The 71,289-nt window shown below is 41.4% G+C and overlaps 4 protein-coding genes and 1 long non-coding RNA gene across 7 annotated transcripts in view; 4 read left to right on the top strand and 1 right to left on the bottom strand.

Annotated features, from left to right (window-relative positions):
* si:ch73-22o12.1 (nectin-2) overlaps window positions 1–9,854 on the top strand; it is a 76,017-nt gene extending 66,163 nt beyond the window's left edge. The window contains exons 7-10 of the mRNA XM_068736503.1: window positions 6,452–6,587; window positions 6,761–6,818; window positions 6,959–7,045; window positions 8,148–9,854. Of these exons, the coding sequence (XP_068592604.1) occupies window positions 6,452–6,587; window positions 6,761–6,818; window positions 6,959–7,045; window positions 8,148–8,348 (482 nt within the window). The 3' untranslated portion in view covers window positions 8,349–9,854. The remainder of the gene's footprint in view (window positions 1–6,451; window positions 6,588–6,760; window positions 6,819–6,958; window positions 7,046–8,147) is intronic.
* Window positions 9,855–11,366: 1,512 nt separating this feature from the next.
* On the top strand, window positions 11,367–20,327 carry LOC137891363 (uncharacterized). Of its 2 annotated transcripts, none has more exons than XR_011105341.1 (4): window positions 11,367–11,420; window positions 11,971–12,036; window positions 18,214–18,255; window positions 20,226–20,327. It is a non-coding gene; the product is annotated as an uncharacterized lncRNA (long non-coding RNA). The 2 variants fall into 2 exon arrangements; XR_011105340.1 differs by lacking the exon at window positions 11,367–11,420 and adding an exon at window positions 11,532–11,637.
* Window positions 20,328–30,557: 10,230 nt separating this feature from the next.
* On the top strand, window positions 30,558–51,119 carry atp1a3b (ATPase Na+/K+ transporting subunit alpha 3b). 2 transcript variants are annotated; one of them, XM_068735130.1, is made up of 23 exons: window positions 30,558–30,748; window positions 30,883–30,975; window positions 41,481–41,561; window positions 42,219–42,278; window positions 42,552–42,755; window positions 42,963–43,076; window positions 43,359–43,493; window positions 43,621–43,738; window positions 43,943–44,211; window positions 44,621–44,819; window positions 44,939–45,183; window positions 45,286–45,478; window positions 46,188–46,363; window positions 46,487–46,623; window positions 46,727–46,877; window positions 47,521–47,689; window positions 47,793–47,947; window positions 48,088–48,211; window positions 48,455–48,600; window positions 48,694–48,824; window positions 48,958–49,059; window positions 49,178–49,269; window positions 49,548–51,119. In XM_068735130.1, exons 2-23 carry the CDS (start codon window positions 30,970–30,972, stop codon window positions 49,574–49,576), a joined length of 3,036 nt encoding a protein of 1,011 aa, XP_068591231.1. In that variant the 5' UTR covers window positions 30,558–30,748; window positions 30,883–30,969; the 3' UTR covers window positions 49,577–51,119. The 2 variants fall into 2 exon arrangements, with proteins under 2 accessions (XP_068591231.1, XP_068591229.1); XM_068735128.1 differs by having other exon boundaries at window positions 41,442–41,561.
* Window positions 51,120–52,886: 1,767 nt separating this feature from the next.
* On the bottom strand, window positions 52,887–56,418 carry rabac1 (Rab acceptor 1 (prenylated)). Its single transcript, XM_068735133.1, has 6 exons — window positions 56,313–56,418; window positions 55,372–55,507; window positions 54,968–55,180; window positions 54,619–54,716; window positions 54,232–54,333; window positions 52,887–53,782 (listed from the first exon to the last, which is right to left on the bottom strand). Exons 2-6 carry the CDS (start codon window positions 55,491–55,493, stop codon window positions 53,694–53,696), a joined length of 624 nt encoding a protein of 207 aa, XP_068591234.1. The 5' UTR covers window positions 55,494–55,507; window positions 56,313–56,418; the 3' UTR covers window positions 52,887–53,693.
* Window positions 56,419–56,605: 187 nt separating this feature from the next.
* Window positions 56,606–69,624, top strand: dedd1 (death effector domain-containing 1). The gene is made up of 6 exons (XM_068735132.1): window positions 56,606–56,752; window positions 57,017–57,199; window positions 57,427–57,945; window positions 58,979–59,107; window positions 59,589–59,729; window positions 67,650–69,624. Exons 3-6 carry the CDS (start codon window positions 57,471–57,473, stop codon window positions 68,039–68,041), a joined length of 1,137 nt encoding a protein of 378 aa, XP_068591233.1. The 5' UTR covers window positions 56,606–56,752; window positions 57,017–57,199; window positions 57,427–57,470; the 3' UTR covers window positions 68,042–69,624.
* Window positions 69,625–71,289: the final 1,665 nt, after the last annotated feature.

Genomic DNA, 71,289 nt, shown 5'->3' with positions numbered 1-71,289 from the left:
GACAGTTGAAATGCACGAGGTTGAGCTCTGGAATCACAGTAGATTAGAAATGACCAGCATCACTGATCTGCCCAAACCAAAGACCCTGGCAACAGCATCACACGCACACGCACACGCACACGCACACGCACACGCACACGCACACACACACACACGCACACACACACACACACACACACACACACACACACACTAAATTTAGTCAGATCGGTGGAGTGAGTCCTCTCAGAGCTGATCAGCTGGTTGTGTTGTCCAAAGCAGCACAATCAATTTGTTTCGTGCTGAAATGAATTGTAATGGCATCATGAGTGCAGCTGAACAGTAAATGCCAGTGATGGCGACGGTGATTGTGGTAGTGGGTGTAGCAGGTCCTCAACTGCCATAAAGTTAATGTCGGAGGTAGCTACAGCACTCAACTCAGTAGCACTTGCATTGATTGTGAATAATTTATGTGTGTGTGTGTGTGTGTGTGTGTGTGTGTGTGTGTGTCCAGGCGTTCAGGCTATCAGCTCATGTATGTACCAGATTAGCCACATCCTTTTTTTAAAAAGTAATTTTTGTTCACTCTCTCGTCCTCCGCTCACTCCATTCTGTGCAGTTGATTGTTGGTTTACTGTGTTACCAGAGATGTTCGGCAGGTGTACACACAGCTCAACCTGAATAAATGAGTCAATAGATGGACAGGGTGTTTGTTTAAGTTAACCTTAGAATCTAAAGGGTAGGATTCCTCTTTTCTCTTAGTGAGCAATGAGATTACATGTACTGTTCTTTATCTTAATCTCTTTCAGAGGCCATCAATTTGTTCGGCCCTAATCTCATCTCCAGGCACTCTGCTGTGACCGTGGTAGTGTTTTTCTATCCCGGGTAGTACTGGAACTTTCGCCTCAGCTGAGTTCAAAAGGCTCGTATTTCAGCTGAAACCAGTTTGTCTCGTTATGTTCAAACTTTGCATTCAGGGCAAACCTTTGCTGAAACTTGCCAGTTTCCACTGACACTGACACCAACAAAGAAAAACTTGCGGATATTGAAAGGGAATACCAAATCAAATGTTTGCTCCTTCAAAGACGGTAATGTGGAGTGATCAAACACCGTCGATTTATATAATTAAATAGACATGTCTCACTTTGCTAAAAAGCATACTGGAGAGTGACTTAAAAGATGTGTGGGAAGGAAAAAAAGAGAAGAGGACAGGCAGCAAAATTCACAAGCGGGACGCAATTCCACAACATGGCCAAGGCTACGGCCCAATGAGCCAACAGGACGCCTCAGGCTTTGGGTATTTTGGTCAACTGTCCCTAAAAAGTCAAGCTAACCCATTAGGAATGAGTTTGATCATCAGCTACAGTAGGATTGTTTTTCCAGCGACCAGTCTATTGGTCTGCTAATCTCTTAAGCTAAGACCAACCACATATACTGTATATCTCAACCTTTTTCTACATCACCCTGGAAGAGATGAACGTTTGTGTGTGTGTGTGTGTGTGTGTGTGTGTGTGTGTGTGTGTGTGTGTGTGTGTGTGTGTGTGTGTGTGTGTGTGTGTGTGTGTGTGTGTGTGTGTGTGTGTGTGTGTGTGTGTGTGTGCGTGCGTGCGTGCACAGATTTGTGGAAGAGGTCAGGGAGGGTAATAAAGACAGGCTTATCTCTACTCGTTAGGCACAGGAGATAAGAGATGCAGAGGGGAGACGCTGCAGATTTGTGCTGTCGCATTACCGGGCCAAACAAGCGAATCCCAAATTACACCGGCGGTGGTGCGGGATGACGGGAAAGAGGGATGATGGGAGTGAAGGAGGGATGGGTGGAAGGAGAGGGGAGGAGGCAGAGATAAATGGAGCAAAAGCCCGGCCTGTGTGGGGATGCCGAGGATAGGCCAGCATGTTAACCTTAATCCCCCCAGGGAGAGGCGTAAACACACAGGAAGAGAGAACATGGGATTGAGTGGAAAAGAGAGGGATGTGAGATCTTTGTCTTCCCGCTCTCTCCTTCATCTCCTCAGTGTGTGATCAGCCAGTTGCAGGCAGCAGCCGGGAAATCCCTGTACTTATCTGAAGCCAGCGTCTTAATCACAGCCTCCATCTCACTTGGCTCTCCCTGCTCCCTCACCCTCTTTTCCTCTTTTCCTCTTTTTGATTCCTCTCGTCTCACCTCCTCTCTCCTCAATGTCACTCGCCTGAACTCAACTGCTTGGACCCCGTCATCTCGACTTGACTCATCTCTCAACGAATCGTCTTTCGCTGAGTACTCCCTCCTCATTTCAGCATTCCCGTCAGTGACCCATACATGCCAAGTTTTTCACGGAGTCCTGATTCGTCTCCTGATTCGACTTTGTCTTCGTCCCCGCCCCTCGCCCTCCTCTCAAAGTATTTTGAGACAGAAACGAAGAGCAAAAAGGTGAATCCGAAAAAACTTTTGCCACTGGCTGCACAGCTGTGGTCAGTATTCAGTCATGCATCCTAAAGCTCCAGAGATCCTGGTGGTATTTTCAACTTGCTTAAGTGAGTCTGCGATAATTTCAGTTTCAGCCAACCATCCAGGCACATCTCCTCTTCCTTCACTCCCTCGCCATCCTCCCCCTCCTCTGTGCCTCGTGGGAGAGTGGTGGTCTATGGTTGACTGGCTTGGCCGGGCAGACAGTGGTGAGCAATGGAGGGCTCACATATAGGAAGGGAGAGGTGTGTATCTGACTTGATGGTCACTGCATCGATTGGCTCACAGAAATACAGCCGACCTTTAACTGAGTTTGAACTGTGGACCATCTGCTCATTCACTGTAAAGAAAACACATGGTCAGATGGGAGATACAGAACCTCTCCCTGCTATAGATTTTATGTTATTTTGTGTGCGCTCTTGTTATGTTTATTCTTGTGTTTGAATATGTGTGTAAATACGTCTTTGTGTATGCATGTGATGTTTGTCTGGCAGCAGGGCAAAGGGCCCACTGCAGGCCGGTGTGTTTGTGTAAATATGTCAGACAGAGTGATGAGGATACAGCAGAGGATGCCAACTGCTTCTTAATACAATGTCGTGGGTGCGTGTATATATTTTGCGTTTGCAAATGTCTTTGGCTTTAATGTACTCTGTATATGTGGGTAAGTGCTTGTCTGGTTGTATGTCCTTGGCAAAAAGCTGCAAGGATTTAAACGGGCCCAGCAGACATACAGTACACACACACACACACACACACACACACACACACACACACACACACACACACACACTCCCTCTGTCTGAGATGTTTCATTAGCGCACGACATGGCTGGTGTCCAGGGCCAACACAGAGGGCACGCTCTCGAGTCAAGTCATTCACACACAAGCACCGCACCTCGATCCTTAAAATCGGCCTCTTTTCCTGCAGCTCTCTCTTCTCTATCAGAGGTTATTGGCAAGGAAGGACCAGCTTTCTACCTGAAACCTGCTGAGTGAAAATGACTTTATTTGGATAATGACGCTTGTGAGATAAAGGCGGGGGAGGCCTCCTATAGAGTTTTTAAAAAATCCCGGGGGCCAAAATGGAGTAGGGAGCGGTGTGATGATAAACAGGCACGGCACTGGAATGAGGATGCAGTAACACAAAAACACTCGAAAGCCCAGGCAGGTATGGAACAAATGTGCCCTGTAGCTATTCAGCACTTCGGTTTTAAAGCAACACAGCACCACCATGTGGCAGATTACATATATTGAATTCATTTGATAAGATGTGATGTGTTAAATGCAAATTGTCAGTTGCAACAGTTGGGAGTCTAATATCCTACTCCAGAACTTCACATGCAGTCTGTCTCTTTTGCGTGTGCTTTTTTGAAGACACCCTGATCTTTTATTCTTCCGTGTTTTTCTGTGCAAATCACCCCTCCATGCCCATTTAATTACCAAGTGGAAAACACTTGAACCATCGTTACTTTGAAAATGATGCAGTAACGTCTTTGTTTCCTTCATGATGATCCTTGTAACAATATCTGGCTAATTATTTGGTATTGTAAATTGTAAAGTTCATATTCTTTGTTCTTCTATAACCCAAAGTCTGTTTTTTATGGGTGAGCTGAAATAAAGTTGTGTTTTCTAAGCCTATGGTTAGACACTTAAGATTTTCAGACTAATTACTTTTCATTTCCTAAAGTCAAGCCTGATTTTCCTCTCCAATATAATAGCGGCTGGTCCTCATCTCTTTACTACAGAACTGTTTAAAACCATTAATAACATTTTTGCTATAAATCTAGTGTTTCAGTTAATATACTTTAATTTAGTATTTTGGCGACCACAGTTGATTATTAGAACAAAGAATTGTATCACTTTACTCTAATGCCTAAACTTTTAAGAGGGAAATATGTTGGTCTCATAGCGGAGTACTGATAATATCTTAATCCCCTATCCTTATATACTTTTTCAAAATGTATTTTAATTAAAAAAAATACAGCTTATTGTATATTATATAAACATTTAATTGAGCTGATTTTCAATTTGTGTCCCTCCAGAAGCAGAAAACTACTTTAGATGCAATGAGGGCACCACATGTTGGTTTTGCGCCAGGGGGAAAAAACAATGGGAAACTTATTTGTACCCCGCAGAATAAATCCAAACAACACAATTAACTCGGTTCACCCCATGAAAATAAGATTTTCTGTTTGTTATATCCAGGGAACCCTTTCGTTTCATCATTAAAGACTTGGAAAGCTTAGTGATTATTGTTGTGACTCTGCACTCTGCTCTCAAGGTGCACATTGAGCTTTTGAAATCAACAGTTCAGATCCACTTTGATTTATTTTTAAATGTCATGTCTTTTATTTTGCCATTCCCATGTTTTCACTTCTAAATTAATATTTATAAAGGTTATTGTGTAGTTGGTTCACAGAGACCTCCAAATACAGGCTTTATGAATTACTTGGAACAATAAAAAGGATACACAAGAGGAAAACGAAAGTTAGTGAGGGTCAGCAGTAAAAGATGATGTGCTCTTTTGTAATGAGCAATAAAGAAAGAGATGATCATTGGGAGACTTATGCATGTGCGAAGGAATGAATATTATTTTTAGGACATAGTCAAAGTAGTCTATTGTTAGAAGAGAATTGTAATTAGAGGACTAACAACATTCCATCATGACCCTTCCAATTACTAGGACCTGGGTTTGTTCTCATCAAATGAGCTTCAGATCCTCTCTGCCCTTTAACGCCCCCTCATTAGCATAATCCCCTGGGACTTTGGAGGGGGGGGGATAATGAGCCGGGTTGCACCTTCAGTAAACACACAGTGTGTATGTGCGTGCGTGCATGCGTGTGTGTGTTGGTTCATGTTCAGTGTGGTCATGGTTCATTAGTGGAACCTCTGCATGATTCCTCTGGTTCATCTTAATCACCCGTGTGACTCAATGCTCTAATCAAGACCCTTTCTGTACTTCACCAGCACAGTGTTGCACATAGGCACACACACACACATACTCATTCTCATTGCTGAGTCTCTTTTCTATAGGCATGGGTCTGACATTTTACATGCAGTCTTGCATTATATGACTTCTCATTAATGTCTGTTTAATCAGTGGTTCATAAAGAGAGGGGGCCCTAAGATAAATTTAAGGGGTCGTAAGATAAATAATAAAATGGGAACGATGTCGAAGCAAAGTTCAGCTTCACAAAATAGTTTTTTTGCTAACTTTCTCTAACTTTACTTCAATATGAGTGTTTCTCATTCTTTTATTTATTTAAGAAGTTTAAGTTTACCTCGGCTGGGACCCTGAGCAAACTCAGAGAGATCTATGACATATGGCAAATTACCAAGAATAAAGAGAAAAGGTAAGATATAGATGTAAATAGATGAATACAATAAAATACAAATACAATTATAATAATAATAGGAAAAAATTTAACTGAAAATACCAATACAAAAAACAATTACAGTATAATGTTACAGTAGCAATACGCTAAACGTGTTGGGGTTCATTCTCAACCCTGGGAACACTTATACAATGATAACATCCCAGGGCCGCCTTCTTGTTCCTCTTTGAAGGAAAATGTTTAGCTAAGCTTAGCTAACAGGCTGCTGGCTGTAGCTTCATATTTGACGTCAAATATGTGAGTGGTATCGATCTTCTTGTCTAACTCTACACCAGAAAGCTAATAAGTGCATTTCCTCAAATGTGAAACTATTTAATTGTTTCTTTTTCTTGTTCCTCTGGTTTTAAAAAGGGATTTAAATGTAACAATCTGAATCACTGGTGGAACGGAGTTTGTGAATACGTACAAGTGATAAGAGGCACCGGGTAGACATGTTTGTTTGGTGGGGGGGGTTCACAAGGCCAAAAGGTTGTAAACCACAGTGTTATATAAATACATTCAATTATATATATGGCATAATATCTGAAATGAAAGGCTGTGTTATGGAATGGACTAATGCAGTGCCCTCCAGTAAAGAGGGAGTCCACTTCTGATCTTGTCTAAAGGTATTTTCTCTCCTTTTCTTGTGTTTCAAGGTACCCGTCTTCCAGAGAAGGGTGCTACGACAGGCAGCATCATAGGAGCCATCATTGGAGTCATTATACTCTTGGCCATCATTGGAACAGCCATAGCGATGTACCGCAAACACAGTAACAAAAAACTCAATGGAGAGTGAGTATCTGTTTGACTGAGTGTGGATAACTACAGTTCATTTTACTGTTGTTGTTTTTTGTTTTGTCCGTTTGTTCCTTGTTATTTGCAAACTGGTCCATTAGATGAAATGCCACACTGCACGTCTCATATTTTTGTGTCTCACCAGACAGCTGTGTTTATTTGTGTTTCAGTGGTCCACCCAAGTACAAGCCCCCTCCCCCCAAGAAGACCGACAGCTCCGCTACCAGAGTGAGTCACCATCGACACATACTTGTCAGGGAAACAGTTTTATTTAACCAGACAATTGTGTCAGGCTGGTCTACACATTGTAAAGTTAACATGTTTGATTATATCTCCTGAAATATTCTGTCCGATGTGTGCGTCCTCAGCAGCCGAACACAAATGTTGTCCCAGTGGCCGAGACTAGCCCTCTGCAGAACCAATACTACACTACCCAGAGTGCTGAGCCAGTCACGGTAAGGAAACATGTTGGTTAAAGATGCAGAGCTGACGAACACTTCAATGACTGTAACTCAAATGTATAATATCAACAATGTGAACGCACACAGAGCATTTCAGCTATTTTACTTTTTATCAAGATGGTGTCTGAAGTTGTTAATGTTTTTTATTCATTTATTACAACGTTCTCAACCCTGTTAGATCCATCCATCCATCAATGTTAATATATGTTGTGCAGCCAAACCTTGTAAAGCGGCAGAGACGTTGTCCTACAGGGAGAGAGAAAATCTTCAAATATCCTGGAACACATATCAAAAGTAACCCTAACCCATGCTAACATCAAATAGTATGCAGTGTTTAATTAACACTTTCTTTGTTTGTAATTCTATTTTAAGATTTTTTTAATTGAACATTGGAGTTTAGGTTTGAAAGGGTTTGTGAAAAAGCAACATTAAAAAAAAAAATTTCAACTGTAGACAATTTGTGAATTTATGGATAATTCAAAGTTTATATTTTACATATTGCATATCCCATCCCCTAGAATGGGGGAAAAAAAGCAGAAATGTGGATGAGCCACAATCTCATTGTTTCATAGCAGAATATCTCAGATCAGCCTGATACTCAGCTTGAATGGCCATTTAGCGAGTCACAGGTCTGAAAACAGGCTAATCTCAGATGCCGTTGACTGGAGTCTGATAAAACGTTGGGTAATGGTGTGCATGCGTGCGTGTCTTCACAACTTCAGTAGTGTTGGAAATACACTGATTAGCTTGAGGACACAGCTTGAGGAGGGCATGATAACAGTGGTCTATTAGGTTTTGCCAGAATGTGATAAAGCAATTCAGTTCACGCAGTAGGTTTCTGCTTTATATATATATATATATATATATATATATATATATATATATATATATATAATGATATAACTGTCACTCAAGTCAAGGAGGGTCATTAAACAATTGATTTGGTATCAATACCTGAGTGGCACAAAGTGAATTAATCAGAAGTAAATGCATCCTAACCTTAAACTGCTGCATCATGTTCTAGCCATTCAGAAACTGATGAAACGGAAGCTAGTGGGATTTCACCACATTCTTACTGGGGTTTTTTTGCTGGCAGGACCTGGATGCCTACCATGACGATGATGGTGAAGATGAGAGGGAGCATTATCACGCTGCTGCCCCCTCTGGCTGGGATGATCCCGGAAACAATGAGGTCCCGCCTCCTTACATGCGCACAGACAGCGACCCCCAGGACTATCATCAGGGCCCCAATGTCAACCGCGGGGAAAGCTTTGTGTCGTCCGCCATGTTTGTGTGAGAAAAAACGAAGGAGGTGTGTGTGTGTAAATATGTGTGAGTGTATGACTGGGCGAGTAAAGCATTTCTACAGCTTACATGGGAAAGAGATAAGATTGAACGGTGTGAATGCAAAGTGTGAGGACTAGTGAATGTGAATTGAATGCTTAGATATGAATTTTCAAATCTGTGCTACAAAGACAGAGTTCAGTTTTGCCATTTTGTTTCAGAATATTTATCTGTGGGCAGGTTACCAGTACTATGAAATAATCAGGTTCAGTTGTGTGTTGCTCCTCTTGAGAATTTCACCATTTCTAAACCCTGATCAGGCTTGAGCCAGCAAGACACAACATGTTGCTAATGTTGCTATGCACAATTGTATCATACAGCAAGGGATATAATGAAACTCTTATTGTTTAACTGTAGATTAATCAAAGACAATGTTGTTTTAAATACCATATGCTGTGTATAAATGTTACATCATAGTCAGGACACAAACCAATTTTAAGAACACTGTTGCATTGCAATAGCATGAGCATGTTTTAATACTGAACTGACTTGCATTATTGAATGTGGCACTATACCACACATGGTTACATACATGGCTTGGTGAGCAGAAACAATGTGTGGGTTTTACACGTTGCTTCTGTCTAGACGTATCGGTCCGCTGTTGTTGGTTTACAAACCCAGCTGGCATGAAGACGGTGTAAAACAGGCGCCCTGTGGAGAAGCTATTAGCTGCAGTTAATCGGGCAGCGCTGAGACTCACAGACCGCGATGACATCAGGGTGTAAACAGCAGCCGGGGGGGGGTAATAGCAGCAGAAATACTTCTGTGTTAATGTTTTATTTGAAGATTTTTTTTATATATTTGCAACTGGCCTTTGCCTTTCTTGTGAAAATTCAGTGAGACTTGGGTGGAAGGGAACAGAACATTAGAGCTCTAGTGACTGATGAATTGGCAAGCAGCCGTCTTGCTGTAACAATTTCTTTTTTTGTTGTACTTGCGTCCATTCTTCCTTAAAGCCATAGTAAACACTTCCCAGTTGCTCAAACTATTAGTAGCAACAGTGCTGTATATATTTTGGGGATATCTGTTACTTGAAAACTTTTGTGCCTTTTTTTAAATTTTTCACTATGTCTACCAGCAAGCTCAGATGGATTAGGGTAAATCTGGATTATGTCCATGAAATCTGTTGCAATTCATCTCTCTAGTGGAGGATTAAATAGTTCTTGGTTCTTGGCACAGAGCCTACTAGTATACTGATATGTCCGTCCATTATCAGGGCCACGGGTTAAACAGGTCAGTAATAATCAGTGTGAATTTCTTCTCCATCATAAACCAAAAGATGTCTCTATGTGTGTTGGTGCCGTGCCAACCACTTTATTTGATCAAATGGCCTTTTGAGAAACTTGATCTATTTGTTCTTTTACTGAATTATGTTGATTTTAATGTGTTTTGCTCCTCATTAATTATATTTGTAAATTCATCTTGACAGTTGTTGATTCAATAAACATTTAGATTGTGATTCTGGTTAAATCATTTAACTACTGTTATTCATTTAATTAATTCTTTGCAGCTGCAGATATTTTTTCACGTCAGTTGTAATTCCTCTATTTCACCATGTGGATGCAGTATGGACTGAAAGTATAGGAGGCTTTAGCACAGCAGATAGTCAGATCCATGAATAGCACCCTGTAACATCTGATATAGAATATTTTGGGGAAATAGGAGTGCTTTAGCTATTCTCACTTCACTACATTTATCAATACATTGTAAGGGAAAGTACAAGCACAAAATGGCAGTTATAGACTGCAGCTGCAGTACCTCCAAGTGTCCATGTGAGGGCTCTAGAAATGAAAGGCTGAGACTGCAAGAGGCTTTACTGTCGCACACCTGATGCAAAGGCAAGCACTTGTTCTCTGCTTCCTCCCCTCATGTCTGACTCATCTATTTCTATCTTAAGCTGCATTTCCTCCAATCCCGTACTCACAGTCCATGAAAAAGTCTGCTGGCACGAGAAGAAGACTATTTTTAGATCAGCGTGATTCATTTCCAGCATTGAGACTGCACCAACGGAGCCAAAATGTGGAGTGTTGTAGATGCGGAATATGAGGATTAAATACATCAACCTCCTGCACCACTGACTCCCATGTTTAAACCATTTGTTTCCTGCAGGTTATCCATATTAATTGGGTGCAACAGTGTCTTGAGCCAGGCCTGCTGCAGAATAGCCTCTTGTACTGCAGATAAAGGTGAGGCCTGACCAGCAGCCCACCATGACTCTGCAGTCTGCTCTCTGCCTGTATTCTGATCACACAGGTAGATGGAGATTCTAAGAAGAACTGACTGTGTAGGGGGTTTACTGCTGACATAATGTATTTTGCAACCGGAGGCCATTCAAGACCTAACCCCAAGGTCAGCTCACTCTGCAGAAGCATTGAAAACTCTAACCAATATGGAAACTCTGAATTTCACTCTTCCTCTTACAGTTATAGATGCCTTTTAAGAACACATTTATTATGTATTTGTTTTATTATTTTACTTTCGCTGAAGTACACTATAAGGACTTTGCAATGTACATTAAGGTGCCTACTTTATAAGCATCTGGATCAATAGATATGATCCGGGGATCGAGCAGGAGTTGTTGCTCTCTCTAATGGCTCTGTGTGTATTGATCGAAAGAGTGTTACATTGGTATGGTGGGAATATACTCTCAGTACTTAAGTACGTAAAGATAGAGGAAGAGGAGACACTGACATTCAATAAGTGAGTTCACAGTATGTTTGAGGATCAAATAGAGTTGAATTGAACAGAAAAGGACAAACTATTGAAGGGAAACTGTTCCCAAGCTTCGCTGTGTTACTTTCCTGTAAACCGGCAGTGATGTGTGCAGTAGCAGTGTTATAGGATTAACAGACTTTGTGAATCGGCAGCCAGGTAATGAGTGAGGGAGAAGGCAGAGAATAAACCTCTCATGCTTTCAATGCTGCTAAGCTGGTTAAAAATAGAGGCAGAAGAGAGGGATTGAGAGAATCGGCGTGGACAGAAAAGATGGGGGATGGAGGAAACGGCTGATTTGACTCCAAGCAAAGTAAGTGAGGAGGGATTTACCAGGTGACCTTGACAGTCAGTAGAACAAATGTGTGGCCGCGCATGTTGAAGGCGCACAAAGAAACACCCATCATATATCCACAACGAACCCGAGTGCTCTTTGAGCCAACAGAAACCTGGTGGACAAACTCATGCCCAGGTTCATCATGTGTATGACAATGATGAGCATGTTTGGCTGCATGCTGTTGGCTTGGTTGGTAAGTAGAGACACTCGCACATTTATAAATACGGGCCTGTTTTAGCCTGACAAGGCTGAGGACGCCTCCAATCACCTTGAACATCTATTTTAAGAGCTGGAAAGAAATGCAGATTAAAGCATACTGTTAGAATTTAACAGCAATTTGACAAAGTTAGTAAAAAAAAAAGAAGATTCTAAATGAGTTATCCATGATTGTGTATATTTAATATATGTTATTAGATTGTTCTCCCTCTCTACAACTTTCTCACCTGTTCTCAACTTAATTTTGTTTTTTGTTTTTGTCATTACTTCTGCCATCATCTCTCAACTGGGTGAATTTGGTAAACACCAGGCCAGAAGGACAAACTGTGCGAGAGGAGAGCAAGAGCACGAGGGAGGCACGAACACTGGCACCATGGTGAGTGACACTGTCGAGACGCCCTCGCAATAGGGAAGGCATGCGAGTCTGGAGAGGAATGGAAAGGGCGAGAAACTGATAGAGCGGGTGGAGTAGATAAGGGGAACAGGCTGTGAAGGAGGAAGAGAGAGAGAGAGAGAGAGAGAGAGAGAGAGGCTTTGGGGATTAAAGAGGAGATGATGGTGGAGGGCAGACAAGGCCAACAGACAGCTGGTAGAGGCCTGGCTCAGCTCAGAGGGCTTCAAATGTTACCCGTTTCCCGATGTTACTCATTGGGTCATTGATTAGTTACATGTTACGTTATGAGACCAGAAATGTTAAAAAAAAAAAAACTTAGCCTGTGAAAACTTGACACAATTGTGATGATATTGCAGTGCTTGTTGCATATTTGCATATGTTGCGTAACAGCAAAACTCGACATTTAAAAAGAACACAATTACAAACTATGACTGAAACAAACAGTGTCATCCAGCAGACACTATTCAATATTACAGCACTTTGCTCTCTACATGCCTGAGGCAGGACCAGCAATGACATATAATGAATACAGGTTTTGTATTTCTCTACATAGTTGAGTAACTTACAATTTTATATACTGCTTGATTATTATATCGTGAGAGTTTTAAACCAAATGTTTTTATTTTTTTGTCTAGGAAAAGATGATTGCTGTCATGAAATGATCATTCTCATATGCACAGGTTAGCTAGGAACAATGTCAACACTTAATTTCATAAAATGTAATCATCTATGTCTCTGCAATGTTGAGCAAAGAAAATCAGTCAAATTATCTAAAAATGGACAGTTAAAGTGAGCCAATATATTTTTTGTCAATATAATGTGAATGCTGAAATACCTTTAATCCAGGTCTCAATACTGAGAAATAAATATGTTGCAAATAGTGCAGTATTGTTTAGCGTTAAGCACAGTGTTGCCTATTAAGAATGTGTGTGTTTGCATGGCTGCAACCATGTGTTTGTGTGACATTTGCTGCTAGTTTCCCTGGGGCAGTGGTGACGCTAGTTGGTTTCCTGTTTATTGCTATCAACTCGGGTTGCATTATTCTTCTATACCTGCTGTGGGACTCCTTTTAATAACTAAATTTTCTCATTTAAAGGGATAGGGTGTTCAACATGCCTTTTAAATGTCTTCATTGATGAGCTCACAGCCAACCCACAGATTATGTTTTATCATAACGACTTGCTCAGTTACTATCGGCAGAGGAATGTTGACTTGTGCAGGACAGCATCTTCCTGTGTTGAAGTGTGTGAGAGGATCGTGTGACAGACAGAGAGGTGGCAGTGACATTACACATTCTTCGCTTCACTCCTCTGCTGATCGGTAATGTCCTGAACAGTACTTTCTTATAACACCTCCCAGTTTTTCCCCACTCTCTTTTCATTTTCTCTTTATTTTTTAATTCTAATGCTGGTGTGAACAAACAATATTCATTTTCAGTGAGCCCAGCATCATGAGAGTCCCCTTAATCCAGTCACGTTGCGCTGGGTTTCAGTTCTCGTCCATTGAAACAGGGGAGTGTCTTCCCTCTCCTCCAATCACAGCCATTAGGCCTGCACTGCAGATGCATGCACTGGGATTGTGTGTACAGATGTGGAGGTCCATATATGTTGTTAAGCAGGTGCTCCACCTGGACAGGATGAGGTAAAGAGAAAGGATACAGAGTTTTGAGACCGTTAGACGTCATGAAATAAAGTAATTTACAACATGTTGCAGCAGAGGAGAAATATGCTTCAGTCAGCAGGATGAGATGACCAATGATGTGGTCATAAAACTACCCTTTAGATTTTCATATTCTTGGATGGTTATTCATCCTTGTAGTAGTAGTAGTAGTAGTCTAGTATACAATATGACTGAAAAGGCATAGTCACATGCATAATGCTTATATATGTCGATCCTACATTCTTATCAATTAAGCTACCCTCAAGAAAAGAAAAAGTTAAAATATATTACATTCACACTTGTAACCCTCTTATAAACAATCTTTTTGAAAACCAACAATGAGTTACACATACTTACATTCATGCTAGCATTGTTCTATTAATTAAACCCCAACAATGGAAATACATCTCTTTTTAATCCCTTTTTTTATTTTTGTACGGTAAACTTACAAACATCTCTCAAATCATATTTACAGTTGTGTATTGAAAAAAACTTTTCTACACAGTCTGGTAGGGACTTTGATTTAGTTCTGAACATTGTTTCCATTATTTTATAACATACCAAATCATTAAATTTCATAACAGGAGATTTTACAAACAATGGATTTGTGTGATCATAGTAACTAGTCGTAGTGTTTGTTGTTCGTTTTTGTAACAAGACTATTGAATTGATAAATGTTTTATAGGTTGACCCCCTCATCACCACACAATAAAATACATAAGGAAGTATAAGTGAGCAATAAGTGATATGCAAGGCCTTGTAAGTTAATACATCTCTAGATTTATACAGTATTGCTATTGACTTTAACATTTTCCATTAATATAGTCAATATGTTATCTCCATGTTATTTTATGATCGATCACAACATTGTATGCTGATGATCATATGCAATAAAAAAAAAACACACTAGTGATAATGCAGTGAGGTGTCCTTTATAAAGGTTTTAGAAGTTGTAACTAATTATATACATATAATTAACTAATAGTTGAGGTAAAAGGTTCATTTTTGACCCTTGTAACACACATTCATATTTTAATCATTGTTTGATCCTTGTTGTTTACTGAAGGTGTGGTTCTCATGCTTGTTGGTCATTTTGCCTGCAAACAACAGCAGTGGGATTTTAGGGACATACAGATGTGCAATAAATTAAAGATGTTGAGCTACAATGTGCTGCAACTTCAAAGCTCTTTGGCACATATTCTCCACATCTGTGGATCTCTATTGGAGGGATAACACCATTCTTCTACTTCATTCTTTCCTTGGTGTTTTGATGACAGTTGGGGAGGGTGCTGTTGACAAAGTCTATGGTCTAAAATCTCTTATTCATGTTCAATTGGGTTGACTGGTCACAATCTGGTTACTGTGAAAGCCATATTATACAGTAGCATTTATGATCCCTCAGTCTGTGTATGGACGCTACATTTCTGCACGTTTATTCATCCTCAAATTTGTCAGTCGTATGTCGCTAGATAAACAAATAATCAAAAGAAAACCACTTGAATCAGGACCAAAACCAACATATACACCACCATATGTTAATCACGGATAAATAAGGGCTGTTCATTTATATAAAAAGAGAGACAGACTTCCTAATCAGCCTGAGTTACTCTATGCTTGGTTATGTCAAAGACAACACACCACCACAGAGCCAGATGTTTCATTCCCCAGTGATGACACAACATTTTGAACAACTGAGTGCCTCTTGGGTACTCATCCAAACTCCCTCCCCTTCGTCAGCCCTCGTTTCATTCAATCCAAAATCATATTTCTGGGCACACCCAAATGCAAACCCACTTTGACACAGACGCACCAATGCATTCAAATAACTACCTGTTTTCACAGAGTGATGAACGGCCCAAGTAAACAAGACTTGATTTAGTAGCCCAACGTCTTAGCCTGTGCAAGCTAACATGGCATGAATCATGACTTATTGGTGGGTTAGAGCTACTCAAGTTAATGGTGTGTGTGTGTGTGTGTGTGTGTGTGTGTGTGTGTGTGTGTGTGTGTGTGTGTGTGTGTGTGTGTGTGTGTGTGTGTGTGTGTGTGTGTGTGTGTGTGTGTGTGCGTGCGTGCGTGCGTGCGTGCGTGCGTGTGTGCCCCTGCCTGTTAGCATGCCAGGGTGTGTCCAGATGTTGACTTCTATTTGCAGCTACACACACTCAGAGAGAAACAACACACCCATATTTGAAATTATCAATGAAATCTACCCAGTCAGCAGATGACACAAGGGTACAAAGAAGTCTGTTCTAATTCTTTTCATGTCTGTTCCTATTGTCAAGCAGATTGAGTTTAACCTCTTAACATCCGTCGTCCACTGTAGGTAGGTCAAAAGCATGTAATATGGCCGAGTTTAATCCCAGCTGTCCTCTGCCACTGCCAGTGCCCTTAGGCAGAATAACGTGAATACATCTGTATCAGTTAAACAGCTGGACTGTGAGTTATCTGCTGAAGTAATGGTTGCCAGACGCTCAATATGGGCTGCGTGCATAGATCCATGCTTGAAAATATGAGGTTTGTAACATTGAACCACAAAATAATAAGAATGCAAAATGCAATAAGGTCCACATAATAGATTATTTGCTGAACTTTTCAATTGTGTTTTATGGTCTTAATCGGTGGATGAAGATTGCTCACTTATCATAGGGATGGCTCGTGTTGTCAGTTGTCTGTTGTGATTTGTCAAACTGCTATTTCTAGTCAAAAATGAATTGTCATCATTTGTTTACAGTTTGTTTAGAGCTGCAAATATCGATTACTTTCAAAATCAATTAATCTGTAGATTTCGTTCAGCCTTTGAAATCTCAGAAAATGGTGTGGAATTTCCTCAAAGTACAAGATTATGTGCAACCAAGAGTACAAAACCAAAAGATGTTCAGTGTTTGTCAATTAAAATACAATAAGACAGTGAATCCTTGAGAGGCTTTAAACATCAAAATTTAATTTTTTTCTTGAGAAATTACTATTCTTAATAACAAAAGTGATGATTTATTTGCAGTCAATTAGTGTTGATTGGTGTGTTTACTATTTTTGTTCAATACCAAACAAATACGAAAAAGATAGCAGGCTTTTTCAACAGGTTTGATCCAGGAGTCTCTGTTTATAGTTTAGTCCCATCACCCTCTTTCTGTCTCTCACCTTGCTCCTCTAAGGATGTGATTAACCTGTGATTTACTGGTATAACATGTCTGTAGCAGTTTAAATGGAAATGTGACAATCCCCTGGGCTTTGCTTCACTTATCTCTCTCTCTGTGTGTGTGTGTGTGTGTGTGTGTGTGTGTGTGTGTGTGTGTGTGTGTGTGTGTGTGTGTGTGTGTGTGTGTGTGTGTGTGTGTGTGTGTGTGTGTGTGTGTGTGTGTGTGCAGTTGTTGTGAGCTGCATTTTACCCCATGTGTTGGCATGCATAACCTTGGGAGCCTTCCTTCCTGTAAGCATCACTGGACGGCTCAGAGGACGGGGAATTAGCCAATCAGCCGTTAGGGTCACCCCAGTCACATTACTCATCTGTTCACATGTGCTGCACACACAAGCACACACACACACACATCCACTCAAGATGTTCGTAGTGAAAATGCATATGTAAGACGCAAACATGTAGGGCAGTAAAAAGTCTAGTGGAACTGACATGTTACAGCTAAAATTAGACTCACCATTGAGTCCGCTCGCAAGAGAGGAAGAGGGAAAGGAAGTGTGGGAGAGAGGTGAGGTCGGAGCAACACAAGATGTAGAGGACACAAGATGGGGGAACGTACACGAGAGGAGGACTTATGTAGCATTTCTGCTGTTTGACATTTCTCCTGCCTATGGCAAGTGACTCGATAGATAATTATTACTATTACTATTATTATTACAATCAATATATACTTATTATAATCAATATATTATCATTATTTTTAATATTATTATTATTATTATAGTATAGGCAACTTTTGAGTCAAAAGAAAATTTCAAAGTGTTTCAGTTTAAGAGCAAAGTGGTGGGGGGACATGCATTGCAAGGGCATTCATTTAAATAATAACAACCTGCACCATAAATACATGCCCTCCTAAACAAATAGTCTTTAAGCCTGTCATAAATAGCTACTGCTATTCATGGATGTGAGAAAGTTAATTTCAATGAGGTGCATTTAGTCAAATTAACATTTGAATAGAGGTTAGATAATCAACCTGCTCTCCTAGAAATGACATATTTAACAATAAAAATAAGTAGTATATAACGCCAAAGAAGCAGTAAAGTTAGGAGGAGGAGAAGGAAATTGGTGGTGTAACCACTCTCTCATTAGCATCAGAGCAGCAGGCTGGAGGCTCCTGGCAGGGATCAAAAGGCATAGTACATTGCAGTAGTCCAGCCTGGAGGAAATGAATGGACCTGCTTCTCTGCATCTGGGAGAGATACGTGGTTTGCTCTTGTGATGATAGAAGAAGGTTGTACATAAATATTTGATGCGGATTGCTTAGATCATCACATTTACTTCCTTCCTTTCCTTTCCCTCTTACCTTGCAGGTGGAGTCATTGTGAGTTTACCCGGCCGTTACACAGAACCAGGTATCTTACACCGGCCCCTGTGCTCTGAACATCTCATGTGGATGTGTGTGCGCAGCATGTGTGACAGATGAGTAATGTGACGAGGAGTGAAGTGGGATGGGAGTGGGGGATGGGATGGGAGTGGGGGATGGGAGGGAGTAAGGCCGGTGGTTGCCAGGGCGACCTGCTCCAGTCTCCAGGGTCACTTTACGGGGGTGACCCTGACAGCTAGCACTCCCTTTAATATTCAATACCACACCTTCTGTAGATGTTGAATAACGAGAGCTTCAGTCATGATCAATGTCATATGTACAGTACCCAAATGACACGACTCGCACAGACCATCGGCTTATATTTGGGCTCCTATACCTGTAACAGTACGTGTGAGCGCACACAGATATAGCAGTGGCCAGTGGAGAGCCAATTACGCAGTCACTTACACACACTCCACACTGCCACTGAGGGAACAATGTCTGCGAGAGTCTTACAGTAACGAGCACAAAGCAGCCTCTTTCTGTCAGAACAGAGCTCAGGATAAGGGCACGAATGCACATCCAGTGCACAAGCCAGGGGCAGAGAAGACACAGAAACACACCCACACACAATATGCAAGGGAGTAGATGCATATTTTAGTGTGTGTGTGTGTGTGTGTGTGTGTGTGTGTGTGTGTGTGTGTGTGTGTGTGTGTGTGTGTGTGTGTGTGTGTGTGTGTGTGTGTGTGTGTGTGTGTGTTTGTCACTTGAGTGATCCAGTAGAGAGGGACAGTGGGATAAAGCTCCACCCAGTCCCATGTCTGATGTGAATGGATGCAGCAATAATGAAAACATTGCTGAGGTTGCCTAGCTAACATAGTGTCGGGCTAACACTCCATCACACTGAGTCATTGGGCACAGCAGCCCTCCAGTGACACACACACACACACACACACACACACACACACACACACACACACACACACACACACACACACACACACTCTCTCTCTCTCTCTCTCTCTCTCTCTCTCTCTCTCTCTCTCTCTCTCTCTCTCTCTCTCTCTCTCTCTCACACACACACTACTAGTCCCAAGGCTAGAGAATGCATGCATAAATATGCTGACGCACACAGGCGGCAACATACTAAGACACACTAGAGTCTTAATTTCTTTGGTATATAAAGGCAGACACACATGCAGACACACACAAACATGTCCACACTACTATGTTTCCATTTTAAAACGCATATCTTTTGCTATGTTTACATTGAGCGTCCACTCTAGGCCAGAGTTTTAGAGCACCGAAAACGGATATGTTTTAAAAGCACTCCCGAGGATAAGTTTCAAAACGTCGGGGTTGCCTCCTAGTGTGGACAGGCCGAACCGCATAAGTTTGGAAACTTACTACAACTTCATTGGGTCTTCACAGTCATGAAGTGTCCTTCCCTGATTCGTCACACTCCTATCACGTGAGCCTTTCCCAGAAGATCACAAACAACAGCCTTGATTATCGATCGACTACCAGTGGTTAATGTAACATGGAGAACCTATTACCTTGTTATCTATACTAGCAGCCGTTGTGCAGTTAAATTCAACATTTTATAATTTTACTACTGCCGATTAGCGAGCATCGTGTCTGGCAACGTTATCAGCCCTACGGAGCGCGCGCGCATGCGTGCGCGTACGTGAGAGTTAGAGCAAGACCTGCAGCCTTGTAACAAAGTTTGAAAAGTATATAGAGGAAGATTTTAGAGGAAGATCTTTAGCACCAAGCACTACCTTTCATTATTAAAGACTGCTACCAAGCAACCAGTATACTTACTGTTTACGCCGGTACCCGCATGCCCAGTATATGTGAATAGTCATGTGATATTTGTTTTCAGGCTTGCTAGTATGGACGGAAATCATTTTGTCATTGATGTGTGGACGGAGATCGTTTTTGTTTTAAAATCCAGGTTTTAAATGGATACGTATTAGCGTGGATGAAGCCTTACCCTCACTCTGTCATCTTGAACAGAATGGGGCCACACGCACTGCAACACATCTGGTGGGGCCACAGCACTGCTGCGCCTGCTGCTGACGCCACATATGGAGGAGGCCTCTGCAAGTGAACGCATCATTAGGCTTTTGCTGAGATTATCTAGGTTATAATTAAATGCTGTTGAATTTGGAATGAAAGTGTCGAGAAGCTTAATCTCTCATATCTCGCTCTAGTTTAAAAAGTTCTGTCTACATTTTTTTTTTTAAATATACAAACATTTTGTAAATACAATTATCCGCTTTCATGCAAAAAGTTATCAAGTAGCAATAACGGAAACCAGAGCGCTTCAGATGCCAAAGTCTTGTCTCACTGCCCATAGATTCTACATGTGAACGCAGAATCTGTTTATAGAGAATAATCAAGTGGTATTGGTTTTCTCATCTACCTCTCAGCAATACAGTCAATGAGAATATTTAAATTTATGATTTTCCCAGTCACAATAAATCTTAGACTCTTTTATCTTCTCACTCCCGAACCTCAACCAGTATGTTTGTGCCCACATTAGCACCAACCCCAAATCTGGACCCTATTCTTACTCCTTTTTTTCGTTCCTTTCAGAGAAATTATTATGCAATGTGAGAGTGTCACATGCTGTCAATTTAATCCAGACAGGATGACGTCTGCATGTCCGTCACAGAGGGAGAGCGAAAGAGACAGAGGTGGAATAAGGCAGAACTACGCAGCTGAACTTTAAATCCTCTTAGTGTCCTTAACTATCTATCTCTCATTCATCTGTCTGCTTATGAATATCTATCTATTTATTAAATCATGTGTGTTTCATGTAGTACTAAATGTACCTTTGTGGAAGAGATGAAATCATTTTATAGCTTCCTTGCTGAGAATTTTCTCCCACCCCCTGCTTGCTTCATCCATCTTCCCTGCACCCTCTGTACCAACCCCCTTTGCTCTCCCTTATCTGCCTCTTCTGTGTGCTCTTCCCTCTCTTCCCTCTCTACCCTTTCGCCATCCCTCGGCCCCCCTGCAAGGTCGTTCCCAAGGACGTCCTACTCCCAGCATTCCCTGCTTCATTGGCTGACGGGTATTAAAGGGCCAGTTCCCCCGCAGAGCACATGGCTCGACTCCAGCTCTGCTACCACCCTCGTCATTCCCATCACTCCAGAGGCAGCTTACTGTACTTGCTACAAACACATGTACACGCAGCTGCAACTTTAAAGACACACTCGCACAAAAGATGCTGACAAAATATCTGAAAAACTCACATTCATACACTTTCCTGTCTCTTAAATCAGGTTGAGGGCTGTTTGCTGTACTCTGCATGACAGGTCACTTATCACAATGACAAAAGATGCTTGCCTGCAAATACGCCAACGCACATGGGCTGTGAAAAAAACCCACTTGACCCATTCTTACAGACAGCCAGCACCGTCTGAACCAAGCAAACCTTTTCCTTTACGATAAGTGAGCATGACACACTACGAGCTCAGCAGACCTGAAAAACACAAAGCAAACCTCTTCAAAGCAGCTCGAAATGGCTACCGCAGCGAGCAAATTTAGCAAAATGTTCTCTGGAATGGAAAGAGCACAATTCTGAAAAAAATCTTACAAATGGAGTGCACCACTTAATAGGTTTTACAGAGTCCACCAGTCCTCCATTTTAGGTGAAAAGCTAATCTGCTGAATAATCATAGTACTCAAAAGCTATTTCCCTCATCCCAGGGACCTCATTTATAAAGCAATTTGACATCTAGGCATTAGATACAAATGACTGCTTTGTTGGCAAGTACTCTAAGAATTGTATTTAATTATGAACAATATTTGTTATATGAAAACAACTTGGCCAACCATTAAAATCAAAGTACCTCTAATTTGTGATTTGTGATATTGGGCTGTACAAATAAAATTGAATTGAATTGAATAGAAATGACTACTGGCAACGAGCCACTGATAAATAGATTCAACCTTGAGTTTTAGCCGGATCTATCTTTTTATCTATCTGTTTTGTCTTTAATTCATGTTAATGCGTCACTGGAGTAGCTTCAGCATTTTGCTTAGTCTAATGTCAGTAGTTACAAATTTTGGGAAAACCGCTAATTCCTTTTCTTATAGAGTTAGTTGAGAAGATACACCTGCTCTCACATCTGTAATACAAATATGAAGCTACAGCCAGCGGCCTGCAAGCTTAGCTTAGCACAAAGGCTGGAAACAGGGGGAAACAACTAGCCTTGCTCTGTCCAAAAGTAACAACACCTGACTGCCAGCACCTCAAGCTCATTTATTAACACTTCCTGGGGTCTTGTCATAACCGGGAGGTTGTCAGCCAAACAGCTGAGACTGTGGTCACATCATTTTTATACTTAACTTTTGTTCATGGAATAAACAAATGAGATATAACATGTTAACTTTGGACAGAGCCAGGCCCTCTGTTATAAATCTTTATGTTAAACTATGCTAAGCTAAGCTAACTGGGTGTTGGTTAATGATGGTATCTCATCTAATTCAGCAAGAAAGTGAATAGGTGTATATCCTAAAATATTAAAGTACTTCCTCCAAGCCAAACACCATTGTGCACCCACACAGGTGTTTTACAAGGTCCAAATGGATTTATATACACTTCATTTAATTATATTTCAAAACATGAGACCAAGAAACATTCATAATCAGACACCAGCACACAACTACCGTGGTGACTAGAAAACCCAAACTGAGAAAGAACTTCTAAAAACAATTAAAAAAAATAATTTGAAAAATATAAAATAATAAAGCTTTAAAACTGACAAGGGGAATGAATGGATCTATCTTGAGGGCAGTTTGCTGTTCAATCCTTTAAAAGGTATATAATAACTGAAACAATTTCTGCCCAGATAAGTGCATATCCATATATCTAGGATAATGTATTGGACCGTATATGTTAGAAGAAATGTCAGGTAATTTGGCAGCTTTTACATAGAGCTTTGTAGATATAGTCCATCCAACGTTGTGGTACAGAGAGCGTGGATGAGTAGAACATTTGTCATCAGTGATAAAGCGTAATGCACTATGATAAACAGGTTTTTTTTGCTGTTGAAGTAATGATGGGGCGGTGTGACAGCACTGAATATCTCCATAATCAAGTGCAGACATGAAGTTGACTGAACATAGTTTTACAGTTAAAAGAAGACGGACAACCTTTAATTATATAAAAGGTCTACTTTGACTTTTCCATTTTGGAGTCAAATGTTAAAATATGAACCTTGAATAGCCATCTGGTGTCAAGCCAGATTCCTAAGAATGTGTTTGACTCCGAAAGATTATGGGTACCATTTCAAGTTTTAATGGCAGAATACTAGCACATTAGTGTTTATGAAGTCTTAATGGAAGTTTAAATATGCTTTAAGTGCATACTAAGAATAAAGTCCCCTAAAAGGCAGTTATGTAAAATGGAAAACAAGTGGGTGCATGTTTGCTTTCTAATGGCCTTGCAGACTAAGAGACTTCATTAAATGCCTTTTGGTTTTCCTCATAAATCTTTCAATCATTACTCCGATCTATAAAAAAGATGCTACATTGAAACCACTGACTCGAGTACAACAAATTTACAGCTAATGATTGTCCGGGTAAACCACCTAAAAGCATTAAATATTACAATAATCAAATCCACTTATATCACAAAATCCAGACGCTTCACATTAGAAACATGGTGTTCCCAATTCTTTGTTTTCTGAGATTACTCAGACTGCCTTGTACGTGGTATTATGTAGCTAAGACGTAGGTGGAATAGTAAAAAAAAAAAGAAAAGAAAACATAGTGTTATATATAGAGTGGAGCAGGGTTTTGCTGCAGTGACGATGGTGCTGAAAGGACAGCTACAAGAGGAGGCGGAGGAGGAGGAGGAGGAGGAGGAGGAGGAGGAGGAGGAGGAGGAGGAGGAGGGGTCAGGGAGGACGGAGGATGGAGGGAGGAGCTGAAATGCTTAAATAGAACCAGGAGTAGACCATACCATAGATTGAAAGAGAGAGGAGGTGACTGAAAATAATGGACAATAATTGCAGTCATGTGTGCATTTGGGTTGATTTTCACATGACTTGAGTTTGATATATATATATATATATATGTATATGTATATGTATGTATTTTGATGTATGTATGTGTATGTATATGCATGTATATGTATGTATATATGTATATATGTATGTGTATGTATATATGTATGTGTATATATATATATGTATGTGTGTGTGTGTGTATATATATATATGTATGTATGTATGTATGTATATATATATATATATATATATGTGCGTATATATATATGTATGTGTTTATATGTATGTGTATATATGTATGTATATGTATGTATTTACAGTCGGGTCCATAAGTATTTGGACTGTGACACAATTTTTCTAATTTTGCTTATTTACACAACCTCAATGGATTTGAAACTAATCAGTCAATATGTGGTTGAAGTGTAGACTTTTAGCTTTAATTCAATGTCTAAAACAAAAAAATCACAATAACCATTACCATTATCCATCTGCACTGTGAGGCGCCATCCAATCAGTTTTGTAGCATTTGTCTTAATCTGAACAGATAGTTTAGCCCTAAACACCTCAGAACTCATCCTGCTGCTTCTATCAGCTGTGACATCATCAATGAACACCAGTGACCCTGTTCCATTGGCAGCCATACATGCCCATCCAAAGCATTGCCTCCTCCATGTTAAACAGATGATGTGGTATGCTTTGGATCATGAGCCGTTTCTTTCCTTCTCCGCACTTTTCTCTTCTAATCATTCTGGTACAAGTTCATCTTGGTTTCATCTGTCCAAAGAATCTTTTTCTGAAACTGGTCAGGCTTTTTCAGATGTTTTCTGGCAAAGTCTAATGAGGCCTTCCTGTTCTTCAGTGTTACCAGTGGTTTGCATCTTGTTGTAAACCTTCTGTAATTAGATTCATGAAGGCGTCTCTTGATTGTAGACTTTAACAATGGAACGCCTACCCCCTCCAGTGTTCCTGACTTCAGATGATGTTATGAAGGGTTTTTTCTTCACCACAGTACACTATTTTTTTTAACCTAATAATGGCCTCCTTCACTTGCATTGACACCTTTTTGGTCTGCATGTTGAGAGTTCCAAGGATCAACTGCAAATATAACATGTTTAATCCTATTGTTGGCATCATTTATCATGAAATAGTGACAGAATAGACCACATCTGGTCATGAAACCGTTTGTCAGACAATTGTCCAATTACTTTTGAACCTCTGAAATTGTGGGTGGCTGTGTAAAAGTGACTGTAATTCCTAAACAGTTATTGTGATTTTTTTTGTTTTAGAAAGTCTACACTTCAACCACACATTGAATGATTAGTTATGTATATAGTATGTATATATATATATGTATGTATGTATATATATGTATGTATGTATATGTATATATACAGTATATGTCCATGTATGTGTGCACTCAGGTGTGCGACTGTGTCCTGAGAAAGAACTGGTAGTATTTTGTCACAGCAAGGAAAGCACAGGTGTAATTAATAAAGGATTAAAGGCTTTATTAGGTGTCTCAGGTCCAGGGCCTTTGTGTTGTGCATGTTGGCTTGCTGGCATGGTTCACTGTTATTGGTAACAACTTTGCTTTTCCTGCTTTGACAAGTGAAAAAAAGCTCCATTTGAATTCAGGCATGTTGCCAGGATTTTGAAATACTAAGGTCATGAGTCTAGGGCTCTTACAAATACACCAAAGACAAATTCTTTAAAATGTGTGGTATCTTTTCATTTTACCGTTCAATTATTTTTCTGTTAATTTCATTCTCTCAAATACAGGCAAATTAGGTGATATTTATGCTGAATGCGGGCAGTGCCCCGTGGGTTCAACCACACATTTCTTTGCTTTTGATTGAGGCTGCACATTCACCAGTCAAAGTTCCCCAAAGGTGAACTTCAACACTTTTTTTTTTAATGTTATTAGCATGTGCAACTCTCAACAGATATTAGAAGGAAGCAAGATGGCTCACTCCTTGGCTACTTCCATCATCAGCTCCAGAAAAAAAATCTGCTGTCTTTACCACTTTGCCCAAAAATGGCATTTTACTTGCACGAGGCTAGCGGGCAATCCTTATTGTAGAATCCTGCAGTGTTAAGTGAAAATGCCTGCTCGGGTTTGGAGGTTCTTTGATTATGTTTCTTTTTTTAACTTTATTTTCCTAAAATATGTCATATTTGAATATATTGAGTTTAAAATACTGGAATTGCAAAGCAAAAATAAGAAAAATGTGTTTACATTAAATCTAGTTAAACTACTGAATGTAATGGTGAAAACCAAATAACAATCTAAAAGAGGAGGCCGATTTTGAAAGAGAGAGCTCAGTACCGTTTCATGTGTTGTTCCATTTGTTTGTTCCCTTTTGTTTCTGAATTGTCAGTTCTTTCTCCAAGTATATTGATAGAACTGCTATATATAAATATTGTTTTATCTTTCTTTCTTTCTAGTTGCCAATGATCTGCCTGTACTTTTCCTCCCTCTGCACTCACACTTGGTTTTGATTTCAGATAAACCTGCATTCCTTTACAATGACACATTCTGCTTTTCCTGCAATCCTTATCTGAATACAGACTCTGCTCTACCCTCCATCTGTCCTCTCTCGGCCTTCACCCCACATCTGCCATTACATGTTAACTGAAACTTCGTCATGTGTCATGCTTTCCACGTTAAATCCCAGATGAATTTTCCACCACCCACCTGGCTCTTTGCTCCTTCATCTCTGTCTTTATGGCTTGTCCTCTTCATCCCCTTTCTTCCCTCCCCCCCTGCATGCCTCATTTCTGTCATCCACCTTAACCCCATCTGCCTTTCCATCATCTATCCCCTGAGATCTCACCCCTCTCATCTTTGTGTTCCTGTCGCTCTTTCTCTCTCTCTCTCTCCTCCCCTCCCTTCCCCTTTTCTCTCTGCCTCTTTTCTTCCCTTCTGGAAACTGTGAGTAGAACACAGATTATGTCAGACATTTATAAAACCGGATTAGCTAGGATCACCTTCATGCACACACACACAATCATATACACACAAACACACACACACACACAAATGCATATGACTCTGTACACCCCCATTCAAACCCTAATTTTGACTGTAGTCAAAAGTATACTCACCTGTTTACATGCTTTTATGTATTTTGGTCTGGGGCTGTTGGATTAGGTTTTTAATAAGGTCCAATAAAAAAAGAATCTTTACAGTGTAAAGTGATCGCAACTATATGCTATAACAGCATATTCATGCCTGTGGTTTTAGAAAGAGTTGCTTGACAATCACATATGAATAAAATGATCGTCCAAATACTTTTGTCTATGTAGAATATGTGTATGTATATATAGAGAGAGAGAGAGAGAGAGAGAGAGAGAGAGAGAGAGAGAGAGAGAGAGAGAGAGAGAGAGAGAGAGAGAGAGAGAGAGAGAGAGAGAGAGAGAGAGATACACTAACACATATACAGACTATTTTAGACTTGCCCACACATATTTTCCTAAACCACACACATGTCCATGACACTAAATCCTTGTGACATATGATATTCATCAGCAGCTCTGACTCAAACAGTCCACTACAACATCATACTTTCCAAAAAAATCACTGACTACTCATACTATCACACATGCAGAGGGCCCTGTATCTCTCTTGGCTGAGTCCTGTATGGGTTTCTCATCAAGACACAGTATCATGTCTACAAGCATCCAAAGAGCTGGAATCTATTAGAATAGCAATTAATACTTTCTCTCTGTGCCATCTGCCTCCCTCTGTCTCTTCTTTCTTTCTCTGATTCTTTCTTGTCTGGATCCCCCTCACCCATCCCTCAATTTCTGACTCAGCAGAACCAGTCGGAGACAAGGTCATCTGACTGCTGTTGCTGTGGAGACCGAGAATTGGGGGAGTTTTCCCTCCCCTCCTTTCTTGTACTGCAAGGCAGGGAGGTGTGTGGTGTGGTGGTAGCGGGCAGGACGGAGTGAGAAACATGAAGGTATAACAGAGGTTAAGAAAGGATACTACTGGCAGCCATTTTGGTTGAAATGAGATTGAAAAAAACTTTATTAGTAGCAGCATGTTGACAAAGTCACCCTCATCAGCACTGTAGGCTTTAAGGATCCAATTCTATCTGTTAATCCTTACAGTATCCTGTATGGTATTAATATCTCAACATCTCTATGATGCAAGTATTTTGTAAAGTTATGTAAATCAATATGTATTAATGAAATGAGTTGACAGTTACAGGAATACAGTAGACATTAAGGTGGGCAAAATAATAGAAACCGTTGACAATTAAGTTGCCCTACAATAAATATTCCACTCATCCAATTAAATCAAGACCTCTGCAATCACAACAAAACCCAAACATGAATTTCACAAAACTCAATTTTATTGAAAGGCTATTGAATTTCACGGGTGTTTGGTTGTCGCTTGAATAGCTTGATTTAGCCCTGATACTCATCCCCGAATTGTGGGGGGTTGGTCCGTGTAAATTAAAACAAATGAACTATTTTGTATTGTTAGAACCTTATAATGATTTTGGATATAAAGTTCCCATAAAACCATTACATTATTGTACTGCGAAAGTGCTTTGACTTTAGGAAGCCACCAGATTTGTAATTCGTCAGTTGTATATAATTCTTTCATTCCTCTTGAAAATAACCACAACAATTATAAATACAAGAGTCTATCTTTTGACACATACTATAACTATACTTGTATTCATGTTGTTTGTCATGGTATTAGCAGCTGAAATTTGTACACGTTAGCAACATGCAATAACCTGGCATTGATATCAGCTCTGCAAATTGTTCTTTTTAAACTGGACATGGGTATCACAGTAATGAAGGGCAAAAGTGTCAACATTTGCTTTCACACTCTGTGAGTGCTGTATGGGTGGGATTTGCCACACTGGAAAGAGAAAATGTAAAACTTCACCCCACCCATTTGGTCGTTCAACTAGGTTACAAAGCATAAACAACAACCGGATTACTCACTGCTGAATTTAATTAGGGATATTTGTTGGTCATCTGTGGTATTTCAGAAAAATAATAAGCCCTAACTGCACTATAGCAGCATTTTTGAAGACGGTTGTAGCTGTCTGTCCTCCAACCCTGAGCTAACCCTGTTCTGATGCTTTGGGGTTTCATGGTGCTGCATGGTCATCGTCTGGGCCTGCAGCAAGGAAGGCAGTGAGGCATAGCAACAATCTGCTGCAGGGACAGCAAGCGTGACTCTCAGCTTTCCCTTGCAAATCAGGCATGGCCCTATATGCATGAATGTGTGTGTTAATGTGCGTATGCAACTCTGAGAGCATTTTTGGTCTCACTGCTGCATTGTACCTTCAGCGAAAAAGCACAGAGGTAAAAACGTGACCAAAGGCCTGTGATGGCAACTCACTGCTGCGTGTCCTCTGTCTGTTTCTCTTTCACACTTTCTGTCTTTGCACCCATTCAGCATTGTTACCAAAAAATACACAACCTGTCAAACTACCCAATTTCTTTCCCGCCCTCAGGTTTTGTTCTTGTTGTCCAAATTTCCCTTGCCCTTGGCATGGCTCCCTCTCTGTATCTTTTCTATCGTTCCTGTCCCTATCTATTTCTGCCTGTCGTGTTTAAAGAATGTAGTCTGATTTGTTCACTACATTCCTGTCTCAGTGTGTTGATACTCGCTGCAGCTGTCAATCCCACTCATCAACAGTAGATACCATTTTTTACAACTGTCCTCATAAATGTCAAGTAGAGTAACAGTTCCAGAGACCCCTATCATTGTGCTGAAACAAGTCAGGTTGGATTCTGTAGTTTACTTCAACTGAGGTACGCCCATGTCAGTAATTTTACCTGCAACACTGAGAGCAAGAGTCCCTCCACATCAGCTAAAACTGCTGAAGTGGCATATGCAGGTGCACACCATGCTCATGACAAGACCAACACGACCAATGAGACATCCAAGGATGCTTATCACATGCATTATTGCACACAAATCCACTATTTTATGTTAGGTAAATACAATGCATGATGAACAAATACAATCACGACAGCTAGAATCTAACCTTGTGCGTCCATTTATATACATTTTCAGCCTAGAGACTCGCGACGCTGCTGGCTGCAAGCCTCGGTATTCTGCAGTAAAGCAGGAGTGGCATGAATGAGCTTTCTATTGGCCTGCTTGAAGACTGTTATTAAACCAATTGGTTAGCGATCCCATCATCGATGAGACGCTCCGAATTATGATTGGCCAGCTGCGCTCGTGGGGGCGGGAGTAATTGCCCCTTCGCGTTCGCTCATTTGCTTAGGCGGCGCTTCTTCCACTGGCGGAGTGGTGCGGCTAAAGGAGTACTGCGGTAACTGGCAGAGCCGCGGAGGGAGATCAAATCCTGAAAGAATAGCAGTGCGGCTTGTTAGTTTCGCCGGTCTTTCTCCGCAAGTATCAGAGAGCAAAGGAAGGAAGCGCATCCCCGCGTGATGCTCCGCTCGAGACCGCAGCATTTCATTTGAAAGACGTCTCACTGGGGAGGGAAAGATTGAAGCCTAACCCGTTGGAAGGTTTGAGAGACCGTTTATTTAAGCCCCAAAACAACATTTAGTCAGATCTATAAATAACTGCCATGACGTCTTTTTTTCCATTTTTAATTTAAGCAACCCTGAAAACTGAGCATATTCTCTTTTATTTTTTCAAGGCAAGGCATTTTGATATAATTCAACGCGAGGGGCTGACACCTCTCAAGCCGTGCATCACCTGAGAGGAGAAGAGTGACTGCGCCAACATGGGGGTAAGACTGACGATTCCAACTTTTTAACTGCGTTGTACCCCACCTGAAGTGGCCTGAGAAATAAGCGACAGCCTGATATTTCACCCCTGACAAAGAAGGGCTGATGTGATGTCATTTTTTCCTCTATGGAAATCCCGCTTGTCTCAGTGACATTGACTCTAATGCGGAACTGTGTTTTACTCTGGTCTCCTGGACTGCGACAAATTGATGTAGCCAGTAGCTTCTGTCTAGTGCGGCTATATAAAGCAGCGGCATTTCACTACACATTTTTATTTGACGTTTGCCTGCTTTTCATTTGAATACCAATTTTGCTGTACGTTAACTGAAATATTGAAATTTGATCGGATCATGTCATTTTGTCTCATTCACTCGGTCGCTTTGAACAGACACCGAGATAAAATATGAAAACTGATGTCCAAAGTGTCACACGTAGAGTGGGTGTGTGTGGTTTAGAGGTTGTCAGTGTCATGTGTATTTCAGGTCTCTGATAGGCCTACTTCGACGATAACCTTGCCAGCCATAGTAGGCCTGATCGGTTTATTCTTACCAAGAGCTCTCGTGTGGGAGAGAGGGGGGAGGGGGTTGCACTTGTTAGAGACCTATTCTGTTCACCCATCATTTACCTGTGGTTTAAAACAACTGCATTTTGTTACATTTGAAGGCAAAAAAAGGAGGCCTACATGATGTCCTAGATCCTTCTCAGTGATCAATGGACAGGATGTACTGTGACCTCCTTCACGCCCTCGCTGCCCCCCGTCTCCGCCCCTCGTTTGCGCTCCTGCTTTAAAGCCCGCTGGCACTGCCCTCTCTGCGGCCCGGTCCAGCACGAGAGAAGCATCTGGCGGTGAACCGGGAAGATGCTGAGCCCATCGCGTCCTTGCTATCAGCGGAGGAGTCTCATCCTCGGCACCCGATGACCCATGCGTCATAATGCGGTTACTGGGAGTAAGCGCCTCGCCAGCTTATTTCCCCTTTAATTTGTGACATAACAGGGACTCTATAATCACCAACAGTGAACACATTTACACAAACTACAGATTAAAGAAGTGATGCGTCCACTAGGCCTTCACCAGGAGCACGATGTGCTTGTTACAATGAAGTAGTATGAGAGCTCTTATCTGGTGCGCGCACCGTTAAACCGTAAAAAAACATCTGTACTGTTTCTGGTTATATATAGATATATATACACGCATTAGTCATGCAAATGAATCACAAGAGGCTGGTGGAAAAACACAGCGCTCCCGGAAAATGCCACGGTGCAGATGCGACTGCCGGTCAGAGCTATTGCGCAATTTCTGCTTCATCTCCATCCTGCGGAAGGAGTTGTAATTTTTAATCTCCGACTGCGGTGTGTCTATTAAATGATGCGGTGGCATGACGCCGCAGACAAGGGACCATGCGGCGCTGAGAGATATCCAGCGCTGCAGCGGCTGTACGGGCAGATGTCATCGCAGTTACACAAGCATCTGAAATGCAGGCCCATCTGCTGCGAGAGGCGTTCAAGATGAAGGATTCGGCTAACCCGGCAGCATTAGTGGGCACTGCGTCAAAAGCGATGCGAGTGCAAAAGGTGCTTACGCATCACGGTTGTTGCTGTGTGCAATGGAATGGTGTGTCATTTCGGCAGATGCCGCAGCTCTCATTTTTTTGTAAAGCAGAAAATGAGCGTCAATGGCGATCCGCTGTTTCCTTGACTTTCACTCGATGACGGCTGAGGTCACCCTGAATGAAAAAGGGGATGGATGGATGGATGGAGTGATGGGACCGATCTTGTTATCACGCGTTGCCGGTCGACTACACTTCCTTTCACGCTCTCTCCATCTTTTTTTTTTTCCGCGAATCTTGCGATGGCGCACTGTGCGATGGCATTGCCAGCTGTCCTTTCCCAAGGCCGCGGGGGGCATCGCATGCGACGTGCCTTCTGCGTCAAACCGGGGGCGGGGCCTCTGGTGTGGAAATTCCCTGCTAAGAGCTGTGATAGGCTGGCACGAGGAGCACGCAGAAAGGACAGTGCTTAGAGACAGCAGTGATGCTATAGAGCAAAGCTTTGGCATGTGTCAGGGATACTAGAGAGGCAACTGGCACATTTTGTTTTACACAGAGATGGATAGTCCTAATTTGGCAGAACATCTCTGAAGAAATGTATTTTCACTCACACACCCTCTCATCTTGCTCATTATTCTCCTCTCTGCATGAGTGCAGCTATACATGGCTGATGCTGAAGAGGCTATAGGAGGAGATTTTCACCTTCAGGCACGTGATGCTGATGGGGGAAGGGTGCCTCTGCTGAGAGAGCAAGAATGACAAAGAGAGAGAGAGAGCGAGAGAGGGAGGAAGGGCAGTTCAGTAGTGGCTGGTGTGCAGGTGTAGAGGAAGAAGGAGAGAGAGATTTAAAATGACGGAGGAGGCGTATGGTGGGGGAGGACTGCCTGGCTGTATATCTTGTTACAGGATAATGACCTGAGGCTCACATTACCATGGCTCCTGTTTCCTCGTGCTGCACATTGTGGCATTGGTTATCAGGGGGACGGCTGACAGATGGGATAGGGAGATGAGGGATGTGGTTGGGTTGGATGATCTTCGTAGGACATTGACTGTAGGGTGAGTGTGGTGTGGAGAGGTGTGGTGTTGGTGGCCTGGTTGCCCCAGGAGAAATGAAGGTGTAGTTGTAGCACTGAGGCTTTGACAGAAGGTCATATTGGTGACGAGGGGTGTGGTTGAGCTGCTCTGAATGCAGCGTGGATGAGGAGAAGCTCCTGATAGTGTTGAGATCCCTATAAGATCCTTGATTAGACTCACTAAGTACCTGTGTCAAGACGTAACGGTTTCTAGAACAGCCTGTACTTTTATATATGGCACTAGTGAGGTGTGGGCAGCGACAGAGAAGAAGTTAGAAGGTGTCGGTGGAAGGTAGTTCAGGAGTATGATGTGTGGTGTGGCCTCTGCAGAGGCCCAGCCCTCCGTTTGGTGCAGAGTACTGCACATCCCTCCCCACTGCACCTGGTGCCCAATGCTGATAGGCTGCACTGTACCACAGCGGATCTGTCCCACGTGTCGCAGGAACCAATAGAAAAGCACGTCCATACAGGATCTGATCAACCGCGTGGTCTCTCTGACCACACAGCCAGCCGGGATGTCCTGTGGCCTAGGGGTCAATTAAGGTCAATATGTTGACCTTTCATGGCCCTTCATTGTCCCCTTCAAGCCTCTTGTAGGCTCCTGATCAATAGATATCCACTGTAATGAGGACATGTCCCCAGTGAGAGTACTGCTGAAGTCCAGATTTCTCTCGTGGCTCAGCAAAAAAACAGTAGTTTGCCTCCCCGCTAGTGTTAGACTAACGGGACAAGAAGCTTGTGTAATGCTAATAAAATGTAAAGGTCAGTGCTGTCGTCTTCATAGATTACTTTTAAACAGGATTACAGTAGACACAGTGATTGACGAACAGTTTTCCAACATTATTGTGTTGATTGTCTCCCATAAAGAGAGCGATTCAGAGGGGTATGGTTGCCTGACTACAACGACATGACTAATTCAGGGTGTTGTCCTGGAGATGTGTGTATGTTTGTGAAGTGTGTGTAAATGTGTGTAAATGTGTGCGTGTGCGCATTCCCTGTGTGAATACACCAAAGTATAACACTTGGCAGCCACAATGGACAAAGGCTTGTTAAAATCAAACACCTTGCTGTATTTGTTTAGTATTTTGTTACCACATAATGCTGCCGTTCAGTTAATAAGTTAGAAGTTGTTTTGGGATTTTCAGTAATTATATTCCTGAATAGTGAATGTGATTTTCCATTCATTCAGACATACTCAACACAACAGGACCTGGTTTAGAATCACAAAGCGACACATGCTTGAAAATCTCAACCGTAAATGGGTATTTGGCTTAGTCTTGATTTAGTTCAGTCAGCAGCTGTGTGTATGGATGCGTGCGTGCATGCACATCTGGACATATCTATGTGACCAGCTGCCTGCTGAGGAGTCGTGAGGTGCCCTCTCTCACCCCATGGAGAGATGCCATGTTCTCTATAAGCACCAACGAACCAAGATTTACAATGCTAATCTAGACCAGGCCGCATTCACACACGGCAAGACTCAAAAACTATAGCAAACACATCCCTCAGAGCTCACGAGGGTGGACAGTGCGTTATATAGAGCTAAAGATGAACAGTTACACAATTGTCTCTGTCAGATAAACAGATGAAGACGATAATGGGACGGACAGAGTGGATGGGGGCAGGAGGGATGGCAATTTAAGTTGACATTTTGAGTTTGGGTTGTTTTGTTGACTTTCTTGCTTTTGTTTATTTAAAATTTTTTAGAGAGAACACTATAAAAATGATTTGAGCGCTAAAAAGAGTTAATCTCTCTCTGTCTCTTTGTGTTCATGTGATTTAGAGATTAACATTTTTTTAGTGCTCTTAAGCAGCATCAATCTTCTCTATTTCCGTATACTATTTAATTCCTTCTACTTGTACATGTTTTAATTTGAACTGCCACTCGGACGTAACAGAACGTCCCCTGGGACTGTTGTACTAGAAAAGTTTTACAACATCTTTTCCCTTTCTTCTTCATGTCTGTTATCTGGAATCTCCTCCTTTTGATACCTTTTCACTTTGTTAGGTAGAAAGATAAAAAAGCCTTCATATCACTCTAGAGGCTGATACAGATAAGCGAAACAAATATGTTAACAGTCTCTTTTACACAGCATTCAAATCCTAATCATCTCTTAAAAGTAACCACCTAATCCATTCGTTTACTCAGTACTGTTGGAAGACATTCACAAAATGATTGTGCGCCGAGACCTAATGATAAATGTGGAGATTGCACGAATGCATTTGATTTTCCTGAGAGAGAATTGCAGAGAAAGAGGAGTGATAGAGAGACAAAGAGAGGATGAAGCACAGAGGGCTAATCCAGTGTAGTAATCAGACTAGCTAATCCTAACAGCTATGTCCCTCGGCCCACGGCCTGAGCCCCCCACTGTGGCCCAGAGCCCTGCCATCCTGCTGCAAGAAACAGCAGATGGCTTAATGACCTCGCAAGGTCACACATACACACACACACACACACACACACACACGCATGAATGCAACAACACACATATACACACCACACGCATAGTATCATGTGTAGAGATGCAGAAATGTGATTACAAACCAGCACATATTTCACATGCAATATATGTTTATTCAATTTGTGTGTGTTCATACCTTTTTAGATTTTCATGTTTTGACAGATTTTATTTTTTTTCCCTTTACTTAATAATTCATAGAGACGATAGAGAGGGTCAGCAAAGTGTAGTGGAGATACAGTAATAAGTAGAGTTTAAAGATGCCTTATTGCTATAAAAATAAATGGCATGCAACACACTTACATTTATAATCATTTCATTGTGAGTGTACTTAAGCTTCTCTACAAGACAGACCTATGCAGTTACACAATGGCACTATATCAAGGAACTTTTTGTTGTGCACGAGCTAAGCAACTGGCCAGACTGAAGACAAAGGGCTTTCAACCTGCAGCCTCAATCATCTTACTGAACTACAACAGATGACATGAATTAGACTCAATATCTACTTAATGTTAGCTGTAATGACAGATAGAAATATAATATTTATGTTGTTATACACCACCATCAGACACTTTGTAAAACAGTTCCCATGAGCTCAGAGCAATGACAAATGAGTATTTCCTCAGCTCAGCTGTATATTCTGCAATCATGGTCATAGTGAAAAGTACGCAACAATGTCATGAGTGTAGCTCTGACATGCTCAGTGCAGACGAGCTGATAGGATCCGTGCATCTGGTTGCTCTGTACAAAGAGGAAGTGGAGACTAACATGAAACATGTGGTGGTGGCCGCCGATTGATAAAATGGAGCAGGGTGTACTTCTTCCATCTGCAAACCACTTCCTCGTATTGTTTTCACATTAAGAGAAACACACATTTTTGTATATGCACGTCACTTCTTCCTGTTACAGGATTCCTCATGTGTGCGTGCAATTAAAGCGGAAGAAAAGATGCTACATGCCAGTCCCAGTCCAATCCACCGTTGGTGGGCATGCCTCGACCCGTTGTCCTCAAGATGCTTGACATGATAATTCTCTCAGATGCCACTCCTGTCCATGATGTGAACATTACAGAGTAGTATTACTTGATTTCCATCTGCCAAAATAAATGACAACTGTGTAGGTTCAATGGTACATAAGAAGCCTCTCATTCAAGTTAGAAAATACACTCTTAACTGCCACTCCACATGTATTCCTAGTAGAATAGTGTTGTGTCTTATCATTTTATTTCACAATCTCGTTCTCTCTCTCTCTCTCTCTCTCTCTCTCTCTCGTTCACTCTACTCTACATCTCTCTTCCTCTATGCCGCAATGCGCGTAGACGCTGCACATACGGACTGTGGCCAACACAGTGACTCACCTCTGCTCACACAAACACACACTAATTCCTTGAATCAATTACCCGTCTGTGTTATACAGCAGTGAATACAGTGTCCAGTTACAGATGCATCAATTATTACTGGTTCCTGAGAACATCGGGGGATCCTAGGAGCACTAGGCCACTGCTGAGCTTGGTCACCATGGTGACTTGCCCTCCAAACACAGTCATTCATCAGGGGACAAACGCAAGATTTATTTTGGTTAGCCAGAGCCGGCCTGTAGAATAATTTAAGATCAAATCAAACACACAACCAGATACGTGAAGCAATTGGCTTTTTTGAACTATTGATATTTTAGGCTGATTTTTGATAAGCCAATATGTAACTGCATGTGAGTGATCGCACTATGTAATCCATAGAGGAGCATCCAATGTTTCCAATCCCTGACGATGTCAGAGATGTGTCTGTCCATCAGTCTGTTCGTCTGTGTGTTTGTGGAAGAGCGAGCATCTGTAATTCCAGCCACAAGTCTCTGTTTCCTTCCTCAGGACAGAGGGGGCTCATTACATTACCCAGAGCTGTGTGAGACAGCCGGACACCCACACAGACGCACACAGGCAGGTGCACTTTGATGTCTTCTGCAAATGCAAGGATACTCAAGTTATATATGTATACACAATATGGACTTCATCTTTCTCTGCTGAATAATTAAAATCAAAGTGGTAATGACAGAGTCAGATATACAGACAGATAGACCTGAAAACAGATGCGTCATCTAACTACAATAACAACAGATTTAAATGTAGACAGAAGTATAGTTTTTAAGGCTTTTACTTGTTTAATGTTTTTGCAAAAGCTTTCGCAACATACTGTAGGTGCAACAAAGATAAATCTTATCAGGTAGCAGGGTGTGTGTGGAGGAGGGACATGAGAGACTAACACACACACACACACGCACAAAGCCAGGTATGCACTTAAAATACTCCACATACTGTAAACACGACACAAGATAAATCAGTGACCTCTCTTTCATCTTTGAGTCATGCTGATAACTACTCATTCACATCCGCAAACACAGACACACACACACAGACACCCGGAGTGAGAATATAAGCTATTAGCATATGTGAAGTATCACACACACACACACCATAAGTTAGGTTTTGTAATCTATTAGAGTGGGGTCACTGCGGGTCAAACACTGACACAGAGCCAGCAGACAAAGTTTGCAGGTCAATATCTAATTAGAAGCATGAGCGAAGGGTGTCAACAGCTCTCTCTCTCTCTCTCTCTCTCTCTCTCTCTCTCTCTCTCTCTCTCTCTCTCTCTCTCTCTTTATCTGTCCCCGCTTCTCACCTCCCACTGATGTCTCCCTTTCCATGTGCCCAGCCGCGTCCGTCATCCACCCCCTCAACATCCATCTCTCCGTGTCCCTACTTTTCACCACGTATCGCTTTGTTTGGCACTCCTCTCCATCTCCATTCCAAACACTTCTATTGTCTGGGCATATGTGTGTTTGTGATAGGAAGAAAGTGTGTGTCAAAGGTTTGCGATTATAAATTTCAGTGTGCATATGCTCAGAAGAGCAGGTGCAACGTTGACAATGCTCCCTAAATGTGTTTTTGCAGCGTTTCTCATTGACTGTAGACAAACTAGCCACAACAAGAATATTAAACCAACAAATGCACTTACACACCTGCCTGTCTCTCATCTTTTAGATTATGGTGCCTATTTAATACTGATTAGAAGGTAAATCTGTAACTTTCCATATTAGTCAACACCCTTGATCTCTAAATAGAGATTTGGAGCCGTCCTTCATTCAGTTAGTCTCCAATGAACAATGACATGCATATAATACATACATGTATGTGCCAACACACCCTCTATCTCAATCGGAGCCACACACGCACACCGGTTCTGTCTCAGGGGGGATGAGCAGCAGTACTTTTCCACTGCATCAGTTTCTTCTTTATGCAGCCTCGGCCTCACCAGGCCTGCCTGGTCTTGCTGCGGCAAAGAGATTTGCTCACCTGCTCTTTTGTTTCAGAACGCTGTGTGTTTGCATGTGTGTGTGTGTGGGTGTGTTTGCAGTCAGGTCAAACAGCTCCTTCCCACTGACATGCTACCCTCTGCCTAACATGCTCGAACGAAGGGTTTAATTGTTTGCTTTGAATTCAGCAGCGGTCGTTGAGCAGCCCGCGCTCCACAATTAAGCGAGGGAGAGTTGTCATCCACATGCTGCTTCATGAAGCTGTTCTGTTTTTATGACGACAATCTAGAAAGACAGGTTTTTGTTACCACATAAAAATTCGAGGCACGATTTCACAAGAGTTTCACACAACGGCAGAACAACTGCAGCTCCCACGGTGGGAATTGAAGGGGCAAGTTGTTCTAGTTGGCAAGTGTGTGTTTTGGTGTGGTCTGGGTGTGTGAGTCTTTGTGGAGGACGTGGGATCTAAATTCATACTTTCTCACTCCTGCTTTTGTAAATATGTAAGTTTGGCACGTGATTTTTTACAGATTCATTTTAAAGTAAACATTAAGCATTAAGTCAAAGGAGACATCTGTTTGTAGTTCACATTGGTACTATGATATCAGATGCAAAGAAGGAAGTCGAGGAGCAGTCACCTGGAAATGCTGCACCCCTGATAATGTTACTGCCTGGTTGCACCACTAGAGGGTGCTTACTTTACTTCAGTGAATTTCACCACACAGTTGTTTTTTGATTTACTGTGAAGGAACACGCAGCCAGTGCCTCTTATCAATGAAATTGTAACTTTTAGCCAAATATTTTACACGCAACCCTTAATTAAGAGGTTTGTTGTTACTGACTATTAGTTATTGATGTTTCGGTCTGATTCAGGGTGAATTATGTGGCTTCCATATCAGCTGGACTTTGCTACTCTGTCATACCATCAGTGTATATTAATTTGACTGCATTGATCTGCCACCGTTTCCTTCATGACTTAGTTTTGTAAGTGAAGGGCCCGACCACTAGTACCCACTCACACCTCCTGGGAGGGATTTGTGCCTCTCCATGTCACCTCTGACCCTTGATGAGGAACATTTGTATTGACGTGGCCCAGCAAGTCAAGCTGCTCTCCTTCCGGACAACAGGCTAGAGTTACAGTTATAGACCTAAAAAGACCAAAATTTGTAGTGCTGGAGAAAATCTGGGTTATTAATAGTCCTCTCACATCTCGTTTAACAACATAAGCCAATTTCTGAGGGGATAATTATAGTTAGGAGAGTACCTGGAACAACAGGCAGCACAGTAAAGCAGGCGGAAGAGGACAAGGACATTTGATGTGTCTGTGTGTGTGTGCATGTACTTGAGACTTAATTTTCAATCTTTGACATCAAAGTGTCTCTGATGTAGCTGGTCTAGTAGTGTAGAACATATTAGAATCTAATCAGAAAGCCTTTGATGCTCTCTGTCTCTCTAATGCCCTTGCTGCTAGATAAATGAAAAAGGCCAGGAAGCGATAAGTTAAAACCTACAGGTTAAACCATTTGCACTTGATTGTGTCCATCAGGCTGTTGTGAACATCTGAGCAACAATTACTTGATCAGTGGAGGGATGAAATAGATGTGGCCAGCAGACAGGAGTCACATGCTTTAATGTGTGGTAATAGTGCACGCTTAATGTGGAGGGTTTTGTTCAGAGAAAAACACCAGCTACCTTTCACGTCTTCAATTCTTAAGATATTTGGTTTTTATATGCTCTTCATCTGACATCCTTCTTGTAAACGAAATACAGGCTACTTCACGAGGCCACTTCACAAGGGTACAAAATTATTTACTGTGTAGTGAAAGAGAAACCTCAAGGGCAATTCAATAAAGCCTGCTGGCTCCTTCAGTCTTACTGGTAAATACTGTTAGAATGCCAGACAATACGGTTCTCTGAATAATTAAAGCATTTAATGGATTTTCAGAGCCAAAGTGTAGTTTTTAGTTTGTTAATATAATGTTCAAGCCAAGAGAACAGTTAAGATTATAAACAAAGGTGCATAGGCTACTATCTCCTTAATCTAGTCCGAAGGCATGTATAAAACATGTGTGTGTGTCTGTAGTATGGCCGGTCAGACAGTTACCGCGTTGCCACCACACAGGACAAAGATGACCGTTCCCCCAAGAAGAAGAAGGGGGCACAGACCAAGGACATGGATGACCTGAAGAAGGAAGTCCCCATTGTAAGTAAATCCTTCTCTTATCTGTGATGAATACTTGTGGAACTGAGTGTTGGCATAAAATATGTTTGAGACCAATTCAATTTTAATCCTGTCAGTCAAAACCTGATTCGTTTGACACCTAAAGTTCCCTAATTATTAATATTTTTTTAATGCCATCCAAGCATTTTTAGGATGCGTGTAAATGATTTAAACTTTTGAAAAACAAAAGAGAATATTTTTGAGAATATAGTAAAGGTAAAATGAATTGACACCAACTCTGTTGGAGAGAAGGGAAATCTTTCTCATGCAGGCCAAAACAAAATGTATTTTTGCTGGTATGAGGGGTGACTTGTTATCAGGAGGTCGTCACTTTGATCCCGCATCCAAGCGCAAGAAACAGACACCTGGGTCGCCATATATCTGCCCCAATACTCTTATCTTTCAGGTGAACTGCATGCAGTACATTTCCAATTACCTTGACTGCCATTAAGTTATTGGATGTTCTGAAAATGCAAAAAAAAGAAGCTCAAAACTAATTTTTATTACATATCAGCATAGTTCTTGATTCAATTTGGACTATTAAGATATTCAAATAAATTGTACTTGCATGCAAAAAATGGCAACTACTAAACATACTGAGCTACGCAGAGTATTGATTATCTCAGTTTTTTTTTCCAGACGGAACATAAGATGTCCATAGAGGAAACATGCAGGAAATACCAGACTGACATTGTTCAGGTGAGTTGATGATATTTGTTGTGAAAAGCAAGGTTGGCTCTCTGATATATATATATATATGTATATGTATATGTATATATAAAACATATTTCTCTCTGTACGTATGTACAGCTATGGTTTGAGACAGATTTTCCAGTTGGCCACTAGGTGGCATACTTCTCTTGTTTTATTACAGTGTTTGACAATGCAACTCCAAAGTCATACTCAAGAAATATGAGATCGTTAACAAACTGAAACAAATGTGTGTTTTCATTGTCTGTGTGCTCCCTCCAGGGGTTGACCAATGCCAAGGCAGCAGAGTATCTGATCAGGGATGGTCCCAATGCTCTCACCCCTCCTCCCACCACCCCGGAGTGGGTCAAGTTCTGTCGCCAGCTGTTTGGTGGATTCTCCGTCCTGCTGTGGACTGGCGCCATCCTTTGCTTCCTGGCTTACGCCATCCAGGCAGCCACTGAGGACGATCCTGCAGGAGACAATGTGAGCATCCGCACACACATCCACACACTTACTCACATCTGACCCATCTACACCTCATTAACACATCCGTCACACTTCCCACTCTGAAGTACAGGCATTAATAACACCTTGACAAAGGGATTTTAGCATTACACACACTGTATCCAGTGCTTTTCCACAGACCACACTCACATATGTTTGACTGTTTGTCTCTCTGTCTCTCTCCAGTTGTACTTAGGTATTGTGCTCACAGCTGTCGTCGTCATCACTGGTTGTTTCTCATACTTTCAAGAGGCCAAGAGCTCCAAAATCATGGAGTCTTTCAAGAACATGGTGCCTCAGGTAAATATGTGTTTGCTCGAAAGAAACCAACCTATGTCTGAAAGCTTATTTTGATTCCATCTGCCTGAAAATAGTTATTCATACTGTGCGTTATAATTGAATGGATGAATTCTTTGCTAACAATATGTTTAGTCAGACAGTTCTTTTCACATGAAGAGATGGAAAAGGTCTTTGCTTTTTTTGCTGTAACTCCACATTTTCTGAGACACCATGTTTCTCTAAATATTGTGCAACGCCTGTGTGTTTGTGTGTTTTCTAACCATCACTGTTATCTCCCTGCAGCAAGCGTTGGTGATCCGTGAGGGTGAGAAGGTACAGATCAACGCTGAAGAAGTGGTGGGTGGAGATCTGATTGAAGTGAAGGGAGGAGACAGGATCCCTGCTGACATCAGGGTGGTTTCCGCTCATGGCTGCAAGGTACACACACACACACACACACACACACACACATACACACGCACACAAATACACAGTACACACACACTCTATGTCTTGCTTCTTTTTGTATGCAATTTCATGTTTTACTTTCCCTGTTTCCCATTAGGTTGACAACTCCTCCCTCACAGGCGAGTCAGAACCTCAGAGCAGGTCACCTGACTGTACCCATGACAACCCCTTAGAGACCCGAAACCTTGCTTTCTTCTCCACCAACTGTGTGGAAGGTATGGTCACCATGGCAATAGTATGACATGCTATTATTAACTTGTGTGCCTGTGGTTTTATTTAAAGCCCCCAAATTGAGCAAATTATTTAAATGTATGCATAATTCTAACTGAGAGAAAAATGTTCATAGGACTAATCACACAGGCACTGATTCTTCAAATTGTATTTTACATCATTATATGTGTGCTCTTTTTCCAAACCAGGCACAGCTCGTGGCATTGTTATCTGCACCGGAGACCGCACAGTCATGGGTCGCATTGCTACTCTGACCTCTGGCCTGGAGACCGGCAAAACCCCGATCGCAAAGGAGATTGAGCACTTCATCCACATCATCACAGGCGTGGCCGTGTTCCTGGGTGTCACCTTTTTCATTCTGGCCATCATCCTGGGTTACTCCTGGCTGGAGGCTGTCATCTTCCTCATCGGCATCATTGTGGCTAACGTGCCTGAAGGGCTGCTGGCCACAGTCACTGTAAGTGGACAAATAATTACATATGACTTTGAATTAGATACATTGGTATCATATGGTATATTTTTTTTGCAATCTGTTGTTTTTGCTTTATTTTATTTTTTTATATGTTGGACCCGTCGCATTTTCTTCATTTTATTTCTTTGTTTGTACGTCTTTTATCAATGCATGTGATTACATTTTATTACATTTAGTTAAGTTGTTAATTACATTGCTTTGTATGTTATTTTTATTACATTTCTCTTTCATTTTGAAAGGTGCTATGACAATAAAAAAAATACTTTTTTTTATTTAATCGTACCGTGAGCTCACTTTATTTAGCATCAAGAAACAGAAAAAATGAATTCTGGAGCTTTACAGGTGATGCATCCAATCCAAATAACAATTAACCTATACATGTATTTGTCTGCAGGTATGTCTGACCCTGACTGCCAAGCGTATGGCTAAGAAGAACTGCCTTGTGAAGAACTTGGAAGCTGTGGAAACCTTGGGCTCCACCTCCACCATCTGCTCTGACAAGACAGGCACCCTGACCCAGAACAGGATGACTGTGGCCCACATGTGGTTTGACAATCAGATCCACGAGGCCGACACCACTGAGGACCAGTCTGGTTAGTGACGATGGGGCGAACAGCCACCACTGATGAATTATGTAACAACTATAAAAGGGATAAATGATAACTACAAATCATGAAGGTTAATAATACCCTCTCTCCTGTTCCCACTTCAGGTGCCTCTTTTGACAAGAGCTCAGTGACGTGGCTGTCTCTGGCTCGTGTCGCTGGTCTGTGTAACCGCGCTCAGTTTAAAGCAGGACAAGACCAGCTGCCCATTCTGAAGCGTGACGTGGCCGGCGATGCCTCAGAGTCAGCCCTGCTGAAGTGTATCGAGCTGTCCTGTGGCTCAGTAAGGGCCACGAGGGATAGGAACAAGAAGGTGGCTGAGATCCCCTTTAACTCCACCAACAAATACCAGGTAAGTAACAGGTTTTATTAAAGCTGTGTACACAAGATATAACCCACATGCACAAACACCATGTTCATTAAATTAAATTAACATTCTGCTCTCCTCTTCCAGCTCTCAGTGCACGAGACAGAGGATCTCAATGACAACCGCTACCTGCTAGTGATGAAGGGAGCCCCTGAGAGGATCCTGGACCGTTGCACCACCATCATGATGCAGGGCAAGGAGCAACCTATGGATGAGGAGTTGAAGGAATCTTTCCAGAATGCCTACATGGAGCTGGGAGGACTGGGAGAGAGAGTACTGGGTAGGTATAGATATAACAGGAGAGATTCAAAGATACAGGGGGGGAGGGAGGGTGACAGTGTAAATACAGTCTGACTAAGCCCTTAGGGTCAAACATGGATTTTATGTCTTGTCCACTTTATTTAGATATTCCTCATACTATAATATATTTGCGTTTTTCAAAATCGCATCAATCCTTTGATTTTACTTTCTGAAAAAAACAACAACATTATTTTAGTCATTGCTTAATAGTTTATTAATTAAAACATATACCCTGCTAGAGCCACTACTGTTCTGAAAAAACTTGTATCTCCAGAAGGAAAAATAAAACGTCTTTGTTTTGTGACGATGCATTCTTCATATTGCCTAAGGGGTTTTAAATGGTTTCTGTTACATAAGAGGTAGACATCTTTCGGTAAAAAAAAAGACAAACAAACAGTTAAATCAAATTTGGAAATATATAGTTTTCATAGGACAGCGACGACATGCAACTAAATGGACATCGGTTGAATTACGGCTAATAGTAGTGTGACTGCAAACCATTAATTTTTAGCAAATATGCGACAGCTCTTGATCATACGCTTTTCAACTTAAGATCTGTCTTAAGACCAGGCACTATTGAAATGTAATTTTGTGATGGAAGTTATGTCAGAGGATAGGGATAGAAGGTCTGGGTTGATACTTATACATCATAAATCAAACACTAAATCTTGCGTTTCTTTTCACTCCAGGTTTCTGCCACGTGATGCTACCAGAAGATCAGTACCCCAAGGGCTTTGCCTTTGACACAGATGATGTCAACTTCCAGACAGACAACCTTTGCTTTATTGGCCTCATGTCCATGATCGACCCTCCCCGTGCTGCTGTGCCTGATGCTGTTGGCAAATGCCGATCTGCTGGTATTAAGGTGAGTTTTTTCTTGCAAGCCTAATATCAGATTTCTTTATTCCTTAAAGTCTTTTAGAATAAGGTTTTGTAACAAATTGTGTTTGTGATTATGGTAAAAAATGTAATTTATGTTGCTTGTTAGGTCATTATGGTCACTGGAGATCATCCAATCACAGCCAAGGCCATTGCCAAGGGAGTGGGCATCATCTCAGAGGGCAACGAGACAGTGGAGGACATTGCAGCTCGTCTCAACATACCTGTCAGCCAGGTCAACCCCAGGTAAAGAGTGCTTACAGAAAAACACACAAAATCAAACACAGTCATAAAAAACAATAATGGTAAATTACAAGACCCACATCAATGCTTCACTGTCTGTGTTCAGGGATGCCAAGGCCTGTGTGTGCCACGGTACAGACCTAAAGGATCTGTCTCAGGACCAGATGGACGACATCCTGAGGAATCACACAGAGATTGTCTTTGCAAGGACCTCCCCACAGCAGAAGCTCATCATCGTAGAAGGCTGCCAGAGACTGGTTTGAGCATTTTTAGATTCTTTTAGAGTAAAATGCCTTATGGGTAATGAATACTTGGGACGACTTGAACAAGTAGAGGTTAAATTCCTAATCCAAGCAGTGTTCTCCAAATGCTTTCTGTAGATTACATTGGGTACATTTGGGGACTTCATTTATAAATAGCATTACACTTTTACAACAGCAGATGGCACTAGTTATCTGTCGAATTTATTCCCTGACTAATACATAAAACATGTTGTTTTTTTTAACTGTGAGTGGTTAGATTACATAAAAAAAAAAAAAGATTTGAATTGAATTGAATTTAAATTAAATAAATTAATTCTAACATTTCAATATATTTGATTGCCATTTAAATGTGACAATTCAATTTCAGAGACATCTGTTCAGATCTTGAAAACATTTAGGCTGTTATCTAATCAGGGTTGTTTTAAAATTACACCAAAATAGTTTACTCATGAAGTATTGACTCGTTTAATAACATTGGTCATATGAATGAAGAGTATTAATCTCTAGCTAAAATAAGTAGGTCTTTTTAAGCTCAAGATACATGGGTAACTAAAAGATAAATACATTTAACAAGTATAACTTCTTCTTTATATTCATGCTATACAACATCATCCTCTCCCTCCTGCGTCTCTTCCAGGGTGCCATTGTGGCTGTGACAGGTGATGGTGTAAATGACTCACCCGCGCTGAAAAAGGCTGACATTGGTGTTGCCATGGGAATCTCTGGCTCAGATGTGTCCAAACAGGCCGCAGACATGATCTTGTTGGATGACAACTTTGCCTCTATTGTCACAGGAGTGGAAGAAGGTGAGAAGACCCAAAGGACAGAAGTGGAACATGTGATCCTTGAGGATGTACAGTACAAAAGGTTTCAGAGAGTGTAGTAACCTGTCTGTTTTTCCCTGTTCAGGCCGTTTGATCTTTGATAACCTTAAGAAGTCTATTGCCTACACCTTGACCAGCAACATCCCAGAGATCACCCCCTTCCTGCTGTTCATCATCGTCAACATCCCCCTGCCACTTGGAACCATCACCATCCTCTGTATTGACCTGGGAACAGACATGGTGAGATTTGATCAAACACTCACTGTCTTTTACGACAAACGCAGCTTTCACTAAATCTCTATCTCATCACTGAAAACTGCTCCTGTTGATAGGGCACATCTTAATGTACTAAAAGTTCCCATTTCTCCCTCGTCCCTCAGGTGCCAGCCATCTCACTGGCTTATGAAGCAGCTGAGAGCGACATCATGAAGCGTCAGCCCAGGAACCCATTCAGGGACAAGCTGGTGAATGAGAGGCTTATCAGCATTGCCTATGGACAAATTGGTAGGTGAAATGAAGATGGCTGCCGCTGATCCAAGCTCGGAATTGTCTTTGATCTGGATTGAAGTTTGATCCTAGTTGCCTGAAAGTCATTTTGTGTTTAAATCAATCTTTATCCACCTTTCATTGTTCACAAACAACAGCTGGATTCTCTTTGGACCTATCTGTAATGTTTTTGGGAAAACTAAATTAAAAAAAGTAAAAAATCTGTAACTTAATCTCTGTGTCTGTGTGTTTTGTTCTCAGGTATGATCCAGGCTCTTGGAGGCTTCTTTGCCTACTTTGTCATCTTGGCTGAAAATGGTTTCCTGCCCACTACACTAGTAGGCATCAGGCTCAATTGGGACGACCGCTCTTGCAACGACCTGGAAGACACCTACGGGCAGCAATGGGTTAGTGTGAAGTTTTTATGTGTTTAAGTGAACTTTCAGGCGCTTTCTTGTTTTGTTACTTTATTTACTGGTTCTGCCCTCTCTTGCACTCAGACATACGAGCAGAGGAAGATTGTAGAGTTCACCTGCCACACAGCCTTCTTTGTCAGTATTGTAGTCGTGCAGTGGGCTGATGTCATCATCTGCAAGACCAGGCGTAACTCTGTGTTCCAGCAGGGCATGAGGTGAGTCCAAATTTATTGTGATACCGACATACTTAAAAGTGTCCTTTCAGTAATTTATCTTTTTGCCAATGAGCGTTATATGATCTAAATTAGAGTAACATGTATATAACATTTGTTGTGTGTCTCCACCCAGAAACAAGATCTTGATCTTTGGCCTGTTTGAAGAGACAGCCTTGGCTGCCTTCCTGTCCTACTGCCCAGGCATGGATGTGGCACTCAGGATGTATCCACTAAAGTGAGTGTCACGTGTATCACATGGATACATATGCAGTCACTCTGGTTCTAAGACATATTGTGTCATATCTGTTTATTGATTATTTTTAATCCTTGTTGTTCTCTTGTCTCGCCTACAGGCCTAGCTGGTGGTTTTGTGCGTTCCCCTATAGTTTTCTCATCTTTGTCTATGATGAGGTCCGAAAACTTCTCATTCGTAGGAACCCTGGAGGTAAGTTTATAGCATTTAGGGGATCTATTGGCAGAAATGGAATAATATATATAATCATTTTGTTATCGTCGGACAGAGCAAGCCTAACTGTTTACCCGTTTCCAGTCTTTGTTCTAAGCTACGCTAACTGACTGCTGGCAGTACCGTACTTCCCAAAATGTTTACCTAGTCCTTTAACTAATGCTAATTTAATGGAAAATCTGCATAAAATATGACTTGAAAACACTGAATTGACTGTGAACTTGTCTGTGTTTTTCTTTCTCTCATTTGCACTCCAGGTTGGGTCGAAAGAGAGACATACTATTGATCAATGGAGCATCTTTGCTCAAGCCCCCTACATGTTCCACTTATTTCTCCTCCCTATCACTCCATCCCTGGCCAGACACACCTTCAGATGCCCCGCCCCCTTAAAGACAAAAACCGCTTTGAAGCAATTTTCATCACAACTGCCCCAAAGATTAAAAACAGCAAAAGCACCTTTACAACTTTCTACATTGACCCGCCCCCATTTCTCCCTATCTCCTATGATACTCTTTGCATGTGTTCTCTCACTGCTGTGTACATAAACCAATATATCTACCAAACGGCAGCTGCATATTGTGTATGTAGATTTGAATGAGCTAAGGATACGAAGGGAGTGTCCATGCTCTGCAAAAAAGGGCCATCCAGCTCCTTCCCCTCCCTGTTCTCCCCCTGCTCTTTCCCCCCTCGTCTGTCTCTGTACCTTCGTTCCCCTCTCTCTTTTCCCTCCTCGCCAACCCTTTGCTTGTCCTCCAATCACACAAAGATGTAAAGATCACACAGTGAGACCCCACCGCTGACACCACTTCGACTGCCACCTCTCGCCTCCGTCTCCTGTCTGTGGAGAACCAGCGGAGTGGTCATCTCCCTGTCGTTCTCGCTACGTCCATCTTCCTTCTATTCCGTTCTCAACGGCCACAGTGTTGTTGTTTTTTTAATATGTGGGGTACGGGGGGTTTCGATGATTTTACTTGTCTTTTTTATTTCCAAGACGGGAGGGGGGGTACGTGAGAGCTGCTTTTCCTCATTTAGGCCTAACAAAGCACACCTCATGGCGTCCTGTTCCCTCTCTCTTCCCCCTCTGTCTCTCACACTCCTCCCCTCCCCTCCCTCCTGCCCCGTTTGTCTCTGTTTGTGTGCACTGTGTGAACCATTGTCCTTGTTAATAACTATTACAGTACACCCCCCCTCCCCCCAAGTTGGTAAATACAACTCAATCTTTCTGTGTGCTCTAGGAAATCTATATAATTCTATACTGAATTTAAATGAAACAATAAAAAACATGTTGGAAAAACAGCTCGAGAGAGAAATTCATGAAGAATAACATCAACGATATTGGTGAAATAGGAAAAAGTGGGAGATATGTCTCTCTGTTTCTGTTTTTTGTTTGGTTTCAGTTGTTTTTGCTGGTTTTTCAGGAGGCTATTCTAAAACTGTAACAGCAGAGCAGGGTTTTAAGATTGTGTTTTTACCAAAAGACACAAGACACCAACCAAGGCTTTCAAGTCCTCGCCACTGCAGGTGTGCTGATATGATATCATGTGGTGAGTGGTGATGAAGAGACCATGCACCTGCGGTCTGTTACCGGATCGGGACCAACCCTGGTTCGGTCCAGGTCCTGGTATAGCCCGTTCTGGCCTGGATCTTTGTGCATGTATGTGTTGGAGACCAGTGAAGGGCCAGCGGTCTCAGGCTGGATCCATCTCAGATGGCTGCAAGAGTTGAAAGTCAAGAAGAAGAAGAAGAAAAAAAACATAACTAGTAGAACATGTGTGTCAAATAAACAAAACCAACAACAATAAAACATCTAGAACATTTAATACAACCTAGACCTGTCTATGTGTCTTTCTGTCGAATGAAAAACTACACCTCACAAAACACTTTATTACAATAATAAGCTAATCTTTTAGGTCCTGTAGTCTTTATCTTTCTTTAGTGCTCTTTCTTGAAAACAGCTTATGATATGCATCTCTCATGAAGGTGACACATTCGGACTAAATAAAAATAATGTCATGCCATACCTTACTATAGACCTGCAACACATACTCCCTTTAAAAGTTATATGTTACATTTTTGCTAAGTCTGCACCAAAGTAGCATTGATCCTTGTGGTCAAATTTAATTGATCCTATAGTGTTAGGCCGTATCACTGTCGATTATAACATGCTAATGACATTGATATTAATTTATGATGACTGGAATACAGATGCACTATTATTCCAAGACTTATTCGAATGTGATATTAAATAATCATATTTTATATAACCAATAATACATTATTTCATCACACCTCAGTGGTAAGTAGTGTACAATGCAGCAGAAAAATTATTGAGTAGAAATATGATGTTGGGATGCCACCTAGTGTTTAATTATATGCACTTCAACCTGCTAACTGCATAATGTTAAAGAGCTCCATAGGAGGAAGGGTTGGCAGCAAACCAGAGTAATGCACCAAACCACTCTGTAAATGTGTCAGCCGTGTCTGACATCAACACTTGTGAGCTTCAGGATGACAGTCGCTGTCATGGTGTAAAGTCTTACAAGGGGAACAATGTCCTACTATTTCCCCAAACTCGTTTCTTCAAGACAATAAAAAATCAGAAATAGTACATGAATGATGTGTTCAGGAAGGAATAGCAACTTTTATGACTTATAAAAGTTATTTTCTAAAAGTTACATTACCGCAAGCAAAACAAGGCAGTATATCTTTAATCTTAAGGGAACAGGCTGTAACTGTGCTACCTCTCTGTGCCACAAGGGTCATCTATTTAAAATGAGCCTCTTATTGCCCACCTAGTACACAAATAAAATAAAAATATACACAATATACAGCTTTATGTGAGAGATAAGCATTTGGGTCGTTTGGGAGGTCACTTTGCCACATCCTGTGAACATTTACCACGTCTCTTTGAGTGACAACGCAAAAACTTTCTGGCACCGCTCTACCACTGTCCAATGACAAATGCAGTGTCTCCTGCTCTCACACACACACACACACACACACACACACACACACTTTCTGTCATTCCCACTGACAAACACACTCACACTCTCACCCCTCGCTCTAATTTCCCCTGTGTCTCTGCAGTGAGCTCACTGCAGTGCGACTTTCCTCGCTCACCCCCCTCGCCACCCTCTGTATAATAGAATATCGATCGTTCGCCTTTGCCGCAGTGTGTGAGCGAGTGTGTGTCTGTGGACGTGTGTGTGTGTGTGTGTGTCTGACTGGGGCCCTCCAAGGTCATCGCCATGGCAACCCGAGCATGGGGGTCCTTCTTGCTGTGCTGTCACGGAGCACAGGTCACAGGGGTCACATGAAGAGGGGGACAATAGGGGGTTGGTGAGCGCTGCAGTGTTTGGTGTACTAGAGATAGAGCAGAGGAGCCACGAGGGTTGGAACTGTCCAACTCCACTGTGGATTCAGACCCGGCCAGAATAATGAGAAACGGTACAGCCTAAGTACTGAGGGGCCACTGAGTTCACTGCAACTCCTTTGCTGCGGATGCACAAAAAAGGAGACAATTGCAGTTTTTGACCGAATAGAACAAACTACCTAAATTAATTAGAGGCAAAAATACCAAAGAAGTGGACATCAAATCTTTACATCGGGGGTTTATTGCACTTCCAGAATTTAAATACAAAAACACCCAACTCACATCACAATGTAAACATATGAATAATGAATTTAGAAAAAAAGAAAGATTTCAGGTTTACAGAGTAACCTTCAGATCTGACAAATATGCATACAGACACCAAAGTACCATATTATCGCCAATAAAAAACACTCTTACTATGTACTGACCTTTTAAGATGTCATCTCATCAACCTATTTAGGGTATCCTATCTGAGATACCAAATTTGTTTTTGTATCATTTAGTTTTCTTTGTGCATGATCATCTTAAAGCTATAAATGGCACTTTTCCTTTGGAAAATGTATCTTTTTTTCTTAACAGTTTAGAATTGCAAACAATGCATTTACTGTATACATTATCTTTACATAAGAAACCAGCCATCTTGTCCAATGTTTTGGATATCTACAGAAGAGATTAATACGTTGAAAGATATGTCACTTTATATGAGACGTTGCAGGAAGCGAGAGGCTATTTGACACAAACCAGAGGCATCCGAGGTTTAACATATGTAGAGAAAGGCAAATCATCTGTATGGTAATGTGCTTCAATACTTATTAACAAATGAATCATTTGTGCATATGGAAGGTAATGTGTATGAATGAGTCTGTAACAATAACTATTTAAGAGGCAAGAAAAGGTGCATTCTAATACATGGAATACAGGACACACGCATAGCTAAGGAACAGATCTAGGAGCTGTTCTTTCTCAAACCCTCTGGGCTAACGTGATAACAGGGTAAAAGTGATGACTGATCGCTGAGGGTTCACTCTCTTCATACGGGCTCCATGAGGAGCTCTTCCAGATCAGATGCCTCCAGCTCACGGAACGCAGCGTGAGAGCCAATCACAAACAGCGTCGCACCTGACAGGAGGCGGGACAAATGGAAAAGAGGAATGTGAATGGAAAAACACAGCGAGTGTCCAAATGCATTTACAATCACATTTAGGTCATTTCGATGACCCTCTTACACAGACACTTTCATTGAATGTAGCAATAGAATAGGATTTAATACTGAAATAATATCACAGTGCTCTGATGAGCATTGCAACAAATATTCCTGCATGAATAATAATGGATTGCAAAAATAACTATTGTGGTTTGGTTCTGTTAACACTGTTCTTGTCAACAACAGTTTAAACAATTTTAGTCCGATTTTACGTGTATGTGTGTGTGTGTGTGTGTGTGTGTGTGTGTGTGTGTGTGTGTGTGTGTGTGTTTTTATGTTTATTGCTGATGTTGAGGCCGTGTCAAATGAGCATTTCTGATGTTTTGTGACAGATAATATATATATCTATCTTATCTTATCTTACCTAGAATCCAAAAGACTGCAGCTCCAGCTCCGGCCAACCAGAACACAGGAAGAGAAATGGCTCCAGCCAGACTCGCCTGGTGAGGGACAGTCAGCTCCTTGCCTGGTAAGACAAGAAAATGACAGATAATGCCACTGATAAAAAAGACTGAGGATGTATTTGATCTTCTTATGCTAGCCATGGATATCTTTGAATAAATTAACTTGTTTCTTTGCCTGTTAAAACAATCCCAGAGAGGCAACATGACAAAACAAATTTAGTTTCAAACATTTGACCTCATTAAGACACATATAAACACAAAGGTTCATATTTCAATACGGTGCCTGGTATTTAAAGAATACACTACATTTGGCAGGTACACATTAATGGATTTCAAGCTTTACTCACCCAGGACAACGAGTTTGGACTCCAGGGACTTGAGGTGAATTATGTAGAAGGCACCAGCAAACACAGCCAAGGCAATCAGTAGCATGGGAGAGCTGACACTGAGGGAAAGAAATATCACATTAACAATCAATTTGGTGTTAACTTATTGCAGCATTTACATATTTTGTTTAAAGCTTTAACGATTGTATATTTTGCTTTTAATTAAATCTCACGCATATTGTTCTGTTCTCTTTTCTAATGTGCCCACTGGCCAAAACCCTCCAAGGAAGTTCCCGTGTGTATTGGTGCGGAAGAGTAAACACTCCCGCTGACAAGACAACACAAATGATTTCCTCATTGTTGGCCTTACATGCAGTAGAGGATGAGACCCAGGAAGATGAAGGTGTAGTTGCTGTTGAAAGTGTCCACGTTTTTCACCACCCTCTGACACAACTCTCCAAAGTTGCGGGGTTTTGAAAACTTGCGTTGGTCCACGAAGCTGGCCCACGGTCGAATGGACGCTCGACGCCTGTCGACCCACTCTTTAGCCATACTGGGCGAGAGGCCTTTGGGGAACCAGAGCCTAGGAAATAAGACAAAGACATTAAGAACTGAATACATAGAGAAGTATTAAGAAATTCATAAACAAGCCGACAGAGACTAGAGTGTGAGTACCCATGTAGGCCCTTACAGGAAGACATTTGAGCAACATAGAGTCACAAGTCCTCATGATGAAAGCATTCTCACTAAAAATAACAATGTATAGGTCTTTACCGTGCCAAGATTCCAGCTCCACCTGTGCCCGTTGGATGAGCATCCTCAGCACTGAACAGATCTCCAGCCTTGCTGTCCATGTCGACAAGACAGTTCTCCCCTGTTGGAGCTCCAGAGGGCATCTACAGACTGTCTGCTGCAAGGCAATAACAAAAACAAACAATAGAATGAATACTATTTGAATTTGTCTAAAACTAATTTTACAATCTGTATAATTGCAAACACACTTACTATATTAATTCCCTCTTTATCAGATAATGAATCAAGTACAATTCAGATAAATAACTCATCAATTAAGGTATTTATTAAATAAAAAAACTGTCATTTGATGGTTATAGCTTCAGAAAGGTGAAGAGTTGATTGCTTTAATTTCAAATAGTTAGAGAGTAACAGTTAATCGACTATGAATGCTTGTTAGGTGACGTTAACATTTCACAATAAAAGTACAAATTGGACGCTAAATCAGCGATCAAGTTTGAGTAGTTAGTAACTATTTGTTTATAACAGCAGTTCATATGCCTACACGTCACATGCATGTAGAATACTAACTAGAGTTCAACCAGTTTAACTAGTAGCAGTGACTGGGTGACTGAGTGGAAAACTCTCGTCATCAAAGGGCTTGGTCTGCCACATCACTACACGAAGGACACAAAAGAATCACTGCCAATCTAAGTATTCATTTATTTAGCGTTAATAAACCTACATGTGACATGCTATGTAACTCATAGCTAAATAAAAAACGATGTGCATAAAAGACAACTTTGTTGAAAAGATTGTCACAGCTAGCTTCCCCGCTAACGTCCATGTCAACAAGCATATATCCAGATAGATACTTATTACAATGTAGTAACGTTACACGTCGTGGGACGCTTTCACACGAACACGAAGACCAGGCCAGTTTGAAGTGGAAACTCTATAATAAGGTAACATGTTATACTTACAGCAGAAACTTTGGTAGGAATGCCTCAGATCTCTTGTTGCTGTTGTGGTTCACGGATGTGATGTGGATGTTATTTGACTTCCTGTTTGCTAGGTGCTAAACATCACAACCTAGTGGCAGCAGTGGGGACTGCTCATCCTCTGTTGGGCAGCTTAATGTTTTATCTTTGCTCCTAAAGGTTCAGGTTGATGGTTAACACAATGAACTCTGTTAAATCTGTTCTAGACAAAGTTTCTATTAAGTTCATGTTTTCACATGTGTTCATGAGATGTGTGGACGTGACCGAACGTCATCTCGCAGGCGGAGAGCTGTGATTGGTCCGTTTCTCTGTGTTATTGTGCTGCTGTCAGGACTGTTCGGTGCTGTGTGGGAGTTGCCAGAAGAACCATCCCAACCTAATCAACCCATCAAACTCTAATAACGAAGAACCTGAGTTTTTAGGTATGTTAAATGTTTAAATCCCGCTCGAACCCCTTCAAACCCGTTTGTATTTACGTTGTCATTGATATCAAACAGGGCACCGTCGTGTGTGTAGCTAACAAAGTTCTTAACCAGGAAGTAATATCGGTTAATATATACACTTCGTATCTTTAAATGGTGAACAGAATACATGTCACATATATTTATATGTGTCAATACACCAGGTTTTATGCTTGTGTGCATGTGGTCATTTTTATGTTTGCTTGTTGTGTTGTTTGTCCTCAGAGAAACGTGATGACGTAACGTGAGGGGGTAATTTGTACAACGGTTGTTGCTGCTGAGTGTCTGATGAACGCCGAGGCTCTGTGACTTAGTAGGACACTCTTTGAAACGACGACAACAAAGCACGTTCACAGCTGACCCCACTTTGCTTCGCACGTTTCAAGACAGCGTCGACATCGAAAACAGGTAGGACTGCAGAGCTTGCTTAAACGTGCATGGCGCTGACATGTTACCTTGTAAAGTGCAGACAGCTGGCTACTGGTTTTTGCTAAGCTAACTGTTAGTTTACGAGGAATGTGGCTTGCTGGTTTTGGCTGCCATATGTGTAGTTCAACATGACATGATGCTGTTATTTTGAGAGTTTGAGTGTGACTTGTCGAATAACTTGTGTTTGTGTTTTTTATCCTGAACAGTTTGACACAGGTGGGAAGGTGGAGAGGGGGCTGTAGGCAGACCCATGGCTGCCGTGCATCACCCAGGGTGCCCACTCAGGGACTCCCTTTACTGGGATGAAACCGAGTGTCTAAACTACTATGGGATGTTGTCACTCCATGAGGTCTTTGAAGTCGTTGGTTGTCAGCTGACAGACACTGACGTTGAAGTGTTGTCCTTCCTTCTGGATGAAACCTGTCCTGCGAAACATCCTCTTGACCCGACAGATTGGACAGTTAAGCCCTGTGGAGGCGATCCAGGCGACTTGGGTGTTTCCCCGAGTCCCGAGCTGCTGAAGGCTTGGATGCGGTTAAAGTCTCGGGGCTCCCAGCGTCCCTTAGTGGCCTCGTATAAGCCCAAGAGTGGCCTTGAGCTGTTGTTGGAGCTGGATAGGCGAGGGTACCTCAGTGATGGCAACCTGGAGCCACTACTGCAACTACTTAGAGTCCTCACTCGTCATGACTTGCTGCCTTTCGTGTCCCACAAGAAAAGGAGGACAGGTGAGGATGAAAGACGGGGGCTCGTTATCAGATTTTGAGTGCTTCTCTCTACGATGGCCTTCTAGAACAGTGGTTCTCAACTGGTCTGGCTGCGGGACCCACCATCACCCCTTAATGACAAGCCGCGACCCAAATTTTCAACTTCTCAAATGTATTTAATGAAAAGATGGTGCAGTTTGAACTTGACCTGAAGATGTCCTCTGCAGTCGCAGCAGTAGGGAGCTCTCTTTTGTGCAAAGAAATTGTTCATGTCAGCACGTAAACGAGTAAAACTGCTTTGTTTGTTATGTCTGTAGATTCGTACATTTGTAATGCAAAATGACCGCTTGCCTTAATTCGAGCTGTGGTCTGTTGTTTGATGTCACCCGACATGTCTTCAATTCGCCTACTTATAGTGTCATTTGACAGAGGTATAGTTTCAGTTTATCCGCTGCGGATTGATCCAACACGTCCATGTCCACGGCTGCAGGTAAGTAAGACACTTTTGTGACGTCCTCAGGTCTTGAAGTCATCTTTGAAATTTCTCAACAGGTTTATCTTTGAGAGAAGGGTGTTTTGTTTCCAAATGCCGCTTCAGTTTTGACGGCTTCATGCTTTCTTGTGCCAGAACCTCGCTGCACAAAACACACTGAGGTTTTTGCCCTCTTTTGTCCTCAATGTAAGAAAATCCATGTCTCATGTAGTCGGTATCATACTTGCGTTTTGCTCAATTAGCATGAAAACACACTTTGTGGATGTTCTTCTATACTGTGAAATGAGTGTCTATTGGCATTACAAGGCATTAATGCCAAATACTGTTAAGGATTGTGAATAACTCCGCTGCATAAAACAAAATCCCCTTCAAAATAAAAGCACAGGATTTTTTTTTCTTCTTTTTTTTTCTTTCAGGCAAAGGCCCGCAACCCACTGAAAACAGGTCCGCGACCCAACCACCAGTTGATAATCACTGTTCTAGAACATGTCGGCAATAACTGCATTCCTGTCCAAATATTCACAGCCTAATAATTACTAACACGTGTTTTTTGTTTTTCAGTGTCTCCAGAGAGAACTGGACAGCGGTATGGGACAGAGCACAACCAGTCGGTGTGCACTTCTGGAATGCAGCACAGCTACAGACAGACAGAAATACCTCATCCATATTTCTCGCAGCAGTTTAGAACTGGTATGTACATTGTAGTATGTTATTTAGCTTACTGGGAGTATAGGCTACACTGTTTCCACAAACAGCATTTATCATTCCTTACAGCAAGTAACATTTTAAACTTTTCTTAAAGCCAGTACCTGTTTTTCAGTAATGAGACACTGGCATCCTTTCTGACATGGGAATGTAGTTTGTTCCATCCTTCTTTTTTTCTCAGAATGTACATGTACATTATTTAAGTTGAAGTGGTTTTCCCCGGGTCAAAATGATAATACACTCGGTTATAGAATTAAGTCTAGTCAGTGGTGCCTGGTAATATACCATACGCTTGTGGGGAAACTTGCATAGAAAGGATGAACATGGAGCAATTATTAACAGAAACGGGGAAGGACCGGAACAGAAATAAAACAGGATAATAGCTATTAAAATACAAATGAACCCCATCCATGCTAATGTCTCATTGTCCGAATTCCACAAACTAATTCCATGCATGTCCTGTCAGGTATTTACCCTCCTATGCCTGGTACGTCTGCTAGGAGGAGGAGGAAGAAGAGGGGGAATGGCTGGAGTCGCAGGCCCAAGAAAACAAGCAGACAGGGTCCGCCACTGCCTCCACCACCACGACCACACAAAGCCTTCTGCAGTAAGTGTAGTCCCCGCATTCTTCACCTATCTCCCTTTTAGCTTCTTATCTCTTGCCTTCTTATCTTCATGCTGCCATTTTCTCTTCCACGTCATTCTCCTGTCTTTTCGGTAGCCATATGAGCTTCGATTTCATTTTCAATCAATTAACGCCACAGTTTCTGTTTTGTCTCCTTAATTCTGATGTTGTTTGTCGATGCTGAACCTCAGCTTGAGTTAAGGAGTTTTCATACCAATTTTCCAAACAGTTTTTTTGGTTTTTAATTTTTGTCATTACAAAAACGCTCAAGGCACCCTCCTGCACGTCCAATGTGTGTTTTTTACTCCTGGCGTAAATTTGCCTTATAATGCAATAATTCATTCTTTAGTGTAAAGAACAGGGAGAAATACGCATCACTATCACATGGACCAACCACTACTATCCAGTTGACCCTAAACACCAGCTGGCTTTACACCAGCCACACTAACACAGTTTAGACATGCAGACAGTGGAGGGAGTTTGCCTGCTTAATGTCTGCATACTTTGACTGTTAAAAGGCATTTGAACTGCACAGAATCAAAATGAAGGACACCTTTGCCAGGTGGGAAAGTGTCTTTGAATCCCATTGTCACATTCAGTGAAACACATCCTGACAGCTTCAGAAGGTACAGATACAGGTACATCATTATTATATTAATACAGTATGAGGTCTATGTATCTAGCATTTGTACCAGACTTGTAGAGATGCTTTAGTTATGCTTTGGTTTGATAACTCAATTTTCTGTCTCATGGCACCAGAAAGTCAAAACCTTATTTGATGTCTGTTCAGCCGATGCTGAGTTTACATCTCAAACTCTTTGTCTGATTCACAACTACAGAAAAAAATGTTTCACAACAAAAGAAATAGCTTGTACTTTCCTTTCAGGACTTACAGCGGTTTCACGTGGTATTTTTATTGTCACGCCCTACGTTTAGACTTGCATTACATTTCCTTAACTGTCTTAATTAAACAACATCAGGGGGTGGGGGCGGGGGCGGCCCCTCCATTTCTCCATCTTTACATTCTTTTTCACTCATTTCACCTTTTCTCTAACCCATCGGACTACTTTCTGCTGCTGCTATTGATTTTTGTCCCGTCGCCGCTCGATGCAACCCTTGTTCGGCTTTATTGTCAAGCTTGAAACAAAGTTGTCCCAAGTCAACTGTCAAACCTCACATATATTCCTGAAAAAAAAACCACCTTTTGTGCAGTTGATGGAAACAATCTAACTCCGATGTACTCCATTTTCAATGTCCTTTCCATGTTTCAACTATTGCCTGCCTCTTAATCAATCGATGCTAGTTTCTCTCAACACAATACGATTGAGATAACACTAACATCAGTTGCCTTTGTGTGACATTTGCCTTGTCACTCATGCAGACCTTCTCAAACAATTGTTTGAACTTGCATCATTGCCTGTTGGTCAGACATACGTATTACAGCAAAGGACTGATGATTCTGACTTGATAAAAAAGGACAGCCCTTAGCTGTGCAGGATGCGTGATGTGCCTGTGTGACGATAAACATGTCGCTGTCTTGACTCCACATTTGATTTCACCAGGTTGTCTCAGGATTGTGACTCAGATCGAGTAACCTAAGACTCAATGGATCATGGAGACAGAGGGGGAGACTGAGGAACAAAACAAAAAAGCCTGTCACTCCACTCAGTCCATAGATACTGCAGTGTGCGCGATCAACTCAGTCGTGCGCTCTCTCACAAGTCTGGGCCGATGCCTAAGGTAAAAGAGGCTCCCCTCCCCTTGTTACTACAGAGGTTGGGGCGGCCAATTTGCTCTTTATGCTTGTGGTTCATAATCTAGCTGACCCCTACCCCCCCCCCCCCCCCCCCCCCCCTCAGGCATCGTAGTGTGCTCCTCAAATAAATCATCCTGTGATGTTCTTTAGTGTTGTGCACTGTGGATGATTCCTGATCTGTTTCTGACAAGGGTTGTTGGTGTCCGTGTTTCACAGAACTCAGCAGTAAGCTTTATATATAAACCACAATAATGGGGATATATGTAGAGAGTCTGTTTTACATTCCCTGGTTTTCTCTACACATAATATTAGAACTTGACACAATTTCACAAACATGGCCAACTGCTCCAATGTCTTGGCAGGGTAGTCTGAGTCTTCACTATAGATGTACATAGTTTTTTGGAAACAATTTTCTGTTTAGTATTAAGACAAAAATGCCAATAAGTTCTTTTGAGATTTTAGTTATTTATATCTTTTATAGTTTAAGTCTGCGACAACTCAAAAGTCCAGCTTCAGTCGCCGAAATTTCATTTTACTAAATTTTTAGTCATAACTTCTAGACTACATCCACACTACTATGTAATTAAACGCATAGCTTTTGCTACGTTTACGCTGAGCATCCACGCTACTCTGGAGTTTTCAAACTCCAAAAACGGAGGGGTTTTGAAACACGACCAAAAGTTGAAAATGTGTAAGTTTGAAAACACCGGGGTTACATTGTAGTGTGGACAGGCGACACCGGAGACCTTTGAAAATAATGACGTTAAAGTAAATTTAGTGTGTGTGTGAGTGAGAGATGGAGCAAGACCGGCATCCTAGTAACCAAGTTTTACAACTCAAACAGTTTTTTCCCCACAAAATGTGTCTATTTGAGTATATAGAGGAAGATCTTAAGTATCAAGCCCTACCTTTATTATTAAAGAGTACTACAACACTCTGGTTGCTTAGTTATAGAAAATAAAACAAACGTATTAGTGTGGATGTAGCCTTAGTCAAAATGTATTTATTCAATTTTTGCAGCTATTGTTGATTTAGGTTTAGTCCTTTGTCAAATGTCATTTTTCATCTAGTCCAGCCAAAACTATGATTTTGTCATTTTAGTCAAACTTCTTTCACATAAGATTTTATTTTACCACGATTTGATGAAAAACACAGGTTAAATTAGTTAGAATGCAGCATGGTAAAATAAAATATTTTTCTTTTTGATCTTCGAGATTTTATATATTTTTTTAAAACTACAATTCAGTCTTGCCTTTTTTTTGGCAACAATATTTAATGTTTGATATCGTCACCGTTAACGTTCAATGACGTCGGTTCTGTCTCGTCGGTTCTGTCTCGTCTTAGTCGTGTAAAAATAGATCATTCGTCATACTTTTAGTTAACGAAATTAACACTGTTCATATGACAATAGAAATAATAACATTTGTAAAAATACAATAAGTTATCTTAAGTCTGATGTCAAATTATCTGCTGAACATTGCTAATAAAGATGAGCACCAATCTTTACCAGCCAGATTAAGGGATTCACAATACTTAAATTGAGCAGCTAATTGTTACAGTGTATTATTTTCCAATTGGATCCATTCCATTTTCTTAATTACTGTCAAATACTGAGTTAAAATGACAGTATACTCGATGTGACCTGCCCATGTTAGAGGGTGGATATTGCAAGTTGTGTTACAGGAGATGTCAACACAAGTTTTGATTTAGCTTTATGGTTTGGGTCTTAGTGAGGGAGAATCAATTAATACATTAAAGAGCTTAACTCAAAACAATAAAGCCCCGTTAATAACCGGCAAAGACAAAATAGAAATGTGTTGGACATGTTTGTGAAGGTGCTGCTTTTTGCCGCTTGTGGGAAACCTTTTTGGGCCATCCTTTCCTCTCACACCATCTTCATTACACGTGGTTGTAAGCGTCTTCAAATCAACTCAATTCATTTGGGCTAACCGAAACGTCATGTCAGCCAGCTCTGAAGGTCTCAATGCACAGATACTCGTCCTTTCATAAGGACCGGTCCCGTATTCCATTTCAGAGACTCTAAAATGGCTGCCAACAGACGGCTGTTTCATAAATGCCCCGTGTAACCTTTTACTGGAGCAGTTCTGAGGAAAATAACCCCAACAGTGCTCGGCTGAAGGAAGCTCCTGCTGTATCTTATCTCTGTGCCCCGTGTCAGCTCTGGGTGTGCGCTTGTCAAGAGGGAGCAGAGATGGATAGGGCGGTTCAGTCCAATGCTGGCCACTAGCTTTTAAACAGACCTCAAACACTCTTTCTTGTCATGATTCATCTCTCAGATCATTTTCAGTGAAGTGTCTCAATTACATTCAGACAATGACAACTGCTGTTACAAATGGCCATAAGGTGTTTGTACCCTCAGCTCAGCGGTGGTTTTGTGCCATCTAAATGGGGTGCTTGAGAAGGCCCCTTACTTGGTTTAATGGACATATTCGATTAATGTGGTGGTTGGAGCTTAAATAATGGGTTGGTGAAGGTGAGGGTAAGGGGATTGGTCAAGGTAAGAGTAGTCCCAAGCATCCCACTTAGACGCTACCACGTTTATATTGTAGAGCTACAGTAAAAGCTGAGCTGATTAACTTGTCAGTACCAACTATTGCCCTGACTCAGACCTCATTACAACTAAGAGTAGTGAGTGCTGTGCCATGTCTGCTTGATGTTGAAAAAAAAAAAAAAAAGAAACGACCCAGTCGACAGATGTCCAACCCACTTGTGCTTGTCTCTTTCTCTTCTTTCTCTCCTTTCTCTGTGTTCACAGTTCTAAACAGACCAACCTGTGTCTCAGGAAAACAGTATCCTTATGCACAATCAGAAGAGCTCTAAATGATCAAACTATGCAAAATGGTACAGAGAGTGATTTTTGTCTATGGGGGAAAAAGAGAGTTCTGTCTGCCCGACTCTCAATACGCCCCTAACTCTCCACTCTCTTGGTCAGTCATTCAGCAGAAAAACGGATCGATAAAGAGTTGAAGCTCTCCGTGCCAAGTGACTCCTCGTAAATGGGTACTTAAACTTTTTTTTTCTTTTTTTTTCTTTTTTTGGAAAGGGTGGGGGTGAGCTGGACGAAGCCAAACGGGCTTGGTGTTTAAAGCGAGAAGATGAAAGCTGTGCCTCCTAATGTCCTGTCTAAGTGGATGTCTCTGTGTCTGATGAAGCGTGAAGTGCTCTGTAACCCTAACAAAATGACTATCATGGTGTTCCTGTGGTTTTAAATGGCCTTCTCCTCAGTGCCGCTATCTCTACCGCCATCCTGCTCCGTATGAAATGGGAAGGCAGAAATGGAGGCCATCCATAAATACAGTAATTGCATGAAGGGCGGTTGTTTGTCATAGCCACAGCCCTCACACAGTATAATGATCCAAAAGGTCGAAACTGTTAACAGAGCTTTGACTTAATATTTCATACTGAATATTGTGAAAGTGTTCAAAGAGTGAGTTGACACGCAGGTATATAGACGCCCTATTAGACATGTTGTGATAAATCAGAATACTGAAATACTTAAGTCTGCTGATTTGTCAATATTCTTGCACAGATATTGTACAACAAGATCTTGATTTGCAACATTGAATCACAATGTAGGCATTTTTGACTCCGATTAACGGATTAAGACTTTGGGGATGAATACTTAGTACTGGAACTTTATGTTTTCTGAGGACAGGTGTTGATGTGTGGTATGACAACATAATGTATCTTGTATCTCTATGTATTGTCAATTAATTGACCTGAAGAAAGGTTCTTTCAGACTAATATTAGTAATTTAAGACCTTGTAATAGAGACCGGGTTTAATAATTTGTCAAGTAACAATCAAATGTCTTATTCCTGTAAAAAAAAGTGTTTCATATTGCCTCTTTGAACAAAAACATTTTGTCTTTTTTGTATGAGCTAATGTAAATTGAATGGTCTTCAAGTCTTATCCCCAACCCTGCATGTTTTAAACATTTCCCAATCCCCATCGATTAAGCGTCCCTTTTGATCCAGTTCTCTGTTTTTATAGTAATCTAATTACAGCCTAATGAAGCTTGAATGCAAATGCCAATGTTTGGTCATCGCTGTCCTAGAAATGTTAAGACATGCAAAATCAATGCTTGCATTTCTAATGTTGACATTTTCCGAACTTTATCCCTCTGGAGTCTTGTGTCATTCCCCGTAGCGCCAAACAAAATATCAATGGAGAGGGGGTAAACGTGACTTTTGAGTTGAATCATTTATCAGTGGGGTCATAGGCACTTTGTGGTGAGCCAGGCACAGACCTTGATAAGTAAAATGAAATGAGACTACGGTCATCGTATTCCCATCAGAGTCACAAGTATGAGCTTTAACCGCATAACTCCTGGTCTGAGTGATGTGAAGACATATTCTCTTACGTGCCAATCAACTCTAACATTCAAAGGTTTTAAAGGGATACTTTACCCACAACAGTTTTAGAGTATATACATTACTCACTCCCTGTGATCTTGAATTCTTGAAGAACTGCCTCTACGGGGACCTTTTCAAAGGACGGTGTGTAGGATTTGGTGGCATCAGATTGAAACCAACTGAATACTCCTTCGCTAACGTGAGCTGTCGTGCAAAACCGTGGCATCGTTCAGAGGCCATGCTTAACGTAATAACACTGCTTCAGGAGTACTGAAAGTCAGATGGCGGCTGGCGGTAGCACGTTACTGCACTCTGTGACTTACGTTACCTGCAGTTTTCACAAGTGGTTCTGAGAATTATGGTAAAACGCAAATTGTCTCGCTACAGCCAGTGTTTGGTTTGTCCCTTTTGGGCTACTGTAAAAGCATGGCGCTGCAACGCAGCATTCTCAGCTCACGAAAACAATGATTTTTAGTTTCAGGTGATTTATACGCTAAATTAAATGATAACACAGTTATGAATATTTGATTTAATGTGTGCTTTAGATCCCCTGAAATGCTACACACTGGCCCTTTTTTATTCCATTTTTTCAAAGAGCAGCCAAGAGGTTTTGGTTGGTTTGGGTTTTTCATACCAAGCGATGCAAATGTGGCTTTAAAACTGCTTGGATAAAAGAAATGCTCCTACCCACAATTGCAGTGAGACGTTGATGAGAATGTTTCCAGTGAAATGGATGTTAGTAGATACTGTTCACCTCTTCTAAAGGGGTTTGAGTGGGAGGGATGGATTTTTGTTGCAGCAAGTCGTCAGCAGCTGGTTTCCACTCGAAGCTCTGGAATAATGACATGGGGGACGATCTCAGCGGTTCTCTTACTCAGTACAGTATGTATGTATCCTCTGATCTTTCTCGCTGCGCTGTTGTATGACCACCAATCGTGTTACTGCCGAACTCCAGCACTGAACTTTTGATACATGTTGATAGGAATGAATCGACTGGTTTTTAAACACCGGTCTGGGACAGAAAGCCACTCCAGGGCTTGACACTGCTAAGTTGCTCTCATTGCTGCCACCATGATATTTGTTCAGGGTCGTCAAGTTAATCTCACTATATTAATTACACCATGCAGTCGTCTAGTTAACAGCTGACATGGATTTGCCTAGGAAGAAAAGGGACTACACCACTTGTTCAGTTGCAGAGTATTTCTCTTAGTGCTCCAAAATATCAGACAGTTTCAAACCTGTTGTATTTAGCACAGAAATGCACACAGTCTGATCTAGCTCCAGCGCCTCCCATAATTACAGTGTTTTGCCCTGCTGCACCATTATATTTGCACTTGTTAAAAACAAAGTATTTCAGTGTACGATTTCTGCAGTAATTTTATCTGGTCACAATGTTTTTGTGGGAACTCTGTGCTCCTGAACCCCGTTTTTTAAATCCCTGCTTCATGTAATGCACTATAAACTAAATGAGCTGTCTGTTAATGATTTGTCCTGTCCGTTTCTCTTCCCTTTGTTTTCATTTCATGACCCCATCCCCTTCTGTCTGGTACTGTGCGTGGGCGTGTCCAATATGACACTTTTTCTGTAACATTTCCTCAACCTCCACTACTCCTCCTTTTCTCTCCTTCTTCACTATATCTTTGCCTTTCCCTCCTCATTCACTTCCTGGCCCTCTTCTCTCCCTTTTTACTATTTCACTCCTCAACTATCCTTCGCTACGCCGTCACCCTTCTTTTTCCACCGCTACTTCTGCCTCCCTCTTCATTATCAGAAGTCCGCCTGCGTGTCCGGGCCGAATACCTGGAGCATGATTCGGCACTCCGTGAGGGTGTCTCATCGGACAAGCGGCAGCCCCTGGAGCGTCAGTTCGAGTTGTTCAGCAAAGCCAGCTCGCTGCTTCGTGCCAGAGACCTGGGTTCCATCGTCTGCGACATCAACTTCACAGAGCTGGAGAACCTCGAGGCCTTCTGGAGTGACTACCTGAGCGGAGCTCTGCTGGAGGCCCTGAAGGGAGTCTTCATCACTGACTCCCTGAGGATGGCAGCGGGCTCGGAGGGCGTCCGGCTGCTGATCAGCGTGGACCAGGATGACTACGAGGAGGGCCTAATGCTGCTGAGAGATAGGAGAATGTTGCTATCTAGTACTGGTGGGCGCATAGGCTGATAAGACTCTTTGGGGTGTATTCTATTAACTTTGCAGGATGGAATAGTTGGGAATAATATTGAAGGTTATGGTTACAGGCAAATTTGGAATGCCTCCTTTTGTAGCTGCAATCAATGTAATAACCACTAGATGGCAGCTTTCACCATTGGTTGTTTGTGTTCACAGCCAGCCTTACATTTTCAGAATTGTCTGTTTTTTGTTGAAACATTACCTTTTTTTTGTGAAAGGACACTGAATAATAACAGATCAATGTGCTTTCCCTTGGGATTCATGCACAGGTGCTACTGTGTAGGACACCAGGATGAAACAGGATGTATCAAGGTTTTTCTTTTTAGTCTCAGTGAGAACAGGAGCAAGCAAGCCTGTGCCAAAAGACGCAGTAAGCCCCTCATAACATTATCAATCTTAAATAAATAAGGTTAAGACGACTGATGTGCCACAGTCAAGTTTGAGACTACAATATACACAGACATCCATGTACACAGATTAAATGGGCTGCAATCAGAACTCGTCATCGAGCATTTGTCAACCTTTTTTTGCCCACATTTATGCACAGATGGTGGGCGTTCAGATTCCAAGACGGCTCTTGAAATACAAAATGCAAGCGGACCCCTTTCCCCAACTAAACATGCCTCACCGATAGTTTGGTTTTCGTTAGTTTGTTGAACTTGAAGAATAACAACAATATTAACTGGCACTTCTTTTTTTATGAAAACAAATTTAAAGGTCAAAGAAACATGCTCGGAAAACTTTCTGATCTTTAAAGATGTGTGAGAGAACTGAGCGCAGATGGAAAAGTGGGCTTCTCTCAGTACAGATTGACCTTTGTGTCCAACTTTGGAGAGCCTAGCCCACGCATATACACCTAGATAACACTGGGATTCTCAGCACTGTGTGCCACGATAACCCGACTTGTGATTGCAGTGGTCAATGGATACGGCTGTTGCCAGTAGATGACAGTAGTGATTAGGGCTAGGCCTCAGCAGACCATGGAAGATTCATCATCCCAAGCTTGTCAACAGCGACCCGGATAATACAATGGTGACTTGTGTCCGGGCTTCCAGCTAGGCCTCAGCAAGTGCTTCTCTCGGCAAGTAAAGCACAGGACAGTGCGTCGGTCAATAGAAGTGATGTTGGGGAGATCAAAATCAAAAGTGCACATCCCAGCTCCACTCAGCCCTGCTATGTAGGCCCAGTAGAGTGGCTCACGGACAGCTGTCTACTCACCCTGCTGGAACTAATGCCTGGACTTCACTCATAGAAGACGATCAATAGGGCCCCTCCTGTAAGTCCCCCCATACAGGCACGACTTAAGCAGGCAGACTTGCTACTGTCTGAAGTGTAGGGCTCTCTGAAGGGACAGGTAGAGGGAGCGATGATGTATTATTATTATTATTATTATTATTATTATTATTATTATTACTACTACTATACTGTATTATTCATATGAGGAAAAAACTAACTGATTCAGGGGAACACCTTTGTTACAGGAAAAAAATATTTTGGTATGCCAATTCTTTTTGTGGAAATCTTTATACATGAGATATTATTTGTGGGGAATAATAAAGGTTTGTTTGCCTAAAGCTGTTTTTGCACATTGACCTTTTATTGTATCATAACTAAAATTTCTAAAATGTTTAATGTTTGCTGCCAATTTATTGCAAGAGAAGAAAATTCTGGGTGTGTGTGTGTGTGTGTGTGTGTGTGTGTGTGTGTGTGTGTGTGTGTGTGTGTGTGTGTGTGTGTGTGTGTGTGTGTGTGTGTGTGTGTGTGTGTGCGCTGCTCGTGATCTTCTGAAACGATGATGATGATAATACTTTATTGTCAAATCAGGTCTTGAGTTTCTTGTGTCACAGTTGCTGTGTTTGCAACAAAGACAAACATTTAAGACTAGAAACAGGAAACTTAACTCTTATCTCTTTTGTCTCACACTTTGTTATTGTGCTTGTTCTTGTTATTTTTTTCCTCAGTTTTCTGAATTGTCATTTTTCCCGGTCCTATACCCTCCGTTCCTCCGAGTGTGCCCTCTTCCTGCCCCCAAACGGTCTGAAGAGGTCCATCGAATGCAGGTCACCGTGGATCAGATCCTTAATTATTTCTCCTTGCTCTAAAGCTGTCAGCATGTTGAAACCCAAGAATGGTGTGTGCTTCGAACATCTTGTCACATTACCCACTCTTGTGCTACATTTTCTCCCTTTTACATTCACTGAATGCTTAGTAATTACAGTGTACGACGTACGTAATGACCCTAAACTGCTGGTTTGACACTTTTTTTTGCCAGACAATGTGCCATTTTTATCAATGTCTAAATTTACACAGAATTTCTGAAAACAATATGTAAAATATATTCAGTTATGATTATGGATACCTTTATGAAAATGTCTCTTTTTTTTCCCTCTGCAAGATAATTTCCTGTAAACGGTACATACATTTTTTTTTTTTTATCGTTCACAAACTGAACATTTAAAAAACAGTTGTGTATACTTAAGACAATTGGCTGCAGTTTTTATCCACACAATAACAGTGAAACATCGCTGAGTTGTCAACGATTCTTTCCAAAACCAAAATGAGTGATGCCATAGTAAAATCTATTTTGTGGCTGCCTCCAGTCCAGTCTAGTAGATCTGAGATTGTGTGCTATTCTGTCAACTTTTATGAGAAAATTGATGTTGTGCTTTCTACGACATTATACTTAACGTTCATGTAGCTCTGTAGTACAAAGATTATGGCAACTCAGAATCTAATCATGGAGGGCACAACTAAAAGGGGAGCATGTTGTAGTTGAAGATGTTCAATTAATATTTACATCGGGAATATTTATACAAGCTATAACAGAGATGAGTTAAAATGTATCATTTCAATGTAACATTAAGAAATGCTCGTTTCTGGATGCATACTCGATATTTCCTGATATTGAGTGGGGTCTTTGACTTACTGCTGGACCTCACATGATTAGGTCCTCTGATGTAGACCAACACAGTCCTCTAGCCCATGAATAAATAATGTAAATGTCGGCAAAAGGGCACTTTGAAGAGTCACCTCATTTCAGTTGGAAATCCAAGCAAGCACCCCGTACTGCCACAGTAATGAGTGACTTTCTTTAATTAGATATTAATGGCATTTTAGCCGAGTGAATGCTCCTCAAAAAGATACATTAACTCCCAAAGACACAGGGGAATAAACATTTATTTATGATTTATAATTTATTTAATAACCAAAGTTTGTACTCAAAATTAATCATTTATCTA

The sequence above is a fragment of the Cebidichthys violaceus genome, unplaced genomic scaffold (assembly GCF_023349555.1).
Source record: "Cebidichthys violaceus isolate CVI_PGR_0920_01 unplaced genomic scaffold, fCebVio1.0.p SCAF_7, whole genome shotgun sequence".
In the NCBI taxonomy this organism is placed as follows: Eukaryota; Metazoa; Chordata; class Actinopteri; order Perciformes; family Stichaeidae; genus Cebidichthys; species Cebidichthys violaceus.
This window is presented reverse-complemented; position numbering and strand designations above follow the sequence as displayed.

Excerpts from the sequence above, each read along its gene's own strand:
- atp1a3b (XM_068735128.1), top strand. Across the intron at positions 46,624-46,726 it reads GTCAGCCAGGTCAACCCCAG|GGATGCCAAGGCCTGTGTGT; the intron begins GTAAAGAGTGCT and ends GTCTGTGTTCAG. Across the intron at positions 49,060-49,177 it reads CTCAGGATGTATCCACTAAA|GCCTAGCTGGTGGTTTTGTG; the intron begins GTGAGTGTCACG and ends TCTCGCCTACAG.
- rabac1 (XM_068735133.1), bottom strand. The coding sequence starts at position 55,493 with ATGCCCTCTGGAGCTCCAACAGGGGAGAACTGTCTTGTCGACATGGAC. Across the intron at positions 54,334-54,618 it reads GTCCAAACTCGTTGTCCTGG|GCAAGGAGCTGACTGTCCCT; the intron begins GTGAGTAAAGCT and ends TTGTCTTACCAG. Across the intron at positions 53,783-54,231 it reads TGCAGTCTTTTGGATTCTAG|GTGCGACGCTGTTTGTGATT; the intron begins GTAAGATAAGAT and ends GCCTCCTGTCAG.
- dedd1 (XM_068735132.1), top strand. The coding sequence starts at position 57,471 with ATGGCTGCCGTGCATCACCCAGGGTGCCCACTCAGGGACTCCCTTTAC. Across the intron at positions 59,108-59,588 it reads CTCGCAGCAGTTTAGAACTG|GTATTTACCCTCCTATGCCT; the intron begins GTATGTACATTG and ends ATGTCCTGTCAG. Across the intron at positions 59,730-67,649 it reads ACCACACAAAGCCTTCTGCA|AAGTCCGCCTGCGTGTCCGG; the intron begins GTAAGTGTAGTC and ends CTTCATTATCAG.